The sequence below is a fragment of the Coenobita brevimanus genome, unplaced genomic scaffold, assembly GCF_032717465.1.
Source record: "Coenobita brevimanus isolate Jiangsu-jjx unplaced genomic scaffold, ASM3271746v2 jjx.HiC_scaffold_2860, whole genome shotgun sequence".
NCBI classification, from domain to species: Eukaryota; Metazoa; Arthropoda; class Malacostraca; order Decapoda; family Coenobitidae; genus Coenobita; species Coenobita brevimanus.
The window spans coordinates 28,491-100,000 of NW_027643830.1; the positions used below are offsets into that span (position 1 = coordinate 28,491).

Consider the following 71,510-nt stretch of genomic DNA (forward strand, 5'->3'; position numbering starts at 1 on the left):
TCCACCCTGAGCCCGGGGCCATTTTCATAATAAATTGGACGAATCTCAACAACAACAACGCACCCCCCCCCCCTACACACATCTACACGCAAGCTAATCAGTTTCCACATCTTAAAGTTGTACAAACCTACCTACGTGCAAGATATACAAGGAAAGTTATTACGAAAATGGTTATGGTCATCATCTTGCTCGTTCACTGGCGAGTTTACTTAATTGGCCTCTGTGTGTGGTTTATGGCTTCTCTCTAGACTTGAAGGACTTGTATCTCAGTACTTGAAGCTTATTGATTCCTTGTTTTTTATACTGTGATAATTATAGGTCTTTCACAATAACCTGGCCCATTATTTTCGTCCTTCATACATATATCTCCTGGTTCATTTTCTCGTCCTTCATACATACATCTGCCACCCATTTCTGTATTACCTTCACCTTCACTTGGTAGATTTTTGTCCTGTATACCTACTTCGACCATCCATTTCTACTGTACACTCACTTTAAGCTGGTCCAAATTTACGTCTTCCATACAAACTTCACTTATCAATCAATCAGTTAGTCAGTCAATCAATCTAACTGTCTACCTGTCTGTCACCAGATGCCTTAATCCCGTCAGGGGTGACCACAAATGAATCACCTCCATGTCACCCTTTCCTCCTCCATATGGCGACCTTCCCTGCAACTCACTGCCCCTTTTCTCACCTCAACCCTTCCTCTCTAACTTCACTCCCCTCCACAGTTTCTCGTAATGAAATAGATAATTTTCTGACCTGAAGTTTCCTTGTCTTGCTTCACTCCTATCCAAAGGCCTCTCGTATTGAAATAGTAATCCTCTCATCTCAAGCCCTCTCCTACTTCTCTCGTCTCCAAAGTCTCTCATATTAAAGGCGATACACTTTCTTAGTATTCTGGTCCACCTCGGTCTCTTAAATTGGTCTTGGGTCCTCAAGGCACAATCAAAAGCTGTAGGTGTTTCGTGTGGGCAATAAAACGATTTCTTTGAGACTTCCCTTCCAGTTTATTGGCTGTAAAATCTACCGTTCTTGAGTTTTCGGTAATACAATACATTTTTTGTTCTGGCATGACATATAAGTTAATTGTGCATCTTTTTTTTTCTTTTGAGAGAGAGAGAGTGGGTGAGTGAGTGTGTGCGTGCGTGCGTCCTTTACCGCAGCATTTTGTAAGTAGAAAATGGAAAACTTTGACCAGTTCCCTTTCGCTACCTCAGTCCATGTAATAAGGTGCTGGAATTTCCTATCAGCAAAAGGCATGGTATCACTTTTCTCTCATGTCATCTCAGTTTATATTTTTATTTTTATATTTTCCTTTTCCCTACTTTCATTTATTCTTTCCCCCATTTATATCCTCCACACTCCTACCTTCATTAATTCTTTTCCTCATTGTAATTTCCCTTATCAGGCAAATCACTTAGGATCCTCGCAAGCCTGTACTTAGAGCCGGTAGCATCAGTGGTTATAATCATTCCAAGCAGGAAAATTGTACACTTGAAATACACAGCCTCTTCGACTTATGGTCCTCCTCATTATAAAGGGTGAGGCATAAGTCTGTAGGCATATGGAAGGACACATCTGAGGTTATCCTGAGTGTGTGTGTGTGTGTGTGTGTGTGTGTGTGTGTGTGTGTGTGTGTGTGTGTGTGTGTCTGTGTGTGTGTGTGTGCGCGTGTGTTCGTGTTCGTGTTCTTGAGGCAGTTCTGCTTCATCACCAAACTAGCTCCCGTAACATCACTAACCAACACCGATGACTGGCACCTCAAATCACTAGCTCCCTCGACCAGTGCCCAGTTATCAAGCCTCTTCCCCTGTATGATGCTGAGAGGAGAATTGGGTGATATTTTTATAGCCTCGTGACTGACCTGAGATGGCACAGTACTCGTTACCAACAGTGTATCAGGCGCCTTGGTCATAATTCTTAGTCCTTTCGAAGAGATTATATTTAAACGATTCAGTTTAGGTTTAGGATGGACTAACTTTCCTACCTGCTTACCTGCCTGTGTGCCTGCCTGTCTGCCTACCTAATTACCTACCCACTTACCTGTGTGTCCCTGTGTGCCTGCCTGTCTTCCTACCTACCTACCTACCTACCTGTCTACACACACACACAGACACACACACAGACACACAAAGGCTAGGGAGACATGTTTAAGGCTATTTAGTGATGAGATGAACCCCGTGATAAAACTAGCAAGGTTTTGTTTGGTGTGTCCTGCCCTCTGTTTCTCCAACCCACAAACCTGTTTATTTATTTCCATATTAAGACAAACCCACCATTTACCATATAATTATCGAAGTTCCTATTTATTCTCTTAGTTATTATTTATCTTCTATCTTAATTATCCATAGACTAACCTGAAGCTGTCTCATTATTACCATACTAATCAGATCCATCTCTTTCTCAGACACTCTTTCTCAGTGTAATTATTTCTAGACTATCCCAAAACCAATTTATTCTCCAGTTCAGCTAAACCCACCTTTATGTGTTAGTTTTATGTTTTTCCATTTTAATATTAACTTGCCTTATTGTGAAACGTTTGGTGGTTATATAAGTGAAGACAAAGGATTAAGTAAGCAGTCCTAAACTCTGGTTGAGACAGAGAACGTTGATAAGGCAAAAGAATGATTATAAATGTATGTCGACCCAGCATCCTAGCCGTCAATTCTCCAAGTCTAGAGAGAGGGCCGAGGGAGCGCAGTGGTGATCCGTGAATGGAGTCAGTGTGGACCGCGAGTGAGCTAAGAGAGGACGGACGCCCCTGTCACTCCCTCCAGGGACAGAGTGTCGCGGCTGTGTTAGTGGTTCGGTTCCTTACTCTCCTGCAGAAGTCTCACCTCGAAGCCTCCTTCCCCTCGTTCACAAGTCTCAAAAGCCTCCTTGAGCACCTACAGCAGTATTTTTCCCCTCCTGCAAAAGTCTCAAAAGCTTCCTTGAGCACCTACAAGTCTCATTCAGTGGCCTACTCCTCCTCCAGAAGTCTCAAAAACCTCCTTCACCCCCCTGAAGAAGTCTCACCCAGTCCCCTTCCCTCCTGCAGAGGTCCAAGCTCAAAGCCTTATGGTTTACATGCAGTGTATTTTTCTGGAATAGAACAGTGAATTTACCTAACATTTTCTGAGTGTCGATGATCCTGTTAGCTCCGTGATAATGAGGGACGGCATCAGTGCTTAGGACGATTGTGTGATACCATTCCGGCAGAAGTAACTAAAACTCCATTAGTATATTGCTTGACAACGAAGCATCTTTAGGCTGGTTGAGAAGGTTGCAGAGAACCTTCAAGACACAAGAGGTTCACCTGAAAGGATAATACGATTCCGGCAGATATAAGGACAAGACACAATTTTTTTTCGCTACGACAAGAGTACAAGCCTTCAAGCTGGTTGAGAAGGTAGCAGAGAACCTTCCAAATAGAGGAGGTTCAAGTCCAAGGATGATGGTGGAAGAGATGAGACTTGGCGACGGAGGAAAGACTGAGGGAGATGGTGGCGGTGGCGGGGGTCTACAGGCAGGCCAGTGGAGCGCCGACCCCGAGACTGGGCTGGTGACACTGACGGAGGCGGCTCTGGCCAGGCTAATCAACGCTGACCCCATTGACAAGTGGTATCAACTCGACCCACAGCCAATTGCAAGGTAGTGTGCTTTGAAATTGTCGATGATAGTATGATGATGGTGATGATGATGATGATGATGATATAATGATGATGTGGACCTATAGCAATGTGGTATTAAGTCGACGCATAGCTAGTTGCAAGGTATTTGGCCATAGCACTTTAATCTGGTCGTGTGTATGATGATGATAATGACTGATGATTTGATTCTGCACAGCCATGACCAAGAGTTCATCGGAATTTCTCAGCCAGCATTGCGTCGTATCTTGCGTATTTCTCTTTCCTCCCCAGAGACAGGGAATATCCTTCCTTCCCATACTCTTTTCTTGTGTACTTCATATTGCTATCACATAGAAATAGTTCATGTAACAGCCCACATTGCAACAACCGGTAGGGAATGTGGGCAAACTTTGGCTGTCCCATACCACACCACTCTGAGATTTTAACCTTCCTGTATTGCAACGTAGTATATTGATGATGTGAGCTTAAAGCAAGGTACTGTGTTAGTACTGTCCTTGGGTGATGATGGGAACGGTGAGACTTGCACGGAACCACTTTGATTTTGCAAGTACTGGCCAGAAATACTGATGATAAGGGTTCGTTATTGCTTGTGTTAGTTCTTGGTGATGACGGCAACCTGTTCCAAGGCAAAAAAGTCAACTTTTCTCCTCGGTCTGTAACTTTAAAAGGTAGTAAAGGAGAGATGACTGAGATAGCGTGATCGAGTTATAGTGTCCAGTCACTAGGCGTACAACGTATCCGAGAGGGCAAGGGTAAATTTGTGGCCCTTATTTTCTGCAGCATTTGTCGTTGTTTTGGCAGATATCTGGTACCACTGGAAAACAGCTTTCACCACAGTTTAAATATGTGAAGCAGAGAGATTTAAGGTAACTATAAATTAAACTTCTAAAAATAACTCGTAAAAAGTACCCTAGTGGTGCAGGTGGCCGGCCTTCTCCCGGCTGTTTGTCTTTACTTGGCACGGACGAGTACATCATATTATCTGGCTGGTGGAGAGAGAGAGAGAGAGAGAGAGAGAGAGAAGGCTCCATTTCTCACATCGTAAAGTGGAAGGTAATCTCTATCTCTCCTTATACCCTAGATAGATTGAAAGATAGATAGATGAGCAAAGATTAGTTTGCCCCTTCTACCCTAGAGCAATATAGTCTCCGTCATAACCATTCCGAGAACATCACTTCAATTTTCCTTCTTGTTACCGCCAGACGATTTTATTCAGCTTAGGAAGGATGACCTCGAATAAAAGCTTTTCGCGGTCACCTACATTCCAGTTCACGGTACTCTGAATGACAGTGATAGCGTACGAGCCAAAATCCACCATCATTAGTCTACAGTATAGCCCTTGTTACGGTATATTTCCCTGGTGTGCTTGTAAGTGTGGTGTCGCCTTTTGGTCCATATTACAGGTTGCAGTGTAGACTTCGGAGCTCCCTTTTCTCAGCGATTTATTGCGTGTATTGCACCTCGGCCTCTTACTGGATGTTATTAGGAAAGTTGTTGTTTGTTTCTCGCTTTTTTCAGCTGGAATAATCCCTTCAGTAGGAGAGGCTTTATGTTAGAAAATAAAGCAGCGTAAAAAAGGTAAATTCTGGTTAAAGAGGATCATGACCATTGTATTGTAATTGGGAACGCGAAGGGGAAGTTAAGTACTGTCCTATGATTTGACGGTAATTAAAGGGACACCTGTAATTAAAGGTGATTAGCCCACATCCCTCACTGCAGGTACGGAAAGGTGAGACGTGTCCTATCCTCATCAGGTATTTCAAAAATTGTCGTAACCAATAGGGAGCTTGTCTTTACATTTGCGCTTTCAATTTTAATACTGAATCCTGGCTGCAGCATCCAGGTGACGTCCTGTTTATTCTTGTTGTTACCAGACGATTTTATTCAGCATAGGAAAGGTCTGTCGTACTGGAGGGGTCATCTCTTCCTGCTCTATAAGTCTGTCCTGTGTTGAATAAAACTGGAAGAAAATATTAAGGAATGAAGAAGGCATCCCCAGGGTCAGAGAGTTGATCAAGCAGACCTAAGTGTGTGTGTGTGTGTGTGTGTGTGTGTGTGTGTGTGTGTGTGTATCTTTTTCTCGCTGCCATGGACTCACCTAGGTATTCCACTGAGGCAAACATCGTACCCTTATACTTAGCGGAGGGAACATATCGCGGTCAGGGGGTTCATCTGTCCATCCTCGAGTTTGGCATCAGTTGGGATTCGGAATACTCTTTTTAGTCGCGTATTCTCGTCAGGTAAGTAAGCTCCCTAACACCTTTTCCTTACCGGTTTATTTTTGCTTGCATCTCATTAATAATTCCTTGCATGTTATTTTTGCCTTCCATGATGGTGTTTAAAAGATATACGCAATATACAGGAGAGTAGTAAGGCACACTATGGAAAATAATTCGCTATGGATAAGGTGTCAGGGAGCCACCTTAACCGACGAGAATACAGGCCTTAATCCCATCAGTCTGAGCATTATTTCCTTCACTACTGCAGACAGAGGGGCACAAAAAAGAAGATATGGAACGTTGTGGTGGCGCTGTGGATGTGCTGGTGTTTTTAGAGAGAATGGAGAATGCGAGACTGACTAGGAGAGTATGTGAGTGGGGTGAGGGTGGAGGGGGTGTGGGAGAAACCGAGGATGAGATGGAGGGGTCGGGTGGAGAGGTAGATGAGTGAGGAGGGTGTAGACTGGAGAGAAGGAAGCGGGATGGCAAAGGATAGAATGACCTGGAGACGATAGATTTGTAGCCACCCTTTCCTAGATTCAGGTATCTTACTATAATACTCGAAGACAAATTAGAAGAGGCCTGGTCTAAGCTGAATGAAAACGTGTGGGTGATAAGAAGATACCGATGCCGAGAAACGTTTGTATATAGAAAGGATTAATAGGGGCCTTGTAACAAATTTACAGATACCGAATAACGTTTGCATATAGATGGGATTAATAGAGACTTTCTGGTCGATATACCGACACTGAAAAACGCTTGCATATAGAAGGGGTTAATGGAGACTTTCTAACCACGTATTCAGCTTAGGTCAGACGGGTTCACCTGACAGCACCCCTCCACCTCGCTCTCTTCTGCCCAGCGAGAATAAAACGGAAAAAAGGTGATCCTATCGTATCTGGGAGTCCGGGGAGGTGCCAGATTCAGTCACGTTGTTACTACACGTGCGAATTTCCGGCTACTGAGTGAAATCTTCCCGGGTTAATGCCTTGAATCCCGGTGATGTCCATTCTTTTTTTTAAGTTTATTCTTGTTATTATAGTCTGTTTGTTTTCATCTGACGGAACCAGACCACTCCCACAAAGAGAATGCTAAGTCGTGGTTGCGTGAAATTCAGTGGGCCTCAGTTAAGAGATAGAAATGAGTCTCCTTGGTTACTAGTCAAATCTGCTCTCCAGCACGAATGCATAAAAAAATACCCCGCCGAACTGAAAGGATTAAATTTGTTATCACGGAAAAGGAAAAAAAAAAGTTTATAAGAGATAGTTTTCCACCGTTTAGCCGCAGTTCCTTCTTCCATGCTTAAAAAAATAAAAAAAAAGAATTGTCCCTCGGCTGAATAAAATCGTCTGGCGTTGGTCATAGAAACTGGTTAACTCCTTCAGTCCGATGACACAGTTTTATTTTAATTCTGTTTGTCTATTTCTGTCTCTGTCTGTCTCTGTCTCTGTCTGTCTGTCTCTCTCTCTCTCAAGACGATTTTAAACTTGGAAAAGACCCTTAGTGGCGAAGGGGTTAATGAAGGCTAGATATAACCCCTCCAGTTCGACAAATCCCCTTTAAGCTGGATAAAATCATCTGGAGATTGCACGAATAAGATTACAGTACTCGTAGTGAAAGGGTTGTATACCACGTTAGCCACACCGCACACTCTCACTCCTCGAATTCTAGGACAGTGAATGAAACGAGGTACACTTAAGAGACAAAAGTTCTGCCTGGTATTCTGCTGCTCCCACTTAACACTTAGAGAGAGAGAGAGAGAGAGAGAGAGGGTGTGTGTGGGGGGGAAATCCGTCACTTTCCTGTATTGTATCAGAGGGAATGATTGGGGGGAGAAACATACGAAGCCTCTCCCAGCTTAGGAATATTAGGCAACAGAGGGAAGTAAAAAGTAGAAGAGATGAGGTGAAATATTGAGTGAAGTTTTTGTGTCTGGCTGTATAGTACTGTTACACAACTACACTTTCACACACACACACACACACACACACACACACACACACACACACACACACACACACACACACACACACACACACACACACACACACACACACACACACACACATCAACCCCAGTGCCCTTTTATGCTCAGTGACCCGTACTTAGGCTATGGTGTCATGTGTTTACTTCTTTCCAGAGCTGAAAATATTGTCTGAGTATTAACCCTCTTATTCCCTGACATTTTATTATTCTAGCTATTTCCAGACGATTTTATTTAGTTAAGAGGGTCTGCTTGAAGTGGCAGGTCTTGATATAACCCTTAAGAAAGCCACGACATACCGTGATCGGCACAACAGCTGAGCAGAGAAAAAATAATGATGCTCTGTTCTTGTCTAGCGGAAAAGCTTTGGGTGTTTCTCGGCTATACTTGGCTCTATGGGAAAAGAGAAAGAGAGAGAGAGAGAGAGAGAGAGTTCAATAGCTGGAAAGGAGACAATGCTTTGGTGTTCCTCAAAGCAGGGCAATTTTACAAGCCATACTGGGCAAGAGTATTACTTATTGATACCAAATTTTAGATGAAGTATTGTGTTCTCACTCGATTCGCCCACTTAAGAAAAGTATCCTATCCTTGTGTGTGTGTGTGTGTGTGTGTGTGTGTGTGTGTGTGAGAGAGAGAGAGAGAGAGTACGAGGATGCAGACAGAAATAGGAACAAAACACATCCAGTCACTTAAACCTCAGACAGAGTACCAAGTGGAAGGGACTCAAGTTTTAGGCCACATTACAAAACACACACCAAAGCAATGTACAGGAAAAAGCACCACTGGGCCAGAAAAACAATATACGAAAAACAGTAGGGCCTTAAAAACAAAAGACAACAAGGAGGGCGGGAGATCAGGCTGTGTTGATTGTCTTGATTGTCTCCTCTATCTGACAGAGCGTTGGACACTACGGGAGTCATTTCAGCGAAAGGGAAGACACGAAGAGAGTGATGTGGAAAGAGAAAGAAAAAACGAGAGAGAGAGAAAGCACAAAAGCATATCCCTGTTTTTATCTGAACCTTCAATTTGTGCTATACGTAACAGATATCTAATGCATATAAATTTTTAGTAATGATACAGTACTTTATTGCTGATTCTGATTGCTATCGTCCTTACACCTGCTCTCTTTTACACACAAGACTCCTACAACCCACTCTCAGCTGAATAAAACCTTCTGACTTCAGCAATATAAGGATGGGAGAATATTCCAATAATAACATTGTAAATTATGCCAGTACGATCACTCTCTGTTTCCTATGCTTTACTCTCAGGTGGATCAAAGCGTCTAGGATTAGCTGGGATGGAATACTAGAGAAATCCCTGTCATGAGAGGGTCACCATACCATCTTTTGGCTATAAGAGTAGCTAAGCAAAGATTCTAAGCTTGATAGGACTCGCTGCTTGCCTCTGTGAGTCAGTGGCCGCCGGACGACGAGAGGGAGAGGGAACGTCGGCGCCATTCAGGGGGGTAAACTAGGACACAAAGATATATTAGTGGCAGCCAGGGAGTGTTATAAGCTAAAGACATGTAAAAAATATGGGTAACAAGTGTATTTGTCGGTGAGACGAAGAAGGTATCAGTGAGTAAAGGAGATGGGAAGGTAAGGGGGCGTTGACTCAGTCTCCTGAGGTAAGCGTTAGATTTTGCTGTTTTTAGTCATTAAGGTAATTACATTAGGACACAAGGATGTCTTACTGACAGCCAGGATGTATCATAGGCCAAAGACAAGTAAAAAATAAAGGTAATACACGTCAGTTTGATGAGACAAGGGGGCAGTGTGTGAGGGAAGGGAGCCGTGCAGCATCTCAGTCCTGGCGACTCAGCACCAGTGAAATAAGTGAGTATCATCCTGTGGATTCTCGTGCCGATCAAACTGGTGGACATGGCTTGTTTCCCCCTTGTCTCTGTCCACGCAGCAGTACAGATCAGAACCTGAATATAAAGTGACTACTGAGGCTTGTATTTTAGGGTAAGAACGTGTTGGCAAAAATAACCTTAGTTCTGTAGTCATAAATCTGCTGTAAGTGCATTCACGTACACATGCATCTGCTAAAAAAACGCACAAACACAACACACACATATACTCAGACGCACACCCAAGTGCACACATGTACGCACCTGCACACACACATATATACATGCATACATACATACATACAGGGACTGCACGAAGGCGCACTTAATTTACCTATATTTACAAAGTTTATGCTCATGGAAGCAAGCAAGCACATGGTAGTACATATATATTGATGCACCCACATATGTTTCAATACACACATACTGATTCATGCAGGCATTGTTGCACGTACACAGTGATGCACGCACACACGCTGGCACAAATACACCGATGCACACACATGGATGCACGCACGCATTGATGCATTAAGACACTGATACACGCACACGGCAATGTATGCACACACTGATACACACAGACGCTGATGCATACACACACTGATGCACACACTGATGAGTACACACACTGATGCACACACATTTATGAATACTCATATGGACACACACACACACACACACACACACACACACACACACACACACACGGATATATATGCACATTTACTGATATGCATACCCAAACCTTCATTCAAACAGGTTCACTATGAGCTCTACAATGCATCCACACGCAGTGTCCCTGCCGGACACACACACAGGGTCACCTGGTACACATAGACAACACCACACACACACACACACACACACACACACACACACACACACACACACACACACACACACACACACACACACACACACACACACACACACACACACACACACACACACACACACACACACACAGCAACCACATCAAACCATTCACCCCCACCCTCCACACACAACACATTCACCCACCCACTCACACACACACACACAGTACTCTCTAGTGGAACTTGCTGGTGAGGAAATGTGTGTATGTAACTGTGATGGTATCGGGAGGTTGCCATGGTAACACACAGGCACCTCACACCACACACACACACACACACACACACACACACACAATTTGTTTTTGGGTAGGGCTGGTAGACCTGTATGATCATGAGAGTTAATAGAGACAGCATTAACACTCTTATAGTAGTATGACTCACTCTCAGCTGAATGTCATCGCCCAACAGTACCTGGAATAAAATACTAGAGTTGCCCCTACCATGAGAGGGCCCGGGTACCATCTAGTGGTTGTAAAAGTAGCTGGACATGTTTCTCGTCTTGGTGGGCGTCGCTACTTGGCTACTTTTGCTAGTGGCCGTATGACAGTGGAAGGACGAGGGTGTGTGTGTGTTGCTGCTGCATCATTCCCCTGAGGCAAGTGTTGGCTATTTGCTGTTTTTAGCCATTAAGGTGACTACATTAGGACACAAGGATATCTCACTGACAGCCAGGAAGTATCATGGCCCAAAGAAATAATACCTATAAGGCTACTAGACGTAATTCTGATGAGACAATGGGGATGTTAGTGTGAGGGAGATGAGGAGGCCTTGTAGTCCAGTGCTGCCGTTTTGTGGAAAATCGTCTGCTAATGTGGAAAAACAAATGAACGACGAGCATGGATGTGGGCAGGCGGACGTCATTCCACACTAGTGTGGAATTTTTTTCCACACTAATTGTTCATGTTATTTTGTAGGAATACGAGGAATTTTGTCATGATTAAACCAACGAATATGTAGCGTTTGTCTATAATACTGTCATTTAAAACAAGGGAGAATACGTCGTTGAACAGTCTACCTCTACGCACCCGGCTATATAATTAAAAAAATATATATATTATTTACAAGACTCGTGCCAACCATTAGCAGTGCACACTTACTTTGTAATATTAAAGAAATACCGAAACAATGTTGTAAATCGTGTACTCTTGATATACTAGAAAACTTGGATGTGGATAAACTTACTTGTCTCCTGTCTTGTTATTAATCAACATTTGCTGACTTATTAACTCTCTTAATCATTTAACGTCCTTACACTTGAATCATAATAGGTCTGACATCATTAATAATATTATACCCTCTCTTCCAGTATTCACAGTATACCAAATTTTATGGTAGTTATACCAACAATACATCCTCTGTCATCCTGGTTACTAAACGAAACCGTGTGCAATAATGACGTCACAACCAGTGTGCAATTCACGGCAACTCTGCCTTGTACCGCCTCAATCTTGGTGTCTCAGCACCAGTGGAATAGCAGTGTGAGTGTCGTCCTGTTGATTCTCGTGCCGATCAGACTGGTGGACTAGGTTTGCCTGCTCCCTTGTCCCTGTCCACCCAACAGTACAGTTTGGGACCTGAATGTAAACTGATAAGTGCGATTCATATTTCAGAGGGACAATGTGATGGAAAAAAAATATTGTATGTAAGTTATTTTGTCCTGAAGTGCATACACACACACACATACACACACACACACACACACACACACACAGTACTCTCTAATGGAACTTGCTGGTGGAGATATGTGTGTATGTAACTGTGATGGTGTCGGGAGGTTACCATGGTAACACACAGGCACCTCGCACCACACACACACACACACACACACACACACACACACACACGTACGCGTATATTGTGGTGGTGTTCCTTCATTTTACCAAGGCCGAGATAGTCGTTTTTTTGCTGCTTATTTCCGGTAGTTCAGTGAAAGAATTAAACTTACAGCTCTACATCATTTCCATACCACTTCTTCGTGACTAGCACCATTCTAGTGTTAACCCCTTGTCACAACGCAAAATTTAAGAAAGAGATTGCAATTTTACGCCAAGTTAGAGTGAACAGGGTATAGTAGTGATGCTGCAACACACTTATATTTGTCCTCCTGTTTACAGGTCAGTCCACACGCAGTCCTTAGGTCACGTCTTCCATAGAGCAGGTAACACGTGGACAGCCAGCGTAACTAAATGGCAGACCAGAGACGGAGTGAGAGGATGAGGCACACAGAGAACAAGATAGAGATGATACTCGCAGATCCACCGAGCAGGGACGGAACGAGTTAACAACCAAAGGATCGGAGTGGAGACAGGTGAGAGGGGTCCTTATCCTGCAGTGGTGTGTCACAGGCTGATGATGATAATGATGATGATGAAGACGGATGTTGCTGCTGATGATGTTGATGCTGCTGATGATGATGATGTTGATGCAAACTCTAGAATATGGTTATATGATAGTGATGTATTTGATGATAATGGTGATGATATTAATATAACTTCTGTACTACATTTTTTACAGTGTTGGGATGGTGATGACATGCTGCTGCTGCTGCTGCTGCTGCTGCTGCTGCTGCTGCTGCTGCTGCTGCTGCTGCTGCTGATGATGATGATGATGATGATGATGATGATGATGATGATGATGATGATGATGATGATGATGACGACGACGACGAAGAAGATGATGATGGTGATGATTACGACAACGAAGACGACGACGACGATGATGATGACGACGATCTTCAAGTCATTGGCTGAGTCACCTCTCCCTTTCCTTTCTGTTTAACTTCGTGTTTTGGTGACTGGGCATGTGTGTGTGTGTGTGTGTGTGTGTGTGTGTGTGTGTGCTTGCTTCTGTTCGTGTATGTATATCTTAGTTGATGATACCATAGTTATTCAAATGGCAGAATTATTTCCACACATTCATAGTTTTATTTCAAGTGTAAATATTAGGCCAAGAATATAGGACCTTTTACCTATACAATTACGAGACACTTACGCAATATTCTGAAAAGCTTATTACATCCCATAAATCACAGCACAGGGTTCCATAATGCACTGATCAACGTCTCTTTATGTATCGTTAGGAAGTGGATGAATATGAGTGAAGTAATACATATAATTTGGTCTTTATTTAAAGGTAAGAATGAACCTCACATATTCTTTTTTATTTTAAGGATACAACACATGATTTTCTACATTTTATCACAGTAGCTCTAGGACCGGCCCTGACCGTCTGCTTCTCACTAATCATTTTCGGATGAGAGATGTTGTACTCATATAGGCTTTAGAGATTATAGTTAAGCCAAGTTACGTTCCACACATTGTCACACACCATCACCCTCTCACACCACACCATACCATACCACCCTCCCACACCGTATCACACCACACCATACCAGTCTCACACTACACGACACGAAATCACACTCCCACACAACACAAAATCACCCTCCCACACCACACAACAAAAAATCCTCCTCCCACACAACACCACACCACACCACACGACACAATATTACCCTCCCACACCACACCACACATAACCACCTCCCATACCACACCACACATAACCACCCTCCCACACCACACCACACATAACCACCTCCCATACCACACCACACTACAAAAAAATCCTCCTCCCACATCACACCACACATAACCACCCTCTCACACCACACCACACCACACAAAGCCACCCTCCCACACCACACCACACCACAAAAAAATCCTCCTTCTACACCACACCACAGAAAATCACCCTCCCACACCACAACACACATAACCACCCTCCCACACCACACCACACATAACCACCCTCCCACACCACACCACACCACACAAAGCCACCCTGCCACACCACAACACACATAACCACCCTCCCACACCACACCACACAAAGCCACCCTGCCACACCACACCACACATAACCACCCTCACACACCACACAACCCTCACCACATAACCCTCCCCACACCACACCACAACCCCCCCCCACCACACCACACCACACCACACCAAGGAGATTAACCTAAGGGTCCTGAAACTCCCGCATCTAGTAATTCTGAGCTTGTTTCCAGGTAACTCCACACACACACCTCAGGTCACGTCTTTCACGGAAGAGATAACAGAAGGACAGCGAGCGTAACTGAATGGCAAGCCAGAGATGGAGTGAGAAGAAGAGGTGCACAGAGAACAAGATGGAGAGATCATATGATGCAGATCTACCGAGCAAGGACGGAACTGGCTAATAATCAATGGATCAGAGTGGAGAAAGGTGAGAGGGTCCTTATCATGCAGTGGTGTGTCACAGGCTGATGGTGATGATATTGATGATGATAAAGTTGTTGATGCTGATGGTGGTAATGCTTTAACATCTCAACGTATGAGGTTACAGAATGCACAGTGAGGCTGCATAGTCAGTAAATGAAAGAATATGAGTGCATTTAAGTATTTATGTAATGTGATGAATAAGGATGGAAGATTAGAGGATGAAGTGACTGGAATGATGCGTCAGGGAAGGAGGGTTGCTTGTTCTCTAAAAAGCAGTGATTAGGAAGAGGGAACTGAGGATGAAAGTATGAAAAAAAAGGGGACTGCATGCTGTGATTCCCACTTTAAAGTATGGATGTGAAGTTTGGATCTTGCTGGAAGGACACAAGTCAAGAGTGAGAGCGGTGGAAATGAGCTACTTGAGAGGAGCATGTGGAGTTTCATAGAGAGACAGACAGACAAATGGGCAGATGAAGGAGCGTTGTGATGCTGATGTGGATGAAAGTGAAAGCGCTAAGAGAAATACTTCGAGATGGTTTGGCCATGTGGAGAGGATGGCGAATAAGAAAATGACTAGAAGAGTGCACATGAGTTAGCTGGAAGGATAGAGGGGGATGGGGAGACCGATGATGAGATGGAGGGAAAGAGTAGAAACATATGAGTGGGATACTTGAGCTAAATGGTAGAGGACAGTACATCATGAAGGCGATTTGCTTGTGGTCACCCCTTAGGGGATTAAGGCGTCTGGCTATAGATAAACAGATATAGATAGAAAGGTAGGTGATGATGATAATATGATGATGATGAGGAGGAGAAGGAGGAGAATGGTAATGATAATGAGAATGCCGGTGTAAATAATAATGATGATGATGATGATGGTGGTGGTAATGAGGACGACAACTACGATGATGATGATTATGATGATGATGATATTGATGATGATTTTTGTCGGCAGGTGGAGGGACGAAACAGCAGGAACTCTACCATCGGTCCAAGCATCCACGATTCCACATCCACCCATCCGTCCATCCATCCATCCATCCATACATCCATCTCGCTTGATGTTAAAAGCTAAGTCTATTTAACTTTAGTATCAATTGCTTCTTCATAAGCTTTCCAGCTGTCTGAACAGATCAGCAGTAGTTTTAAAAACTAAAATAACTCGGTTCTGGTGTTCAGTTTGGTACGTTTATTTTCCTTTTATCAGAACTGGCGGGGTAAATTTTGAGAAAAGTCCCTCAAGTAACTCCTATTATTTTTTTTACTAGGTTCCTAATGATGTCCATAGATCTGTTGTGGCTTTAATAGTTTTCTAGACAACGCAGTCTTGGCGCATTTTTCTGTCACCCTATTATACCATGTCATATAGTGTTCTCGCTTGCTTGCTCTCTACGCTCGCTCGGTTGAACAATAAATCACTGAAGAAAAGGTGGTATAAAGCCCCCTAAGCCGCCGTAGTATTACACCCTCGGTATGCAGTTCGTTCCCTGTGGCCTTGTAACTTTGTGTACCCGAAGCGCTTACAAAATAACTTGAAATAATTTTCCTTTCGTAACTAGACTCGTTTCACTTTAACTTGGCCTGAGTTGTTGTTGTTGTTCTTGTTACATCTTAGGCTCCTCTGGATGTGAACACTGTGTTATATTGAAGGATTGTCTGTGTTGTGGTGGTGTGGTGCAGGAAGTGAGTGGGTGTGCTGTGGTGTGGGGGTGCCACTTTGCAGTATGAGCACAGGGGATTGTATGTGTGTCATATTTTGTGTTAGTATTGTAGCAGGGAAGGTTGGTGTACTCGTGTCTCTGGGTTCGGTAGTGTCTGAAGGGTGTATGTCTGGTGGTGGCACATGAAGGATGCTGTTTGGTAGAAAGTTTTGGCTGGCTGGGGTGTCTGTGTGTTTATGTATGTGTTTGGTATAGAAAGTTTTGGCTGGTCGGGGTGTCTGTGTGTTTATGTATGTGTTTGGTATAGAAAGTTTTGGCTGGCTGGGGTGTCTGTGTGTTTATGTATGTGTTTGGCAGAAAGTTTTGGCTGGCTGGGGTGTTTGTGAGTTTGTGAATGTGTCTGCGAAGTGTGGAGTCGGGTGGAGGAGGGGACATGTTGCAAAGATAATCTGTGTAGTGTTGAGCGGTTGTTCGATTTTGTTTCTTTGTGGAGAGGATGATGCAACATAAGGTTACAAGGGTGGGAGGGATCTTGAGCTGAAGTGATGAACTGTGGGCCTCTCATATTCACTTGGTCTCTGACTGAAATTGGTTATGTTTCTTGGTGTAGGCTGTCAGTACTTGTGGTCTTAGTGTCTTCTGCTATCAAGGTATTGTTTTCTGTTCTTTAAAGCTCCTTCGTGTTTGTGTTGGATATGATTACGGCTCAGCTTGTGCGGCAGTAATTCACGGTTGTTTTAATGTATTACTTATAAGTGGAGGATGGAGTTGGGATGTATATGAGAGAGGGTGTGAATTAGGGGGAGTGATGCATAATGACGGGGGACAGGGTGGCATAGAGGCGACTTGTTTGTGGCCACCTCTTACGGGATTAAGTCGTCTGGCTATAGATAGATGGATAGACAGATAGCTTATAGTTTCCATACAGTTTGCCGAGTAGTAGCGATAGTTATCACTAGAATATGATGTTAGTCATGAATGAGTGCTGTGGAAAGGATGTAGAATTGTAGTATTGGCTGTTTCTGCTACTGATCTGCGTGACATTCTCATATGCTTTAAATGAAACTCTGTGCCAAGTTAAAAGTGAAAGGCGTGTATGTTTGTGTAGGAGGAACGAGAGACAAGGAGGTATTCTGTGGCCTGTTTTCTTTGTGCTTCCTACAAGACACAGTAATAGTTATGACAGGGCATTGATGGCAAGTTTGTGGGTCAGCACACACTTACGGCCTCTCATTATACAAGGTGGTCCATATATTACGCCACCCAGTTCTTGTGTGTTGCGGGCACGGCTCAGTGTCTACCAGTGTCTACCCTGCATCATTATCTACTTCCCACAACCCTCTTCAGGATTAGCTTTATAATATAGGCTTTAATTTAGGTCCATTGATTGCATGGTGGAGAATTCCCATAACCTTTTTTATGCTTAGCTGTATATCATTGTATTGTATAATCTTTTATGTCCACGATCACAAGGCTGAGTAGTAATTTGGTGAAGCAATCAGAATGTCTTAGCTCATCACAAAAGCCGTCCCCACAACACACAACACTGCAAAGCGCAATATACTTATCACCTATATTAAGTCAAAGGCAAAGTTAAAAAGGTAAGGAAACAAGACAGAAAATTTTTTATTATTAATATTTCAGTATAGAATACATTAACAGAGACAGCAATATAAAATATGCATTCAAAAGTAGCATTTGTCCACAGAACATCCTGGAGGGGAGCGACCTGACTTGCAAGGCAGATCACACCATCACCACCAGGCTTCTCTCGGCAGGTCAGGGCAGATCACCAGCAGCAGCAGCAAGTCATCTCACGGCTGGGGAAGACACGACACCCTGCCGCCGCCGCCGCCGCCGCCGCCGCCACCACCACCACCACCACCACCACCACCACCACCACCACCACCACCACCACCACCACCACCACCAGGCATCTCAGAGTAGGGGAAGACACCACACCACCGTCAAGCTTCTCACGGCAGGGCAGACCAAACTTCAGCAGGGTATGACCAGTGTGGCAAGGAAGCAGCGTCAAGGCAGCAGACTCCAGCACGACCTATGGACCAGATGTGTATTAGTTCAAATCAGTGTTAGCTTTAGTTATTTAATCTTCTATCTATCTGTATCTATTGCCAGACGCCTCAATCCCGTTTGGGGTGGCCACAAACAAACCGCCTCCAAGTCGCCCTGTCCCCCGCCATTTCACTGCCCTGCTCCCAACTCACACCCCCTCTCTCATATACCTCTCCACTCCATCCCTCCATCTCATCCTCGGCCTCCCCCTCCCTCTTCCCCCCTCCACCTCACTCACATACATTCTCTTCGTCAGTCGTTCACCCTCCATCCTCTCCACATGGCCAAACCACCTCAGTGTGTTCTCCTAACGCTTCCTATCACATCCACATCCACACCACAACGCTCCTTTATATCCTCATTCATCAGCCTGTCTCTCCATGTGACTCCACAGGCTCCTCTTAAATAACTCATTTCCACTGCTCTCACTCTTGACTTGTGTCCTTCCAACAACGTCCAAGCTTCACTTGCATACGTTAGAGTTGGTATCACAATACTGTCATGTAGTAACTTTTTCACTTCCATGCTCACTTCCCTGTTTCTTATCACTGCTTTCAAAGAACCAGCAACCTTTCTTCCCTGCTGTACCCTTTCAAGCACTTCACCCTCCAAACCTCCATCCTTACTCATCACACTACCCAAGTACTTAAACGTACTCATATTTTCCAATTCCTCACCATCCAACCTCGCTGTACATTCACTGACTTCACCTCTCTCAAAGATCATCACTTTACTCTTCCCTACATTCACCTTTAGATTCCGTTTCTTACACACTCTCCCAAACTCATCCACCAAGCCTTGCAGCTCTCTTTCGTCTTCACTCAACAACACAGTATCATTTGCAAACAACAGTACAGGGAGTTTCCAAACACTACCCTTTCTCACCAGGGCCACCCCAACATCCACTACCCTACCTTGTACCTCTTTTATTACCCCATCCATGTACAGATTGAACAACCATGGAGACATGACACATCCCTGTTTCAACCCAATCTTCAAAGCGTGGACTCATTAGACTGCTCAGATTCTGTTGGGAATGGCACACAGTTAGGGAATTATATCACCAATATTTTATCCAAATTTCCCATACAGGGTGTTGCATGAAATGTTTGACAAACTTCAGAAAGTTGTTCTTGGGGCAATTTTGAGTTAAGAATTGCTGCATCAACCTGGGCTAATTTCTCGTCTATTATGCTCAGGTTCTGTAGGGAATGGCAGCAGATTAGAGACTGGTATCGCAAAATTTTATCCCCTGCCACCACCACCAGGCCGTTTATTTTTAAATCCCCTTGTAAAACTGTAGAGATATATCGGCAGGACAGTAAATAGTGATCCTACTCTGGTACTCTGTATGGAATTTCAGAGAGAGAGATGATGATGCCACTGATTCATGGGGTTATCTTTAATTTAACAAGAAACACGTTACTTACCTCTCTATTCAGTTTGCACGAAAATTAATGTTTAAAAGACTGATAATATATTCACGAAATTTTCTTCTTAAAATTTATTAAGTAAATGTTTAATTTGAAGTGTAACGTCACTGGTGCATTATGGGAGCAACGTTGAGAGATGCTGGAGATGAGTGAAGATTTTATTCTTTACGGTGTTAGTCTACTTCTTATTATGGTAATTCTTATGCCCATGTGTTTATCAGTGTTTGCTGTCATTATCGAGAGGTGTAGTCGGCTGATGTAAGTTGTAATTATTAGCTATAAGGATGATATACGGCGGTGTGTATCTCCAGGTGACCAAGATGTCCCTTTAAACTCTAGTAAGCAGTGCTACTTAAATCCCCTGATATTCACACCATCTGTTTAGGTTTTAAGATCGAATGTGATCCTGTACATGGGCAGGCATAGTAGGTTAACAGGATTAAAATACAATACCAGATGCAAAGACCCATGGATTAAGTATTTTATTTCAGTTTTTTCCCCTTCATTCTTTCCTCGTCTTTCTGCCTACGGGTGACTTTACACTCCCAATTCTGTCTTGCATTCCTTCATTCTTTCCTCTTCCTTCTGCCTGTGGGTGACTTTACACTGAGTGACAAGCCAAATGGTCTGCCTCTCGCAACCCTACCCCCAACGTTTACACATCCCTTTCTGCGCCCAGTTGTCAGCTCCTATCCTTTCCACATGTCCAGACAATCTCAGTCAGCACCACCTCATCACAACAACACACTCCAGTCCCATCCTTGCTCTCAACTCTTCAGTCATAAACCTAGCCCCCCAAGGCCTCGCGTTCAAGGACGCACTGCACATCTACTCACTCATTGTCATTTCTGTATGTTTAAGCCTGCAAATATCCTCTTCCTTTGCTGCCCAAGTGTCACTACCATACAGTATTGCACTCCTGGCACATGACACATACAGAGGTCCTTAGCACAGACGGAAAGCTCTCTCAGTGTCAGGAGAGGCAACAGCTCACTGAATTTCTTCCAACAACTCCTCACTCTAGCCACAGAGCTAGCTTCAGCCCCACCTCCAGCATATAACATGTCTTCCAAGTAACAAAACTCTTCCACATACGCGAGAGACTCACCAACAAGGTCAGTCCTTCCATGCCTGACAATCTTCACCTGCTCTACCCGACACACGGCACACATGAAATCAGCATTATCTTGCAGTCTACCTCTAGTACCACTACATATCTTATGCACTCACTTATCACAGACTGCACAAGATGGAATTACTTTCCACGCCCTTGTGGCAGATCTCACATGGCCACTCTCCCTCTTCTTTGACAGTACTGCCACCAGCCCTATACACCATCACTTTAGTAATATCTGCATTTACTTTGAGCCCTTGTGTTTCATACCATCTCTGCACTTCCCAAATCTTTCCTCCGCCTTCCTTTCATTCTCTGTAATCAACATCAGATCATTAGCATACATCATCTCCCACGGGAGTCCATTTCTGAAGTCACATGAGAGGGTTTCAAGTACCATGATAAACAACAAGGGGCTCAAAATTGACCTCTGGTGCACGCCAGCATTCTTGGAAAACTTGTCACTCAAATTTCCATTCACACTTACCTGGGTGTGAGCACCCACACAAATGGCCATAACCACCCTAACCAGCCACTCCTTGATCCCAAGCTTTCTCATTGCCCACTTCACCACCTCTCTAGGAACTCTGTCAAAGGTCTTCTCCAAATCAACAAAAACAAAGTACAATTCCCTTTTCTTTCCTATATATATTTTCCTGAAACTGTCGAACAATGAATATGGCATCTGTGGTCCCTTTGCCTGACATAAACCCAAACTGTATCTCATCAATATTCACATTTTCTTATAACATACCTTCTAGAATTAGGAGAGAGGTTTCATAAGTTGATTGGAAGTCAGGAGACAGCAGGAATATACCATTACTGTTGAGGGGGATGAATTTGTGTGTAGGCTATGATATAGGAAGCATATCTCAGAATATGGATGTACAAGGTTAATCATATCTTGTATAGTACTTACACTTTCAGATTTGATAGCTTTTCCTTTTGTAATCTTTACTGAATGATGCAATCAGTTCATGATTACACATTATATAATCTCAGACTTCATCTGTGTCATTGTAGTTCGCTCACCTTGACAAATTTTAGTCCTTCTGCTGCTTAGTTCCTGTATCTAAGTGGCAGAATAAGACAGTATTATGGTTTTGCATCCTCCCCATAGATCTTCATTGTGATTTGCATAATAATCTAGTCTTTATCTCTAGAAACAGCTCAGCATTCAAGGTGGAGAGATGCCAGGTTTTTGTCAGTTTAGGGTGGACATGTAGTCTATATGGTTTGTCTTTATTGTTTTATGTATTCATTATTATTATTATTATTATTGTTATTTTTTACTGTGGATCAAATTTAGTGATTCATCTCTTCCGTCTATAAATCGGTACAACAGATAGGCTTTCATTCTCAGAGTATGACCACTGAGTACTGTACTGTCTTCCTGTGCAGTGTATATTTTGTCATTTGTACTCTCATTATAAGTTTCATTAAAGAATTTGTATCATATGTTTAGTTTCTGTGTCACTCAGTGTGTTAAGTTTATGTAATATATGGTTAATCGTTTAAGTCTTGCCGTTGGATAGCAGTCTAAGTTGCAGTTTTTACTTTCTCCCTTTATATAAGTAGCAACTGCTCTATATTCTTTCCATAGCACTTGTTCATGATTAGCATTAAACTGCAGGCTTAGGTATTCCAAGTAGCTCAGGAAATTTCGAGATATCTCCTCCTAAAGAGACATTAATAGGTACATGACAATTTAGTTTAGTCTGTGCATGTTGTTCAATTTCCAATTTTTTGTAAACATGTAAAGAAATAAAATACAGTAGAAGTTTTAGCCGCTATCCTTATGGGGCCGCGGTAGCATGGTCAGGATGGTGCTGGCTTCCTAATCAGGAAGACCCGGGTTCAAGTCCCGGTGTGATAGAGGTTTCTTTAAAATGTGGCTGAGGGAAGTTTGCGTAGCAGGCTTTCCTTAAAACCACAAGGCCCCCATACTTACACTTAGCTCACACACACCAAGACACTTACACACCAAGACACTTACATACACACTACATACATACACACACACACTACTACATACATACACACGTCAAGACACACACACACTACTACATACATACACACATCAAGACACACACACACTACTACATACATACACACATCAAGACACACACACACATCAAGACACACACACACAAGACAAGTACACAGCCACCTTCACACAGTAGACACACACACACACAGGGTGGGACAGACACACCACAGGCGGACAGAGAGGGACATATACAAAACACAGGGAGTGAGAGAGGAGGGGGTTTTATTAAAAAGTCCAATTTTGGTATACCTCCCGTGGCAAAATTGATATAGACCCCCCTTTAATATTTTTTGGATATTTTCATTTAGTGCCCCCCAGGCCCCAGACCCACTCGGCTGAACCAATTGTCTGGCGTCAGCTGGAACATGATGCTAAAGTTATGCCGGTCATGCGGGGGTTAATGGTGAGTGTAGTAACTGTCAGGCTCCTATGACTCACTCAGCCGAACAAAATCGTCTGTCAGCTGGAATGGAATACTAGAGTTGTCCCAAGACCAGATTCTTAACCCTCTGGTGCTTGGGACAACTCTAGTACCCCATTTCAGCTGACTCAGACGATTTTATTCGACTGAGTCATAGGAGCCTGACAGTGTCAATACTGTCACCATTAACCCCCTCACGACCGACATAACTCTAGCATCATGTTCCAGCTGACGCCAGACAATTTGGTTGAACCAAATTGTCTGGCGTCAGCTGGAACATGATATACCAGAGTTATGCCGGTCATGCGGGGGTCATTGGTGAGTGTAGTAACTGTCAGGCTCCTATGACTCACTCAGCCGAACAAAATCGTCTGTCAGCTGGAATGGAATACTAGAGTTGTCCCAAGCACCAGAGGGTTAAGATTCTTAATCCTCTGGTGCTTGGGACAACTCTAGTACCCCATTTCAGCTGACTCAGACGATTTTATTCGACTGAGTGAGTCATAGGAGTCTGACAGTGTCAATACCGTCACCATTAACCCCCTCACGACCGACATAACTCTAGCATCATGTTCCAGCTGACGCCAGACAATTTGGTTCAGCCGAGAGAGGATCCTAGGATCCTGAGAGACACTATAACATCACAAACAAAATACAAAATGCCTTCCCTCCATCTTGAACGTACTATAATTCATTTACATTAAGTAAGCTCGTATTTTTGCAGCTTATTTCATGTATCTTAGTTAAAAGAAAAAAAAAACTACGAGCCAGTGAATAAAACCAACACTTGTAGACGAAGAATATAATTACCAAACAGTTTCGGTGGACACTGCCACCATCTTCAGTGGTCAAGATAGTGAGAGGGAGTGACATACTGACCATTCAAGGGTTCCTTTTTATGCGTGTGTGTGTGGAAGGGTGGGGTAAAGGTGAGGTGGGGTGGGGTAGATTGTAAGCGGGGATTAACCCAAGAGGGATTTGGGGGGGACATTACCGGACAGGTCAGGTGTAATTCCTATCTGACATTACCTGTGTCGTAGCAGGAAGAGACATGTCCCTTCCTGCTATGACACAGGTAAGGTTAGATAGGAATTACACCTGACCTGTCCGGTAATGTCCCCCCCAAAATCCCCCTTGGGTTAATCCCCGCTTACAATCTACCCCACCCCACCTCACCTTTACCCCACCCTTCCACACACACACGCATAAAAAGGAACCCTTGTATAATCAGTATGTCACTCCCTCTCACTATCTTGACCACTGAAGATGGTGGCAGTGTCCACCGAAACTGTTTGGTAATTATATTCTTCGTCTACAAGTGTGGGCTTTATTCACCGTCTTTGATTATCACGAAAGAGTGATTCATCCAGCCAATACTACGAGCTCTGTATCTTTTCATAGCCCTTCTTCGTGACTAGCATCGTATTCTAGTTATCTATAGTTACAACTGAGCATTCAAGTTGGAGGGATCACAACTTTAAGCAATTACAGTAAACAAACAAACAAAAAGCAAGTGTCGTCCTCTTGACCTCTCGTCTTCGCAGGAATGCAGCGGTGGCGCCATCTTGTGCGTGGAATGCGTGAAGTGCAGGCTCTTGAGTGGAAGGAGCACGGAGCCACGGGAGACTTAATAATATTCGCTAGTCAGCCAGTCTAGAAGCCTGGGACATTTGCCTGAAATAATAATAATAATAATAATAATAATAATAATAATAAGAGAAATAACAACAAAACCAGTCTTATACATAATTCAATATCTTAGCCACTCGATCTGTTCATTCCTCCCCTTCAGTACGAGGACGCATTTCTGTAAGCTATTTTTTTCTAACATGGGAGGTTCGATACGTTTGATTGAACCTATCCATAAGACTCCTAAAGCTGAGTAAATGCCTCTGAAAGTTGCAAAATATAAAATATAAAACGTCTATATGATATAAAAACCTTTGTTCACCTCCGGGACTCGATCTGTGGCGCCTAGAACAAGTGCTGACGTCATGTTTACACTTTGCTACCTTTAGACGATTTCCTGGAGCTTAAAGAAACCCTCTCGGGATGATGGGACAGACACAATAACCCCTTCAGACAGAGAATGACTTAGTTACTTTGTTCTAGGTAACCGGACGATTTTATTCAGCTTAGGAGATCCCCTCGTAGTGAAGGGATTGATGGTGACTGTATCTAACCCCTCCAGTACGAAATTTCTCTCCAGAGTTGAAGAAAATCGTCTGGAGGAAGAAAGATGAATATGGAAAAAAGTGTTAATGTGGACAATGAGTTAGATAAGACTGGTCGTGTTTGGCAGGATGGGGAAGGGTTGGTCGTGTTTGGCAGGATGGGGAAGGGTTGGTCGTGTTTGGCAGGATGGGGAAGGGTTGGTCGTGTTTGGCAGGATGGGGAAGGGTTGGTCGTGTTTGGCAGGATGGGGAAGGGTTGGTCGTGTTTGGCAGGATGGGGAAGGGTTGGTCGTGTTTGGCAGGGTGGAGTAGGACAGGGTTGGTTTTGGCAGGGTGGGGTAGGATCGGGTCGGTTTTGACAGAGTGAGGTTAGATTGGGCTGATTATGCCGAGGTAGGGTAGGGATGGGTCGGTTATGGCAGGGTTGAATAGAGTTGGGTCGATTAGGGCAGGCGAGGGTAAGCATGGGTAGGTTATGGTTGCGTTGGGGAGGGTAGGATAGGGCTGGGTGGTGGTGGGTTGGGCTGGGTAGGGTAGTGTAGGGCTGGGTAGGGTAGGCTGAATCAGGGTAGTGTAGGGTACAGAAGAGAGGTGGGTATAACTGCCGTTTAGTTCCGTCATATCCAACGCCTATTTCACTCAGTTATACTACACTGTCTCATCAAATTTGGGGCGATCTTCTCTACGATTTTTGTTCTTCCCCGCTTAGTTCAGTCCTTTAGTTCATTCATGACCCTTGGCTTTCCTTTTTCTTTTCTTTTTTTTCTTTTTTTATGAGGTGGAGCGCAGGTGCACGAGGCTAGACCACCATTAGTCCAGAATATTAAAGGGTAGGCCACCAAGCTACGCCCTGGTAACGTCTACACGTCAAAACATCTGTCCACCTCTGGGACTTGAACTGCGGAGCGCTGGACGCAGAGCTCTCGGTTTGCGGATGTCACTGTTATTCTTTGCTAGCTTCTGACGATATCCTACAGCTTCAGAAAACCCTCTTAGGATGACGGGACAGAATCATTTAATCTTTCAAGCCGAGAACAACTTATTTACATTGTCCTAGCTGACCGCATGATTTTATTCAGCTTAGGAGATCCCCTGATAGAGATGGGGTTGATGATGGCAGTATTTAACCCTTCCAGTTCGAAATTTCTCTCTACTGTAGAGGTGAAGAAAATCATCCGAAGGTAGAGAGAAGAAAACAGGAAAAGTAATGTAGTGGTGAAAGGGCTGTACAGGGGAGGGTAGGTTAAAGTAGGGTAGAGTTAGGTCGGCAATGGCAGGGTAGGGTAGGGTAGGCTGGGGTCGGCAATGGCAGGGTAGGGTAGGGTAGGCTGAGGTAGGCTAGTGTAGGGTTGAGAAGAGTAGGGTAGGGTAAATTGAACCGAATAAGTATATACAATAAAATCTGGCGATACAACAACCAGGGTCATATGCCGCCGGACGACAACGAGAATAAAAGCACTCGAAAAGATGAAATACACATACACACACACACACACACACACATACACAAATACAATTCATAATTAAAACAAGAAAAACACTAAAACACTAAGAACACTAAAACCACTGTATACTAAATTTTACACGGTAGTGCAGCTGCCTACACCAAGCAAAGGTTTCCCCCTCCACCACAACAAGCATCCTCTCCAAGTACCAACAGAAGACTACAATCCCTCTCCTGCCCGGTGCTCAGAGAGGTAACGATGGCGCAATTCCCCAACAGTGGACACCATCAGCAAAAGCCGAAGAGTCAGGGGGACGAAGCATTCCACACAGAAAGTAGGGGGAGAGTCCTCCATTAAAAATCAATGAGAGAACCAGGAATGGCCCATTCGGAGCCAGCATAAAGCCGTCTCCCACCTGCATTCAGACCTCGGCAAATGAAGGGGGTCGTTTACCCACAAATATCACACATTTTGTTGGCCCCCACCGCATCCCACCTACTCTGCCAGTGGGAGCAAACAGTGAGTGGTTAGATGAATATCACTGAGCGAGGCAGGGGAGAGGTGAGGATGGGCGAGAGGCAGCAGCCTTTGCCAGAGCGTCAGCATGCTCATTGCCCACAATGGTACAAAACCACAAAGCAGTCCCTAGCAAGCACAGCCATTCTAAAACACTGTAGACAACAAAAGAGGATTGGACGGGAAAACACAAAATGGAGATCGGCAGAGTCGCTAAAAACTGTATAACAAACAGGAGGGAAGCTAAATATCAATTTGACTGCGAGTAAAATAGCAGTAAGTTCTGCGATAAAAGTAGATACGATGGGGGGAAGACTCCTACCACGAATGAAATCGGGAAATATAACACCCAAGCCTGTCCCCTCACGGGATTTCAATCCATCAGTACATACGAGAATCGAGACACTGTGAGAGGAAGCATGTTCTAAAAAAATAGCAAAGAGCCGCCTGTGAGGAAAGAAAGGCCCCTCTCTCAGGAAAGTAAACACACGGTTGCACCCCTGAGAGGAGCCAGGGAGCCATCCTTGGTACACGCACAGGACAAACAAGAAAGGTTGGAACATCCACATCCCCCATGGCAGCCTTCACCCTGTACCCAAACGGATGTGGATAGCGAGGATACGGCGAGGCAGACACTCCCTCCGGAACAGAGCCAACAAAATCTTCCTGAACTTTAGCAAAGACGGTGACACTAAGGACACTAGTTTGAGGCACTCCCTCCTCTTGAGGATATGAGGGAAACAAGGTGGCACCAATACGGAAAAATTCCATAATCAGTGAAGGCAACCTACCACGCAAACCAAGATGGTGACCTGCAATACCTGGCTTGTGAAACGGTAGGACAACAGCCCCCGCCAAGAAGCAGGAGTGGACGAATCTCTCCAAATTCTATTTATAAGACTCAGGAGGAAGGACACTGCTTCATCATCCAGGTACCTCAGCACTGCATGGGGAATATTATCGACTCCGGAGAAGTGTCACGACAGGGAAAGGGTAGACCAAAGTTTACACCAAGACAAAGGAATGTTGTAAGTCTCTCCGCCCCCAGAACGGATGTCCAACACCTTAATCTCCTCCACCTCCCTAAGCCTGGCAAAAACCGAAGAACGAGTATCCCTACAGGAGACCTCAGCGGTAGGATAGGGTAGGGAACGCTAGGGCAGGGTAGGCTGGGGTAGGGCAGGGTAGGGCAGAGAAAAGTAGGTTAGGATGGGTTGGTTTAGGCTAAAGTAGGACAGAATAGGAGAGGGGTAAAATGTGCCTAGTCCAGGAACGAAAAATATATCAGTTATCCATGTAACTAGCGTTTTCTATTTCGGTAGATTATTTTCTTGTCTGCCTAAAGAATCGTGATGTACGAACAATGAGATTAGATATCGAAACTGTAAGATGCGAATTAGTTACAAAGACGGTATTTTGTTTTGGCTAACGTTACATCGATACGTTCAGCTAAGAGCAACTCGGCAGAACTGAACAGTATATGACGTGCTAGATGAACGCTGTGACCGGAAAATAAATATATATGTATATATACTTCAGCATACAGTAAGCGATTTTATGTTAACTGAAGAGAAGCCACCACAGCTAATGGGTTAAGTTTACACACACACACACACACACACACACACACACACACACACACGTTGCGAAAAGTTTCACTGACGAAGTGGGTGGTTACTGTCCCCCTTGAGCAAGGGGACTGGTGTGTGCGTGTGTGGTCACAGCCTTGCCCTTAGATCGGACTATATGAGCTCTCAGCTCCCTTCCGGGAGGGTAAAAGCTGACGATCACGACCATCAAGTGATCCTGACCGACCCGGTGAATTACACACACACACACACACACACACACACACACACACACACACACACACACACACACACCATTACTTGCAACTGGCTGGCCTATCATACAGCCATATCCTATATTCATGAAGTACAACACATCTTACATTTATGTCAATCAATCAATCAGTCATTTCCTGTGGCACCCTCGGGGATGCATAGGGCCTCGATGAACTCACACCACCACATCCTATCTTGTGCTAACCCCTCAAGATCTCCCCAACACTCATCTCCAGCTTCCCGTCTCATTGTCCTCACCCACGTCTCTTTTGGCCTTCCTCTACCTCTCCTACCAAGTGCCACCCACCCTGGTGTACCTCGAACTATTCCCTGTCTCCTATACACATGTCCTAGCCACTTCCATCGTGAGAACCTAACATATTCATCGACCGGCTGCACTCCCGTTATTTCTCTAATTCTACTATTTGGTATCCTTTCCCACCACTTAACTTCTAATATTCTTCTAAGTGCTTTGTTTTCAAACACCAAGAATTTATTTTCCATAGTCACTGTGCTGTACCAAGACTCGTGTCCATAAATTAAGATACTCCTAACCATTACCTTATAAAGTTTGATTTTTGTATGCACAGAAAAATTGTTATTATTCCAAATATTTTTAAGCATTCCCTTTGCCTGATTAGCCTTCTTTAACCTTTCCTCGAATTCAAAGTTCAAAGAACCATCCTTGGCTAAATAAGTACCTAAATATTTAAACCTATCAACTTGCTTTACAAGCATACCTCCAATTACACATTCCTGCGCATTTTCCATATTCATATTGATTATTTCAGTTTTTCCACAATTAATAACCAAACCCACCTTGCGACCTTCACTCACCAAACAGCCCAACACTCTCTGCATCTCTTCTGGCCCATCACAAATCAAAACTATATCATCTGCATAATCTAAATCCAAAAGTTTCCTGTTCTCTCCCCAAAGTATCCCTGCACCGGTTTCTGTTCCAACGCGTTTCATAATGTAATCAATGACCAATATAAATAGTAAAGGCGATAGAACACCACCTTGAATTACTCCGGACTTGACTTCAAACGAATCACTCAGACAACCATCAACCATCACTTTACAAAATGTGTCCTCATGCATGTTCATAATGACCCTCACAAACTCCTCTGGTATTCCATAATGTCTCATGATCTTCCCCATAGTCTCTCTCGAAACACTATCAAAAGCCTTTTCAAAATCAACAAAACAAAGACTTAATGGTACTCTCATTTCATTAACTTGCTGCATCAAATGCCTAACTATAAAGATCTGATCATTGCAACCACGTCCCTTTCTAAAACCAGCCTGTTCATCCCTCAGAATACCCTCAACCACCGGCTCCAACCTATTTAACAACACTCTCCGAAAACTTTCAAAGCTATCGGTGACAAAGAGATTCCCCTCCAATTGCCACATTCACTCAGGTCTCCCTTCTTCGGAACTTTAACAATTACACCATTCTTCCAAACTGATGGTAGTAACCCCGTCACCCATATCTTACTGAATAGCTTGGTCAAGATCATTATTAATCTATCTCCCTCCACTTTAAACATTTCCGGAAATAAACCATCCTCCCCTGGTGCCTTATTATTCTTTAACTGTTTTACTGCTTTCTCCACTTCTGCAAGCCTCAACTCTCCTGTTTCTATATTTAAATCTTCCTAAGCAGACGGTATATCCTCTTCTGGTGGTATTGGTCTATTAAGAACTGTCTCAAAATGCTCTTTCCATCTATTTTTAATATCTCGATCTTTGGTCAATAAATTTCCTTCCCTGTCTCTAACTGGTATTTCCTTGCGTTTACCTGCATTACCACTCAGTTCTCTAATCGATTCATATGCTATTCTTTGACTCTGTCCATCATTTTTGTTTATTAAGATTTTAGTCTCTGCAACCTTTTCATCCACACATCTTCTTTTATCTCTCCTAGCTAACCTTCTTACTTCTGAATTCAAACTCCAGTACGCAGCTCTTGCTAATTCAATCTCTCGTTCATCAACGCATTGCATCTCACTCCTCAATTTAGCCTCACCTCTCTTTTTTATCATATCCCACGTTTCCTCTGATATCCATTTCTTTCTCCTGAATCTATGTCTCCTTCCAATCGTACATTCAGCAGTCTCATGCAAAACTTTGTTCACATCCTCCCACATCTCATCTACACTTCTCTCCCCCTCTTCCAACGTTTCCAACACCAAAAACCTATTTCTGCATTCTAATCTGAATTCCTCCTTTTCTTCTCCTTCCCTTCTAAGCTTAACAATATCGTATCTACCAACACCAGATTTTTCCTTCTTCTGATTTTTAAGTTTAAACCTTATTTTTGCAATGCTGAGTTGATGGTCACTACCAATATCCGCTCCCCGTTTAACATGAACATCTAGCAGAGAACTTCTATGCCTCCTACTGATAGCGATGTGATCAATCTGATTTTTATATTTTCCACACGGCGACACCCAAGTTGTCTTGTGTATATTGCAATGCTGAAAGAGTGTGCCCTCGATGACTAAGTCATTTGCTAGACAGAAGCTTCCAAACCTCACTCCGTTTTCACTCATCCTACTACCAACTCCCATCTTACCCATACATGCCTCAAATCCCTCATTTGAACAGCCCATTACTGCATTAAAGACTCCAACGCAGATCAAAACATCATGTCTAGGTACCCTTGCTACTCCTTCTTGCAACTTTTCATAAAATGTGTCTTTCCTTTCATCGAGTGCATCATTAGTAGGTGCATAACACACAAACAGACTGATGTTGCCATGATTTGATTTAAACCGTGCGTATAACAATCGCTCATCTATAGGATCCCACTCACATAAAGCCTTATTTGCCTTACAACCCAGCAACAATCCTACTCCATGATAATGCATTCCATCCTGTCGGCCAGATATCAATAAACGTATACCATCCTCCAAATCCAACTTATCGACTCCAGTTAATCTAGTTTCTGTCAGAGCACAAATATCAAGTCCGTAATTTTGAAAAACCTTCACTAACTCATCGATTTTACCGTCATGATTTAGCGTTCTCACATTCCAGTTACCAATTTTAATTGTATTTTTTGCATTAACAAAGGAATTAGATTGTAATTGAGGCACCGTGAGATTCTTAGCACCCCCTGCCCATTTAAGGGCTGCACGGGACTGGGGGCCATTATTGTTCTTTCAAGAGTCCATCAAGGTTTCTTTGGCTAACTTCCTGAACACCTCGCCATTGTGTTGCAGTCGCAGTAGGCAGCTAACTTGCCTGATTGCCCACACCCGAAAGACCCAGCTATGCTGTAGCCAGTCACGTGCCGGCATGCTTCCCAGCCATTTCACTCTCAAGGAGTTCCTCTGCCTGGATGTGAGAGGGATGTTTGTAGAGCAAGGAAGAGTGGCTGTGCGTGATAGAAATGAATGGAGAGAAATTGTGAATGAATAAATGATGACGCAGCCTTGGGGGGATATTCTCCTACATTTGTCTGATCAGCTGATCAGGCAGATGCGGGTAAAGGGATGGGTCTATTATGATGTGGCAGGTGTAAACCAGCTCTGCTGTAGGGCCTTGCTGTGGATGTCACTGATTGCACGGCGCAATTGTCCCTCGTGCGGTGAGGAATTGTCCCTTCTCCTCCTTGGGGCTAAGATGCGAATGACCGTGTTAGAGTGGATGAGTAAGTGTCGACCTGTCTCGGTTACCCCACTTTCCTTGGGGGAAGCATCCTGGGTATATATATATATATATATATATATATATATATATATATGTGTGTGTGTGTGTGTGTGTGTGTGTGTGTCTGCCCTAGTCAAAATGACCTGAGTAGGTAATTCCTTGGGGATTGGGAGCCATTCCTCACCTCACCTGTCCTCACTCCCTACATCCACCCCTCCCCTTCTTTCTCTCTCTCTCTCTCTCTCTCTCTCTCTCTCTCTCTCTATGTCTATTTGCCTCTCTCATATACAGTATATATATATATATATATATATAGATAGATAGATAGATAGATAGATAGATATATACAGATAGATAGATAGATAGATAGATATAGGTAGAAATAGACAAGTAGACGGATAGATAGTTTTGTGTGTGTGTGTGTGTGTGTGTGTGTTCTAATACAGTCTCCCCATTCCTCTTATTTTTTTTTTACGTCATTATTATCCACACAAAAGAAACCTACTGTAACTTATAAAAGATACTGTACCCACACAGTGAAATTGTGGGAAGTGCCATAATAGAACGAATTAAGCCCGACCAGAATCGTATTCTTCCATATGAATAGTTATCGACACAGTGAAATCAAGACCTACTGTAACGACATCTTACACTGAGATGGTTATATCGTGAACATGGGCCTCGTCTAGTTCCTATGTTGGTATGTAAACCCATATGCTTAACATCTATCTATCTATCTATAGCCCGACGCCCTAATCCCGCAAATGGTGGCCACAGAGAAAACGCCTCCAAGTCGCTCTGTCATCCACCATTTGACTATCCACCTCCCAACTCACCCCCCCCCTCCCTCATATACCTCTCAACTCCATCCCTCCACCTCATCCTCGGTCTACCCCTCCCTCTCCCTCCCTCCACCACACCTACATACACCCTCTTAGTCTTTCTTTCTCCATACTCTTCACATGTCCAAACCACCTCAGTGCATTTCTCCTAATCTTCTCAATCACATTCACATCCACCCCACAACGTTCCTTCACTTCTTCATTCGTCAACCTGTCCCTCCACGTCACTCCACATGCTCCTCTCAAGTAACTCATTTCCACTGCTCTCACTCTTGACTTGTTCCCCTCTTGCAAGGTCCACGCCTCGCTTTCATACGTCAGGGTAAGGATCACAATACTATCATGCAGTGACTTCTTAACTTCCATACTCACCTCCCTATTTCTCATCATTGCTTTCAGTGTAAAAACAACCTTCCTTCCCTGCTGTACCCTTTCACGCACTTCATCCCCCAAAGTTCCATCCTTACTCATCACACTACCCAAGTACTTGAATGCACTCACATTCTCCATACCCTCACCAACTAACCTCACTGCACACTCTGTGACTTCATTCCTCTCGAATACCATAACTTTACTTTTGTTTACATTAACTTTCAGATTCCTCCTCCTACACACTGTCCCAAATTCATTCACCAAACCTTGCAACTCTCATTCATCTTCACTCAACAATACTGTATCATCAGCAAACAGCAACACCGGAAGCTTCCAAATGCTTAACATAATGTCTGAATTAATGGCATATCTGTCACACTGATCAGAATTAAGACGTACTGTAACGATATCTTATACATGTACTTTATGGGTTTTAACCAGGACAACACGACTCTCATCTAGTTCCTATGTTGATATATAAACCCAAATATCTAAGTATGTATGGACGAACTAATGGCATACTCATCATATTTATCAGAATTAACTTATTATAAATCAATTACTTACTTACTAGGTACTGTGCTATATAATGAAGTAGTTTTCTCAATATTCATTGTACTCACCAAAGATCCTGAGATGGGTGAAAACAGAGGAGGACGGTACACACTGTCCCTGCAAGGAAAATGGAATGATTAGTATAACTGCACATTATATGGCTACATAAAACTAATATTATAAATGTGGATTTCTCTCAGAATAAGGCATAAAAAATTGTCATTCCAATTTGCGAATATCTCTGCACGTACATGTATCTCATGCATGGTGTACACTAACATTTTTTTATATATATGCTTGCCTGGTGCACGTGTGAGTGAATGTGTGAATATTTTATGTATACATGTGTGTGTGTGTGTGTGTGTGAGCGCATGTGTTTGCTTCGTGTTCCATGTGTTTTCTGTATCTGGTGCTCCGTTATTCGTCTGTTTTATATATTTTGTTTGTGCTTTGTGTTACTGCAGCTTTATATGCTTGTATGTCCCGTGTTTCGTGTGACTAAAGGTGAACTGCTTAAGAACAGTTCCTTTGATAGATACGATTGCTTCTTCCAGAATACAGCAAATGTTTTCAGTTTATTTCGCTCTGTGGACGATTGTATAAGAGCGTCGTGGAAAATACTGGAATCAGAAAAACTGCAGTAGATACAGCCTTGTTTACCAGATATCCTGCCCAAGTTTCATTAGCAGATACGTTGTCCAAGTTGAATAAAATCGTCTGAAGTAAGAATAAGCTTGAAGAGACGTTGCTGTACTGAAAGTCATTGGATATGCCTTGTTTTATGTCTTTTCGTATGTGGCTGCGAGATAACAGACTCAGGGTCAGTCTTTTAAGGCAAGCGTTAATAGATATCTCAGTGCTTTCTTTAATATGGAGGTTAATATATCACTGGAGTGTTTCTAAACCTTTCCGCCTCCTCTAAAGTAAAGATGTTTACTGTCTATTACACTCTTCCAATTGGTAAAATCACTGGTGTGTTTACAGATCCCCATCTCTCAGGCAAGGGTGTTTACTCGTCTCTGTTACATGGGTGTCTATTACACACCTCCTATTGGTAATCTGTTGATGGTATGTTTTTCAAAGCCTCCCACCTGTCTCTCGTGCAACGGTGTTTATTATCTATTACACTCCTCTTATTAGTGATGTGTCAAGAGCATGTTTTTAGATTCCGACCACCCTCGTGCAAGGCTTTTTACTGATGATTACACGGAAGTGAAGCTTGGACATTGTTGGAAGGACACAAGTCAAGAGTGAGAGCAGTGGAAATGAGTTATTTAAGAGGAGCCTCTGGAGTCACGTGGAGAGACAGGCTGACGAATGAAGATATACAGAAGCGTTGTGGTGTTGATGTGGATGTGATAGGAAGCGTTATGAGGAACACACTGAGGTGGTTTGGCCATGTGGAGAGGATGGAGGGTGAAAGACTGACGAAGAGAGTGTATGTGAGTGAGGTGGAGGGGGGAAGAGGGAGAGGGAGGCCGAGGATGAGATGGAGTGATGGGGTGGAGAGGTATATGAGAGAGGGGGGCGTGTGAGTTGGGAGCAGGGCAGTGAAATGGCGGGGGACAGGGCGACTTGGAGGCGATTTGTTTGTGGCCACCCCAAACGGGATTGAGGCGTATGGCAATAGATAGATAGATAGGCACACACCATATTGGGAGTCGTACACGTCCTCTCTGATTATACGATGACAACTCTCTCAAATCATGCATGGTCTTCTCATAGCCTTCATCAGCCTCTGAACCACGTAGTCTCGTCTGCTTATGCTTGCACTCCTCATAGTCCTAATCAGACCTCAGAGCTACCTATCCAAGCCGTATATTACTGTTATCCTGTGTTCTTTTTATCGTTCTTCTATTTTTCACTTTTTCTGGCCCCATTCATGCCTTTCTGCGTTTTGTTTCAGTCATTTGCTCTCTTTATCTCATACTCTGTTTTTTTTGGTTTTACTCTCTGCTCTTTTTCTCTTATCCCACCTCTTTATCTCTCGTATTCCTGCCAGGGTTCGCCAATTAAATATTTCACGGTTTATTATGCAGATACGAGGCTGTAAGTAATGACCAATGACCAGGCAAGATGATATATTTTAGCCGTTGCGAATCAAACAGACATATATGGTAAAACGTCAGACACAGACTTACACATGCACTTCTAAACTGAACTGGAGTAAAGATATATATATATATGCAAATATATATATATATATATATATATATATATATAGAGAGAGAGAGAGAGAGAGAGAGAGAGTATAAATTTTTCTTTACAGAACACAACTCACACACCGTAAACACACACAGACACAGACACACACACACACACACACACAGACACACACACACAGACAGACACACACACACCATCTTCTACTTGTACACAGAACCGGCGAAACTTGGACTGTTACACCCGTAGACTCTCAGAGAGCATAATTTCTTATATAGCGATTTTATGGGCGACCGAAAGTTAGGTTAGGTCACTTTGGGCAGGGTTTGGTCTGATTAGATAATTTTTGGTTGGGTTGGGTTCAGATCGACTAGATATAGACGGATTAGGTTAGATTGCTTTAGAATAGCTCGGTTTTGATATATTTTGGGTCGGGTTCTATTGGGTTGGGTTAGGCTGGGTTAGGTTCGGTTGGATTTGGTCATTTGAGGCTTGAGTGGGTTTCGTTAGGTCGGGTATGGTATGGTTAAGTGAGACTGGGTAGGATTAGGCAGGGTTAGATGCGGTTAGGCTGCATCAGAATTAGTTAGTTTAGGTATGGGGAGGTTACGTGAGATAGTGAGGTTAAATACAATTAGACTGGGTTAGGTGAGGTTAAGTTAATTAGTTTGGGTTATTTTAGGTTGAATTAGGTCACTCGAGGTTAGGCCAGGTTCAGTTCCAGCAAATATGGATAGGTTAGGCGCAACTGGCCTAAAATAAGATTCAGAAAACGTTATAAACACAACCCCCTCCTCCCATCTGATTCTGTGACCTACGTCTTGGCTTCAGTCTTTCTCTCCCTATTTCACTCTCTCGTAAAAGTCTTGGTCCCTGTCGAAACGCCTAAATTTACTGCATTGTCAAAGTGGTTTATGCACTGCGGTCTTTTGTTGGTCGGTCCTTCCAAAGTCAAGTATTGCACGAGGTGGACGTGGTTTTGTGTGTGTGTGTGTGTGTGTGTGTGTGTGTGTGTGTGTGTGTGTGTGTGTGTGTGTGTGTGTGTGTGTTCGTGTGCGCTTGAAGCTGTGTGTACTTGAGTAATGCCCACATGCACACACAAATGCCTCGACAGTAGTGTGTGTGTGTGTGTGTGTGTGTGTGTGTGTGTGTGTGTGTGTGCAAACGTGTGTACTTGACTGATATCCACATGCATACACACAAAGGCCAGGACACACAGAGTAGTTGTTTATGTGTGTGGGTTTATGAATAGACTACACTTACACTCAGGCCAGGACAGACATAGGGTAGTGTGTGTGTGCGTATGTGTTTGTATGTGTTAACAGAATACACATACAGAGTACCATGTGTGTGAACAGAATATGTAGAGTAGCATGTGTGTGTGTACGTGTGAATAGAATACACATGTAGACGTCACTGACACCCTCTAATTCTTTCAGCCAGGATTGGAGACGTAGCGTGTATATGTCAGGACTCCATATTATAATTACAAATCATAATAGATAGCATGATGGATAGATAGATAGACAGATAGACAGATGGATAGAAGCAGCAAGTACGTGTGGACATTCAAGTGCATATACATACATACCAGTTCTCACAAACCACTTACTAAAGTCAGTCAATAATATCTTTACAAACACTCCCGACGCAGTGCCGGGCGACATAGGTTTAATAGCGCCCCCCTTTTTTTTTTGGGGGGGGGGGGGATTTATGTGTATTAAACCTTAAGGATTCGTTAGTATGTTGCGTTTATTGTTTTAATATAGACAATTTCCATCAGTAACCTTCAGAATGACACCAAGGTGTAATGTACAAAATAATTCGCTATGGAAAACGTGTTAGGAAATCTCAAGAGTCACATATAATATGGGCCAAAACCTTATGACATCTAACCTTCAATCCGATGACCTAACAGTAATGAGGGGGATATGAAGACTAAAGCTCACCATTTCAAGTAGGAAAGTCTGCTTCCTAAATGAATAAAATTGCTTGTCGGTATCCACACTATAATGAACCCCTTCAATACGATGTCTACTAGATTTAATTATTGCAACTACCACGAGATTTTATTCAACTTATGACATCTCAACTCTTCACCTTAAGTGGAACTGCCAAGACAGACAAAGAAAGAGACAGACGGAAGCAGAGACTAACAGACAGACAGAGGCACAGGCAGAGGAAGATTTAGAGAGAGAGAGATTGGATCAGTTACAAGGACAGGGAAAACTGAGGAGAGGAAATCAGGTAAGGAGAAGGGTAGAAAGACCGAGAAAGAGACTGAGACAGAGAGAAGGAGGCAGAGACAGAGAACATGATGCAGAGGTGAGTGCATGCAACTGAATGAGGTAAACGTGAGAGGATGCGGGGTTTGGAAGTGGAGGAAATGGAACGATTCTTTCAGTCCAAAATGGAAGAGGCTGAAAGAGTGCGCACATATTCATTCACGCAAACACTGATACAAGCACTGATCAGCACATGCACGCACACTAATACACGCAGGCACTAATAAGCACTGATACACACAAGCACTGATACACTATCTATCCATCTATATACCTAGGCTGCTTCCCCCAAGGAAAGGGAGGTAGCCGAGACAGGACGACACACTCCCCATTTACTCATCCATTCAAACACGTTCATTCGCATCTTAGCCCCAAAGGGGAGAATGGACAGATCCTCACCGCACCACACTGCACAAGGGTCAACTGCGCAATGCAATCAGTGACATCCGCAGCAGGGCCCGACAGCAGAGCTGCTTTACCCCTGCCACATCATAACAGACTCATCCCCTTAACCGCACCTGACCTGAAATAGCTGATCAGACCAAATGGGGGAGAATATCCCCTCAGGGCTGCATCATCACTTATTCATTCACAATTTCTCTCCACCCATTTCTGTCACGCACAGCCACTCTTCCTTGCTCAACAGACGTCCCTCTTGCATCTAGCGCTCTCTTCACACTGTCCATCCATCCTATTTGTGGTCTTCCTCTCAGCCTTACACCTCTCACATCAGATCTAGTTATCTTTTTCACCAATCGCTCATTATCCATTCTCTCCATATGCCCAAACCATCGCAACACCCTCTGCTCAACTCTACCAGCCATCTCCCGAACAACTCCAGTTCTCCTTCGCACTTCATCATTCCGCACTCGATCCATACGCGTCACTCCACACATACTCCTCAGACACCTCATCTCCATTACATTCAAACTTTTCCTCTCTGCTACACCCATATTCCATGTTTCAGCCCCATACAATGCAGTCGGTACCACAACACCCTCATACAGCCTTCTCTTTACATCCATTCTAAGCAAACGACATCTAAACACTTTTTTCATTCCTCCCAGCACCTTTCCTACTTCATTTATTCTAAACTTCACTTCTGCATCTATTCTTCCATCCACAGAAACATGTGACCCTAGATATTTAAAACACTCTACCTCCTCAAGCAACTCCCCATTCAAAACTATATTCATCCCCCTACCATCTACCAACCTCGTACACTTCATCACTTTACTCTTTTTCCCATTTACTTTCAATTTCCTCCTTTCACACACCCTTCCAAACTCCTCTACCAACTGTCTCAATCTCTCCTCTGAATCAGCCACCAGTGCAGTATCATCTGCAAACAGCAGCTGCTTCAGATTCCACTCTCCACCATCAACATTCACCAGACTCAGACCTCCACCTAAAACTCTTGCATTCACCTCCCTTACAACACCATCCATGTAAATATTAAACAACCAAGGCAACATCACACATCACTGTTGCAGCCCCACTCTCACAGGAAACCAATCACTCACAGCATTTCCCACTCTTACACACGCTCTACTATTTACATAAAAACTTTTCACCCCTTTTAGTAACCTACCATCAAGTCCATACAATCTTAAAACAGTCCACAAAGCCTCCCTATCAATTCTATCATACGCTTTCTCTAAATCCATAAATGCCCAAAACACATCCTTACCTTTCACTAAATACTTTTCACACACTTGTCTCACAGCAAACACCTCATCAACGCATCCCCTCCCTCTCCTAAAGCCACACTGCTCATCACCAATCACTCCCTCTGTACCCTCTCTAACTCTCATAATTAACACTATACCATACACCTTACCTACAACACTCAACAGACTTATACCCCTAAAGCTAGTACATTCATACTTATCACCCTTGCCTTTATACAACGGGACCACACAAGCACTTGCCCAGTCAATTGGCACCATACCTTTCTCAAAGCACACATTCAACAATCTTACTAACCAGTCAACAATAGTCACTCCACCACCCTTCAGGCTTGAGATTTTATTAGGTCTTGTGGTATTATTCTTACAAAGCTCATGGCCTCATAGTGCCAGGGATTGATTCCTGGCACTGCAGCATCCTATCCTATCATCATCAGCATCATCATCATCATCATTGTCGCTGTTGTCAATGAGCAAGTAATATGAGTACCTAGATTAAGTTAACTGGCACTGTATACTCTAGTGGTGGAAAGATCTACTTAGCCTACTGAGCCTGGCACTGCCACTAATCCTAATTATCATCATTAGGCATTATCATTAGCTCTCATCATTAGGCATTATCATTATCAACAGCTCTGCCTCCTTTTCCCACCCAAGGATGGGGTGAGGAATTCTCAATTAAAATTTCATAAGTAAGGGAGCAACTGTAATACTCTGTACATCTCAACTTGGCTAAGAGTGATTAAAAAACGATGCAAAGTCACAGTTTTGCCATCCTTGTCTTACTCTGCTTCAGGGCTTTGGGGATTGGGCTGCAAATGACACAAATCTTTGCCAAGTCAAGGTGGACAAACCAAAAATTTTCTAACTCACTTTTCAGAAGGGCGGTAATAGCCGTAGTTGTAGTGGTAGGTGTAGTAGTAGCAGTAGATAAGATTTGAAGACAGATGGCCTAGGGTAACCTCTTCTGACCAGTTAATTTCCTAACAGGTTAAAGGCCACTGTGTTACAAGGAGCCTGCAGCACCAACCCCAATGTAGCATTGTTGCCCATCGCAGCATCGACATCAATAGCAGCAACACTAACCCCATCGCAGCACCACTAACCCCGTCAGAAGTGGTAACACCAACACAGCAACAACGGAAACATCAACACGAGTTTCACAGGCAGCCCCTGAAAATGTGGCAGGTTTTTAGGAGATAATCTCAGCTCTGTTGATAATTTAACTCTTTGTCTGTGGAGGTGTTCAATACAGATCTTAGTTAACTCTTAATGTATTGGTGCTGGAGTGGCACTACTAGGATGAAAGGGGGGGAGATTGCCTTCCCTATCCCCCAACAGGAGAAAGGTGCACTACAGAAGGGTAACTCAGCCTGCCATCCACTGAATTCATATTCTGATGGGCCTGGGGTTGCAACTACTACAGCTACTAGTACACGAGAACAAATATGAACAAATCCATTTTACATCATTTGTCTGGCTCAATTCCCTGGTAATAGTCCCTCATGTACTTCCTTATTCCCAGAAAGGAAGATTGTGGACTGCAGCAGAACATGACAATCCTATGGTTCTGCATTATTTACATAATTCTTAATGACTAGTATTATTCTTGTGTTACTCTTTTGTTACTACTCAAGACTGAATATGAAGAGATAGCAGTTTAGATAAATAGGTAGTAGGAAACGGGGTTGTAGATAGACTTAATTTCTTCACAGAGAGGGCTGTCTCCTAATATGAATAAAACAGTCTGGTGGTAGCAAGTATAAACTATATGACATCAGCAGAAGGCCCCATACTACAGGTCCCTTTGGCAAAATAAAAGATGTCACAGCCAAAAGAAAAAAAAAAAATCCTGCACTTTTCCCCCCATGTAAGATGAGGTACTTTAACTGGTTATAATAATAATAATAATAATAATAATAATAATAATAATGATGATGATAATAAATCATCCATCATCCAATCCTACATCGGCCAATGAGGCAAGTTGATCCTAACATTTAAGATGAGAGTGACCAGCCTCACTCATCCCTGAATGGCATTATGTGAGCAATAAAATCCAACCACCCCTTGGATATAAACCTTCACCAGCTCAATCCAACTGGAACATCACAATTACCCACTAAGTCACCAGGCACAAAAATTTGGTTATATGATTACCATCCAGCACAGTAAATGTTTCCCTGGTGTACAGGAAACCATTTGGCTTGTCACTCAGTGTAGAGTCACCCACAGGCAGAAGGAAGGGGAAAGAATGAAGGAAAGAAAGACAGAAGAGGGGGTGTAAAGTCACCTGTAAGCAGAAGGATGAGGAAAGAAAGAGAGAAGAGGATGGAAGGAAAGAAGGATGGAGGAGAGGAAAGGACAGACCCCCGAGAACAGTGCTACATCGAGTGAGTGGATGGTGAGCGCCCCCACCTACCACAAATAATAATAATAGTAATAATAATAACTACTTTAAGAATAACGAGAACTACTCTAAGTCTCAATGGCATGCCTAATGGGCCACATCCCCACACATCATTCAAGCCCCTGAAATCCTGATACCACAACACAGGCATAACTATCACCACACAGGAGGAGGCCGTAGCACGGGCCGAACAGGGTAGTACTCCCGAGGGGAATGGGAATGCTGGTGATAGGGAGAGCTGGAGCTCCTGTTTCACTAGCTATCTAACCATCCCCCTTTGCTGACCTTTTCAGTGTGACAGTAACATGGAGAGTAGACCAGCATACTCTCCCAAACATTTCCTCTAACTATCTATGCACTACACCACATGCACTTTACATTTCACACAATGTATCCCACTATGTTACAGGGGTTGGCGCCAGCAAAGGCATGCGGCCAGAAAACTTCGCCCCCGTTACCTAGTGGCGGACTTCTGGGGGGAGGCGTGGCGGGGGTTCCGCCGGCATAGATCATGGGTCCAGGGCGAGATGGGGCTCGGGCCTGTGCTAGAGGGTACAGGGCATTGCGGTTCCCAGGCTGCCGCTTACGCCCAATAGAGAGGGGCCCGAACCTGGGAGTAGCGCCCCAGGAGGCTGCCCTATCAGTGGGTGTATAATGGCGGGATAGTTGCAGTGCCAAGACGCGCTTGGAGGGTGTCCCTGCAGCTGTCCTGGCAGGGTGCCCTGAGGCCACTACCACAGCCACTGGTAAGCTGGTGGGCTAGGGGTCCCATATCCATTGCCTGGACCTGGGACTGTGCAGTGAGTGGGACCTGTGCTGTGTCTGTCCCCCTTTATTAATACTGAAGATGACAAAACAAAATAAGTTTCAAAGCAAGCCTGAGGACAGTAAATCATCCATGGGGTTGAGGGTGGGCTCATGGAATGTGGGAAGTTTGAGGGGAAGAGCAGGGGAAGTCGTTGAGGCATTCAGTAGGAGGTGGGTGGATGTGGCGTGTTGGCAGGAAGTCCGGTACAGGGGTGGATCAGCCAGAAAGATTGTTGGGAAGGACTGTTGCTATAAGTTGTTTTGGCAGTGGGGGACAGACGGATATGGAGGTGTTGGTGTGATGGTTGCGGAGAAATGGGTGGAATATGTTATAAATGTTTTGAGAGTAAGCGATAGGATATTGGTAGTGAAAATTCTGTTGGAAAGAAAGATAGCTGTGATTATATCGGCATATGCTCCACAGGCAGGATTGGATGAATCAGAGAAAGATAGATTTTGGGATGATTTAATATGTGTAGTGGGTGGTATGCAGGATGATGAGATAGTGATTTTGGGAGGGGACTTAAATGGTCATGTAGGTGAAGCAGCACAAGGTTATGAAGGAGTGCATGGGGGATGTGCATATGGTCTAAGGAATGCAGAAGGGGAAAGGATACTCGAGTTTGGGGAGGCAACGGACATGATTGTGTGCAACACATATTTTAGGAAAAGAGACAGTAGGTTAATTACGTATGAGTCTGTGGGAAATAGCAGTCAGATAGATTATTTTCTGGTTAGGAGGGCCGATAGGAGGTTACTGAGGGATGTTAAAGTTATAGGAAGTGAGGAGTGTGTGCAGCAGCACAAACTATTGATTTGTGATGATGCTTAAAGAACAAGTGATGAAAAAGAGGACTTATGTACCTAAGAGGAAAATATGGAAGCTGAAAAACCAAGTAGTAAGGGATGCCTTCTATAGCGAGTTGAGGAGAGTGGTGGCTGAACAGGGAGCTGTAGACAGAGGCGTTAATGAACAGTACAGAGCCCTCAAGAAATATTTCTTGAGAGTTACTGATGTAACATGCGGCTGGACAAGAGGACCACCAAGACATAAAGTAACTTGGTGGTGGGATGAAGGTGTAGAAGTTGCAATTAAGGAGAAAAGAAGGCTTTTCCGGGAATGGAAGAAGGGTGGTAGCAAAGAGGAATATTTGGCTGCCAAGTGTAGGGCTAGGAGAGAGGTATACAGGGCAAAGTCTGAGTCACAGAGACAATTACTTGATAACCTAAATCATGGGGAAAGGAAAAATATATTTAGGGTGGCAGGTCAGGTGAAGAGGGATAATCGGGATATCATAGGTGAGCAGTGTGTGAAGAATCATGAAGGAAAGGTAGTGGTGAACAGTGAGGATATTAAAGATGCATGGAGAGAGCATTATAACCGGTTGTTGAATGAGGAGTTTGACTGGGACAGGGAAGGTTTGGAGCCAGCAGATCCAGTGTCTGGCCCTTGGCCTTTGATTGATACTGCTACTGTGAGTGAGGCAATAGGCAGGATGAGGGTGGGGAAGGCAGCAGGCGTGTCTGGGTTGACTGCCGAAATGTTGAAGGCCTCAGGCAATATAGGGGTGAGTTTAGTCACTGACCTGATAAATAGGATTATTTAGGAGTGTGTTGTCCCAGATGATTGGCTGAAGTGTGTAATTGTAAATGTGTATAAAGTGATGCCCTGGAAAGAGGAAATTACAGAGGTATAAAGCATTTAGATCAGATAATGAAGGTAATGAAGAGAGTTTTAGAAGGTATGATTAGAGAAAGAGTGAATATTGATGAGATGCAGTTTGGGTTTATGCCAGGTAGGGGGACCACTGATGCTATATTCATTGTTCGACAGCTTCAGGAAAAATATATATTGGTAGGAGAAGGGATCTTTATTTTGTTTTTGTTGATTTGGAAAAGGCCTTTGACAGAGTCCCTAGAGAGGTGGTGAAGTGGGCAATGAGAAAGCTTGGCTTGGAGGAGTGGCTGGTTAGGGTGGTTATGGCTATGTATGTGGGTGCTCACACCCAGGTGAGAGTGAATGGAGATTTGAGTGATGAGTTTTCCGTGAATGTTGGTGTGCATCAGGGGTCAGTCTTGAGTCCCATGTTGTTTATCATGGTACTTGAAGCCCTTTCACGTGACTTTAGAAACGGACTCCCGTGGGAGTTGTTGAATGCTGATGATTTGGTGTTGATTGCAGAGAATGAAAGGGAGGCAGAGGAAAGGTTTAGGAAGTGGAGAGATGGTATGGGGCAAAAGGGTTTAAGGGTAAATGCAGATAAAACAAAAGTGATGATATCTAGGGTTGGTGGCGGTACTGTCAATGACGAGGGAGAGTGGCCATGCGCAGTTTGCCATAAGGGCGTGGGAAGTAATTCCATCTTGTGCGGTGTGTGTGATAAATGGGTGCATAAGAGATGTAGTGGTATCAGAGGTAGACTGCGAGATAATGCTAATTTTATGTGTACGGCGTGTCGTGGTAAGCAGATGGAGATTGTCAGACGTGAAATGATTGAACTTGCTGGTGAATCTCTTGAGTGTGTGGAAGAGTTTTGTTATTTGGGAGACATGTTGTGTGCTGGAGGTGGGGCTGGAGCTAGCTCTGTGGCTAGGGTGAGAAGTGGTTGGAAGAAGTTCAGGGAGCTCTTGCCTCTCCTGACATTGAGAAGGCTCTCCCTACGTGCTAAGGGGTCTTTGTATGCAGCATGTGTTAGGAGTGTAATGCTGCATGGCAGTGAGACCTGGGCAGTGAAGGAGGAAGATATTCGCTGGCTCAGACATACAGAAATGACAATAATTAGGTGGATGTGAAGTGCGTCCCTGCGTCCAAGGCCTGGAGAGGCTGGGTTTACAATGGAAGAGTTGAGAGGTAGGATGGGACTGGAGTGTATTGGTGTTGTGATGACGAGAGGTAGCTTGAGGTGGTTTGGACATGTGGACAGGATGGGGGATGATAATTGGGTGAGGAAGGTGAGAAGTGTTAATATTGGGGGTGGGGTTATGAGGGGTAGACCAAGAAAGACATGGGACGAGGTCATGAAGTGTGACCTTAGGGTTAAGGGACTGAACAGGGAGGCTGCAATGGATCGTGCAGCGTGGAGAGTCGCCATCAGGTGACCAAGGCCGACACATGCAAGCATGTTGGAGCCTTTAAAAACGAAAACGAAAACGAAACACATGCATTTCATAAAAACCATCCAATAATCCATCCAACTTTTCAAGTTAAATAAGTGCTGTCAACCCTCATCATGTACTCCCCCATACAAATGTCATCCAATCATCATCTATCTGCTCAGCAAAAAATCTAACACACACCAAAATGAGATACTGGTCTCTGGTTTGAATAAATCTACACTATCAGTCTACATATAGCCGGACCCTTTAATCCTGTAAGGGGTGGCCACAAACAAATTGCCTCCAAGTCGCCCTGTCTCCTGCCATTTCACTGATCCCCCCCTCTCATATACTTCTCCATTCCTACCTTATCCTCAGTCTCCCCTTCCTTCTCCCTCAACTCCCTATTCCAAATGAGGAGGATGGTGGACCGTAGGAGAAAGGGAACTTCTGGTTTCCTGTCCAGGCAGCTGGCTGGTATTAACGTGGCAGCTGGTTGGTATTAATTTGGCTTTCTTCTCCCCCCCTGCTCCCTCTCTGTAGGCAGTTTCCATGGCTCAGTCAACTCACACACCTGAAAATATACTATACATTAGTTCTTTCCTTTCAAACCTTGATTAACAAAAGTAGCTTGTTGGCAGCAAGAACATTATCATCTGGAGACAACATGAGTTAAATAACTTGGCAATACCAAATGCAAGATGTTTTTAATAATAATTCATCCATCCATCCATCATCCAATCCTACATTGCCCCATGTGGAGCATAGGAGCCCAGGGCTAGGCAATTGGTCCCGACAATTAAGATGAGAGTGACCAGCCTCACTCATCCCTGAGTGGCATTACATAAGCAATCAACCCCAACCACCCCTTGGATATAAACCTTCACCGGCTCAATCCAATTGGAACATCACAATTACCCACTAAGTCACCAGGCGCCAAAATTTGGTTATATGGTTACAACCCAGCATAGTAAATGGTTTCCTGGTGCACAGGAAACCATTTGACTTGTCACTCAGTGTAGTCACCCACAGGCTGAAGGAAGGGGAAAGAATGAAGGAAAGAAAGACACAAGAGGGAATGTAAAGTCACCCGTAGGCAGAAGGACAAGGAAAGAATGAAGGAAAGAAAGACAGAAGAGAATAGAAGGAAAGAAGGATGGAGGAGAGGAAAGGGCAGACACCCGAGAACAGCACTACATCGAGTGAGTGGATGGTGAGCGCCCCCACCTACCACAAATAATAATAATAGTAATAATAATAACTACTTTAAGAATAACAAGAACTACTCTAAGTCTCAATGGCATGCCTAATGGGCCACATCCCCACACATCATTCAAGCCCCTGAAATCCTGATACCACAACACAGGCATAACTATCCACACACATGCATTTCATAAAAACCATCCAATAATCCATCCAACTTTTCAAGTTAAATAAGTGCTGTCAACCCTCATCATGTACTCCCCCATACAAATGTCATCCAATCATCATCTATCTGCTCAGCAAAAAATCAAACACACACCAAAATGAGATACTGGTCTCTGGTTTGAATAAATCTACACTACCTGTCTACCTATAGCAGGACGCCTTAATCCTGTAAGGGGTGGCCACAAACAAATTGCCTCCAAGTCACCCTGTCTCCTGCCATTTCACTGCTCCCCCCCTCTCATATACCTCTCCATTCCTACCTTATCCTCAGTCTCCCCTTCCTTCTCCCTCAACTCCCTATGCCAAATGAGGAGGATGGTGGACCGTAGGAGAAAGGGAACTTCTGGTTTCCTGTCCAGGCAGCTGGCTGGTATTAACGTGGCAGCTGGTTGGTATTAATTTGGCTTTCTTCTCCCCCCCTGCTCCCTCTCTGTAGGCGGTTTCCATGGCTCAGTCAACTCACACACCTGAAAATATACTATACATTAGTTCTTTCCTTTCAAACCTTGATTAACAAAAGTAGCTTGTTGGCAGCAAGAACATTATCATCTGGAGACAACATGAGTTAAATAACTTGGCAATACCAAATGCAAGATGTTTTTAATAATAATTCATCCATCTATCCATCATCCAATCCTACATTGCCCCATGTGGAGCATAGGAGCCCAGGGCTAGGCAACTGGTCCCGACATTTAAGATGAGAGTGACCAGCCTCACTCATTCCTGAGTGGCATTACATAAGCAATCAACCCCAACCACCCCTTGGATATAAACCTTCACCGGCTCAATCCAATTGGAACATCACAATTACCCACTAACCCACCAGGCGCCAAAATCTGGTTATATGGTTACAACCCAGTATAGTAAATGGTTTCCTGATATAGACATAATTTCCATCAGTAACCTTCAGAATGACACCAAGGTGTAATGTACAAAATAATTCGCTATGGAAAAGGTGTTAGGAAATCTCAAGTCACATATAATATGGCCCAAAACCTTGTGACATCTAACCTTCAATCCGATGACCTAACAGTAATGAGGGGGATATGAAGACTAAAGCTCACCCTTTCAATTAGGAAAGGTTGCTTCCTAAATGAATAAAATTGCTTGTCGGTATCCACACTATAATGAACCCCTTCAATACGATGTCTACTAGATTTAATTATTGCAACTACCAGGAGATTTTATTCAACTTATGACATCTCAAAACTCTTCACCTTAAGTGGAACTGCCGAGACAGACAAAGAAAGAGAAAGACGGAAGCAGAATACTAACAGAGAGACAGAGGCACAGGCAGAGGAAGATTTAGAGGAAGAGAGATTGGATCAGTTGCAAGGACAGGGAAAACTGAGGAGAGGAAATCAGGTAAGGAGAAGGGTAGAAAGACCGAGAGAGAGAGACTGAGACAGAGAGCAGGAGGCAGAGACAGAGAACATGATGCAGAGGTGAGTGCATGCAACTGAATGAGGTAAACGTGAGAGGATGCGGGGTTTGGAAGTGGACGAAATGGAACGATTCTTTCAGTCCAAAATGGAAGAGGCTGAAAGAGTGCGCATGATGGGAGCAAGAAAGAGGAAGGAGAAAATAAGTTACTTAATGACCAAGTGTAAGATGGTGAATTGAAGTAGGAAATGCAAATGTGGAAGACAGGAAGACAAAAGATTATTAATGAGAAGCAGTGGAAAATAGTGATTTGAAAGCAGGAATTGCATACATGGAAGGCAAGACAATGCTTGATAGTGTCCTGGTACCAACACAGACGTCAGGCAGTGAAATCTGAACAGTGATAGCGAGGTAAACAAAGAATATTTACACTCCCACTATACAGTATATTGCATTCTGAAGTAAGGCGAAGAGCTGTGAAATACAACACTTTCTGTTTAAATTTTAACAACTGAACAGAAGACAGAGCTGTGAAATAACTATGCACCTCACATTTCAAGAAATATATTCTATTTAAACTTTTTTTTAGCATAAACATATATTTTGGCTACTCAGAACTATCATACACGCTGAAATGTATGGGGAAATATTGTTTGGTTTCAGTTTCATGGATGGGAGAGAGTTCGTTACCTTTCTGTTTGATTTAGTTCAGGAAGACAGCTGTTCAGGAGAGGAGCATAAACACCCCAAAGAGGAGAGAGAGAGAGAGAGAGAGAGAGAACAAAAACCAAACACAAAGCCAACGAGAACTACAACACTGTGGAAAAAAAGAGAAAGAAAAAGGAACTCGAGAGCATAAAAACATGTAAGCCTTCAACAGAATACCTTGGGCAATATATATATATATATATATATATATATATATATGTGTGTGTGTGTGTGTGTGTGTGTGTGTTGAATTGTCTGTGTGTATGCAGGAGAGCCTGTGTATGCGTCGTGGAGGGACACTGCGTTTGGAGGGATGGCCGAGTTCATAGTGATCCTTTTTGGATGGAGGTTTGGGTATGCATGTTAATAAATGTGTGTGTGTGTGGGGGGGGGGAGATATAGCAGTTTCTAAGGTGAATCTGCAGCATGTGTGTAAGTGCAGTAGTGTGTGGGACGGTGTGGCCTTATGTGTTCAGGGACAGCTGCATGTATATGAAGGTATAGCTATGTATATAGAAACAGAACTTTGTGTGTCGATTTATGGATGTCTATGTGTATATGAATCAACATTTGTGGAGATGTCATAGTGTAGAAATGATTGGAGATGCGGGTTACGTCTGTTGAGGTGGACCTACGTGTGTGGAAGTGAGGTTGGGGTTACGTAGGTGGAGATAGGGCTACGTGTGGAGGTTTGGATATGTAAAGGAGTGGGTGTTTGTGTGGAGGGATGGCGTGTGTCCTTGGAGGCGAGACTTTGCAGAGGTGTGGCTGTGTGCCTGGACGTGTGGTGGGATGCTGGTGTGGTTCTGTGTTAGGTTGTCTTTGTGTCTGTGTTTGTGAACGTGTGCCTGTTTCTATGTGTGTGTGTGTGTGTGTGTGTGTGTGTGTATATATATATATATATATATATATATATATATATATATATGTGTGTGTGTGTGTGTGTGTGTGTGTGTGTGTGCTTCGTGTTCCATGTATTTTCTGTTTTTTGTGTTCCGATTTAAGTCTGTTTTATATATTTTGTTTGTGCTTTGTGTTACTGCAGATTTATGTGCTTGAATTGAGAGGTATATGAGGGAGGGAGGCGTGAGTTGGGGGGAGGGTAGTCAAATGGTGGGTGACAGAGCGACTTGGAGGCGTTTTGTCTGCGGCCACTATTTGCGGGATTAGGGCGTCGGGCTATAGACAGATGGATAGATAGATGTTTCGTGTGACTGAAGGTGAACTGCTTAAGAGTAGTACCTTTTATAGTAACGATTATTTCTTCCTGAATACAGCAAATGTTTTTAGTGTATTTCGCTCTCTGGACGACTGTATAAGACCTTCTTGGAAAGTACTAGAATTACAAAGATTGCAGTCGATACAGTCTTATGCGTGATGAGTTGTATGTGTGGTGTGGTGTAGTATGGTGTGTGGTATGGTGTGGTGCTGCGCAGTGTAGTGTGGTGTGACCAAGGTGAGAGGTATGGTGTGATGTGGGCGGGGTGAGCGGTGATGTGTGATGCTGTTTAGTGCAATGTGTTGTGTTGTGTTGTGGTGTGTTGTTCTGTGTTGTGGTGTGGTACAATGACATGCGGTATGGTGCAGTGTGGTGCGTTGCGGTGTGGTGTTTTGAGGTGTGACGTGGTTTGATTTGGTGTGGTTTGGTGTTTGGTGTGATGTGGTGTTGTACAGTGTGGTATGGTTCAGCGTGGTGTGGCGCAGTGTGGAGTGGTGTGGTGTGGTGTGACGCGGTGCAGTTCAGTGTGGTGCGGTTCGGTGTGGTTTGTAGAGTATGATGTGATATGGCTTGGTGTGGTGTGGCTTGGTGCGTTATTGTATGGTGCTGAGCAGTGTTTTATGATGTAGTCAGCCTGGTGTGATGTAGTGCACAGTGGCGTGTTGTAGTGTAGTGTGGTGTGGTGTGCTGTAACGGAGCGTGGTGTAGGTCAGTGTGTTGTATTGTGGTGTCGTGAGGTGGTGTGAGGTGTGAGGTATTGTCAGGCGTGTTGAAGTGTGGTGTGGTGAGGAGTGGTGTGGGTTAGTTTGATGTGATGTCGCGTGATGTGGTGTGGTGCACTGTGGTACAATGGCGTGTGGTGTCGTGTGGTGTGATGAGTGTGGTGTGATGCGGGTGGTATGAGTGGTGTATTGTGGTAGGATGCTGTGTGGTGTGGTGAGGCGCTGGGGTGAGTTTAGTGATGTGGTACTGCGCTGAGGCGAGCTTATCCTAGTGGCGTGGTGCCGTGTGGTGTGAGGCAGTGTAGTGTGATGTTGTGTGACAGTCTGATGTAGTGGTGTGATGTGTGATGCAGTACGATGTGGTGTGGTGTGGTTTGCTGTGGTGTGGTGGGATGCTGTGGTGTGGAGGTGTGAGCGTGTGTGGGAGCCAGCAGGTGTCCACTGTGGCGCGGGACACAAACGGGTTCACCCCCACACTTTACGTTTAAAATAGTCCCCCACCCAGCCTTGGTTACGTTCAGGGTTCACACACCCCTGAATACAAATACCTTCCTCAAACTTCACAAATCAATATACATACCACACACACAAATACAATATCTACATTTAAACCAGCTCTGCTGTAGGGCCTTGCTGTGGATGTCACTGACTGCACGGCGCAATTGTCTCTCGTGCGGTGTGGTGCGGTGAGGAATTGTCCCTTCTCCCCCTTGGGGCGAAGATGCGAATGACCGTGTTAGAGTGGATGGATAAGTGTCGACCTGTCTCGGCTACCCCACTTTCCTTGGGGGAAGCAGCCTGGGTATATATATATATATATATATATATATATATATATATATATATATATATATATGTGTGTGTGTGTGTGTGTGTTTGTGTGTGTGTATGTATGTGTGTGTGTATGTGTGTGTGTGTGTATGTGTGTGTGTGTGTGTGTGTGTGTGTGTGTGTGTGTGTGTGTGTGTGTGTGTGAAACCCTTCCATGTCTAAAAGTCTCTTCAAAGCTGACAGTCTCTTCAAAGCCGTCATATGGAGACAGTAAGAGTGAAATAAAAGAGAAAATGTCATCTCACAGGAGAGGTAAAATCCTTTCAGGCCGGAGTGCTTAAAAAGGACGCGATAGCATCTCAAGGAAAGGTTGTGTCTGTCTGTCTCATTAACGTTTTGGGATGCGAGGTACTTCATTCCCGGCGACATGAGCGAGGCCACACCACACCATTCAAAGCCACTCTCTCTTACCACATGACGCCAAAGGCATAATCAATGGGTCTTGAAGCTCCAGCATCTATTATATTTGTATCCAGTTAATTTATTTTTACTAACTTCAAACGATATGGTTCAGTTTGGGAGAGTTTTCAAGAGGGGTTTGATACTCGTATAACCTTCATTAACACCTCCCTCAGAAAAAAAAAAAAAAGTCCAACGGTATTCTCAGTTGGATAAAATCGTCTGCAAATAGAAAAAAATACCTAAAAAAACTGTGAGTAGTCTGATGGAATTTATAATTACGAAATCTGTGTAAGTTGCGGCGATCTATCCTTGGAATGTTATGACTTGTCTCAGGTAAAAATAATCACCTGATGTTAATTTGAATACAATAGTTGTGTCCATACCAGCTTAAGGATAATCGAAAGTTAACAACGATTATACTGACAGACTTCTCAGAGCTGAATAACCTTGTATTAGCCTGACTAAAATACCCAGATGCATCCACGGCAGCGATGTGGTTAATATTCTTAGAGGCTGATCAGAATATAACAGATTTGATACTGTGCTGGAAATAACAGTCTACCTTTCAGCTTGACGAATTATTTAGCGTTTCCTTCTGTTGTTCAAGGAACTGTGAATATATAGAGATTTTTGTCTGACACCTCATCCAGTGAAATGTGATCCGAACCAAAAAGCTCCTTCATCTCTGTCCCTCTTCATCAACCATTCGTCCACCTCTCCGTCCTATACTACCCATCTGTTTTCATCATCCTTGATCTAGATTAACCTTTCTTCTCCTCGCAACTACTCCACTCTACATCTTCCCTTGTGTATTCCCTACATGTTCTATCCACGATCGTCTTGGCCTTCCTCTCTTCTTCCAACCACTACACTCTCATACATACTTCTCTTTGTGCTGTACTATCTTACATTGTTTGTTCACCCAGTTCTTTGCCAACTTTTCATTGATCTTTCTTCACTCACATGCTCTCTCCTTCATGTACTCCTTGGCTTTTCTTTCCATCCACGTTGTTATTGGCCTACCTATTTTTTGTCCTTTATACTTCATCACTCATATGCACCTTCCCTCACGGGCTGTTTCTCTGTCCACCACCTCATTATTTATAATCTGTCTCTCCTCCCAACTATCTATCCCACAGCAGAACATCTATTCCACCAAAGTCAGTGGAGGGTAATGTTATTACTGGTGTCCGTCCGTAGAGTTGGGACGCTTGGGCGGGCGCAGAGATTTTATTTTTGGAGCAAATCTCAGAAAGTATTAAATGCAGTCATGAACTTTCATTATCGAACACTGTCACTTCAGTTTGTTCTTTGCCTCCGTCCCCTTTCTCTCTGTTATCCCACTTTCATATATATTTCTTATGTACTCCCTCACTTCTATCCTTCCACCTTGCTCTTGGTCCACCTCTCTTTCCACGCCAATCTCTTACTCCCCATTACCTTCCTATGACCAAACCATATCAGTGTTGCTGAAAGTAAAGGAAGAAAAACTGAACTGCTGCAGCCAGATTGTGTGTGCGCGGGGAAGGATGTGTGTGTGTGTGTGTGTGTGTGTGTGTGTGTGTGTGTGTGTGTGTGTGTGTGTGTGTGTGTGTTTGCTTCGTGTTCCATGTGTTTTCTGTAACTGTTGCTCCGTTATTCGTCTGTTTTATATATTTTGTTTGTGCTTTGTGTTACTGCAGCTTTATATGCTTGTATGTCTCGTGTTTCGTGTGACTAAAGGTGAACTGCTTAAGAACAGTTCCTTTTATAGATACGATTGCTTCTTCATGAATACAGCAAATGTTTTCAGTTTATTTCGCTCTGTGGACGATTATATAAGAGCGTCGTGGAAAATACTGGAATTAGAAAAACTGCAGTAGATACAGCCTTGTTTACCAGATATCCTGCCCAAGTTTCATTAGCAGATACGTTGTCCAAGTTGAATAAAATCGTCTGAAGTAAGAATAAGCTTGAAGAGACGTTGCTGTACTGAAAGTCATTGGATATGCCTTGTTTTATGTCTGTTCGTATGTGGCTGCGAGATAACAGACTCAGGTTCAGTCTTTTATGGCAAGCGTTAATAGATATCTCAGTGCTTTCTTTAATATGGATGTTAATATATCACTGGAATGTTTCTAAAGCTTTCCGCCTCCTCTCAAGTAAAGATGTTTACTGTCTATTACACTCTTCCAATTGGTAACATCACTGGTGTGTTTACAGATCCCCATCTCTCAGGCAAGGGTGTTTACTCGTCTCTGTTACATGGGTGTCTATTACACACCTCCTATTGGTAATCTGTTGATGGTATGTTTTTCAAAGCCTCCCACCTGTCTCTCGTGCAACGGTGTTTATTATCTATTACACTCCTCTTATTAGTGATGTGTCAAGAGCATGTTTTTAGATTCCGACCACCCTCGTGCAAGGCTTTTTACTGATGATTACACGGAAGTGAAGCTTGGACATTGTTGGAAGGACACAAGTCAAGAGTGAGAGCAGTGGAAATGAGTTATTTAAGAGGAGCCTCTGGAGTCACGTGGAGAGACAGGCTGACGAATGAAGATATACAGAAGCGTTGTGGTGTTGATGTGGATGTGATAGGAAGCGTTATGAGGAACACACTGAGGTGGTTTGGCCATGTGGAGAGGATGGAGGGTGAAAGACTGACGAAGAGAGTGTATGTGAGTGAGGTGGAGGGGGAAGAGGGAGAGGGAGGCCGAGGATGAGATGGAGTGATGGGGTGGAGAGGTATATGAGAGAGGGGGGCGTGTGAGTTGGGAGCAGGGCAGTGAAATGGCGGGGGACAGGGCGACTTGGAGGCGATTTGTTTGTGGCCACCCCAAACGGGATTGAGGCGTATGGCAATAGATAGATAGATAGGCACACACCATATTGGGAGTCGTACACGTCCTCTCTGATTATACGATGACAACTCTCTCAAATCATGCATGGTCTTCTCATAGCCTTCATCAGCCTCTGAACCACGTAGTCTCGTCTGCTTATGCTTGCACTCCTCATAGTCCTAATCAGACCTCAGAGCTACCTATCCAAGCCGTATATTACTGTTATCCTGTGTTCTTTTTATCGTTCTTCTTTTTTTCACTTTTTCTGGCCCCATTCATGCCTTTCTGCGTTTTGTTTCAGTCTTTTGCTCTCTTTATCTCATACTCTGTTTTTTTTGGTTTTACTCTCTGCTCTTTATCTCTTATCCCACCTCTTTTTCTCTCGTACTCCTGCCAAGGTTCGCCAATTAAATATTTCACGGTTTATTATGCAGATACGAGGCTGTAAGTAATGACCAGGCAAGATGATATATTGAAGCCGTTGCGAATCAAACAGACATATATGGTAAAAGGTCAGACACAGACTTACACATGCACTTCTAAACTGAACTGGAGTAAAGATATATATATATAGAGAGAGAGAGAGAGAGAGAGAGAGAGAGAGAGACAGAGAGAGTATAAATTTTTCTTTACAGAACACAACTCACACACCGTAAACACACACAGACACAGACACAGACACACACACACACACAGACACACACACATAGACAGACACACACACACCATCTACTTGTACACAGAACCGGCGAAACTTGGACTGTTACACCCGTAGACTCTCAGAGAGCATAATTTCTTATATAGCGATTTTATGGGCGACCGAAAGTTAGGTTAGGTCACTTTGGGCAGGGTTTGGTCTGATTAGATAATTTTTGGTTGGGTTGGCTTCAGATCGACTAGATATAGACGGATTAGGTTAGATTGCTTTAGAATAGCTCGGTTTTGATATATTTTGGGTTGGGTTCTATTGGGTTGGGTTAGGCTGGGTTAGGTTTCGGTTGGATTTGGTCATTTGAGGCTTGAGTGGGTTTCGTTAGGTCGGGTATGGTATGGTTAAGTGAGACTGGGTAGGATTAGGCAGGGTTAGATGCGGTCAGGCTGCGTCAGAATTAGTTAGTTTAGGTATGGGGAGGTTACGTGAGATAGTGAGGTTAAATACAATTAGACTGGGTTAGGTGAGGTTAAGTTAGATTAGTTTGGGTTATTTTAGGTTGAATTAGGTCACTCGAGGTTAGGCCAGGTTCAGTTCCAGCAAATATGGATAGGTTAGGCGCAACTGGCCTAAAATAAGATTCAGAAAACGTTATAAACACAACCCATTCCTCCCATCTGATTCTGTGACCTACGTCTTGGCTTCAGTCTTTCTCTCCCTATTTCACTCTCTCGTAAAAGTCTTGGTCCCTGTCGAAACGCCTAAATTTACTGCATTGTCAAAGTGGTTTATGCATTGCGGTCTTTTGTTGGTCGGTCCTTCCAAAGTCAAGTATCGCACGAGGTGGACGTGGTTTTGTGTGTGTGTGTGTGTGTGTGTGTGTGTGTGTGTGTGTGTGTGTGTGTGTGTGTGTGTGTTCATGTGCGTGTGCGCTTGAAGCTGTGTGTACTTGAGTAATGCCCACATGCACACACAAAGGCCAGGACAGTAGTGTGTGTGTGTGTGTGTGTGTGTGTGTGCGCGCAAACGTGTACTTCACTGATATCCACATGCACACACAAAGGCCAGGACAGTAGTGTGTGTGTGTGCAAACGTGTGTACTTGACTGATATCCACATGCATACACACAAAGGCCAGGACACACAGAGTAGTTGTTTATGTGTGTGGGTTTATGAATAGACTACACTTACACTCAGGCCAGGACAGACATAGGGTAGTGTGTGTGTGTGCGTATGTGTTTGTATGTGTTAACAGAATACACATACAGAGTACCATGTGTGTGAACAGAATATGTAGAGTAGCATGTGTGTGTGTACGTGTGAATAGAATACACATGTAGACGTGTGTGCTACCCACACTGACACCCTCTAATTCTTTCAGCCAGGATTGGAGACGTAGCGTGTATATGTCAGGACTCCATATTATAATTACAAATCATAATAGATAGCATGATGGATAGATAGATAGACAGATGGATAGAAGCAGCAAGTACGTGTGGACATTCAAGTGCATATACATACATACCAGTTCTCACAAACCACTTACTAAAGTCAGTCAATAATATCTTTACAAACATTCCCGACGCAGTGCCAAGCGACATAGGTTTCATAGCACTCTTTTTTTTTTTTTTTTTTAGGGATTTATGTGTATTAAACCTTAAGGATTCTTTAGTATGTTGCGTTTATTGTTTTGATATAAACACAATTTCCATCAGTAACCTTCAGAATGACACCAAGGTGTAATGTACAAAATAATTCGCTATGGAAAACGTGTTAGGAAATCTCAAGAGTCACATATAATATGGGCCAAAACCTTATGACATCTAACCTTCAATCCGATGACCTAACAGTAATGAGGGGGAAGTGAAGACTAAAGCTCACCCTTTCAAGTAGGAAAGTCTGCTTCCTAAATGAATAAAATTGCTTGTCGGTATCCACACTATAATGAACCCCTTCAATACGATGTCTACCAGATTTAATTATTGCAACTACCAGGAGATTTTATTCAACTTATGACATCTCAAAACTCTTCACCTTAAGTGGAACTGCTGAGACAGACAAAGAAAGAGACAGACGGAAGCAGAGACTAACAGAGAGACAGAGGCACAGGCAGAGGAAGATTTAGAGAGAGAGAGATTGGATCAGTTACAAGGACAGGGAAAACTGAGGAGAGGAAATCAGGTAAGGAGAAGGGCAGAAAGACCGAGAGAGAGACTGAGACAGAGAGAAGGAGGCAGAGACAGAGAACATGATGCAGAGGTGAGTGCATGCAACTGAATGAGGTAAACGTGAGAGGATGTGGGGTTTGGAAGTGGAGGAAATGGAACGATTCTTTCAGTCCAAAATGGAAGAGGCTGAAAGAGTGCGCACATATTCATTCACGCAAACACTGATACAAGCACTGATCAGTGCATGCACGCACACTAATACACGCAGGCACTAATAGGCACTGATACACACAGGCACTGAATCACATAGACACTGAATCACACAGGCACTGATACACTATCTATCTATCCATCTATATACCTAGGCTGCTTCCCCCAAGGAAAGGGAGGTAGCCGAGACAGGACGACACACTCCCCATTTACTCATCCATTCAAAGACGTTCATTCGCATCTTAGCCCCAAAGGGGAGAAAGGACAGATCCTCACCGCACCACACTGCACAAGGGTCAACTGCGCAATGCAATCAGTGACATCCGCAGCAGGGCCCGACAGCAGAGCTGCTTTACCCCTGCCACATCATAACAGACTCATCCCCTTACCTGCACCTGACCTGAAATAGCTGATCAGACCAAATGGGGGAGGATATCCCCTCAGGGCTGCGTCATCACTTATTCATTCACAATTTCTCTCCACCCATTTCTGTCACGCACAGCCACTCTTCCTTGCTCAACAGACGTCCCTCTTGCATCTAGCGCTCTCTTCACACTGTCCATCCATCCTATTTGTGGTCTTCCTCTCAGCCTTACACCTCTCACATCAGATCTAGTTATCTTTTTCACCAATCGCTCATTATCCATTCTCTCCATATGCCCAAACCATCGCAACACCCTCTGCTCAACTCTACCAGCCATCTCCCGAACAACTCCAGTTCTCCTTCGCACTTCATCATTCCGCACTCGATCCATACGCGTCACTCCACACATACTCCTCAGACACCTCATCTCCATTACATTCAAACTTTTCCTCTCTGCTACACCCATATTCCATGTTTCAGCCCCATACAATGCAGTCGGTACCACAACACCCTCATACAGCCTTCTCTTTACATCCATTCTAAGCAAACGACATCTAAACACTTTTTTCATTCCTCCCAGCACCTTTCCTACTTCATTTATTCTAAACTTCACTTCTGCATCTATTCTTCCATCCACAGAAACATGTGACCCTAGATATTTAAAACACTCTACCTCCTCAAGCAACTCGCCATTCAAAACTATATTCATCCCCCTACCATCTACCAACCTCGTACACTTCATCACTTTACTCTTATTCCCATTTACTTTCAATTTCCTCCTTTCACACACCCTTCCAAACTCCTCTACCAACTGTCTCAATCTCTCCTCTGAATCAGCCACCAGTGCAGTATCATCTGCAAACAGCAGCTGCTTCAGATTCCACTCTCCACCATCAACATTCACCAGACTCAGACCTCCACCTAAAACTCTTGCATTCACCTCCTTTACAACACCATCCATGTAAATATTAAACAACCAATGCGACATCACACATCCCTGTCGCAGCCCCACTCTCACAGGAAACCAATCACTCACAGCATTTCCCACTCTTACACACGCTCTACTATTTACATAAAAACTTTTCACCCCTTTTAGTAACCTACCATCAAGTCCATACAATCTTAAAACAGTCCACAAAGCCTCCCTATCAATTCTATCATACGCTTTCTCTAAATCCATAAATGCCCAAAACACATCCTTACCTTTCGCTAAATACTTTTCACACACTTGTCTCACAGCAAACACCTCATCAACGCATCCCCTCCCTCTCCTAAAGCCACACTGCTCATCACCAATCACTCCCTCTGTACCCTCTCTAACTCTCATAATTAACACTATACCATACACCTTACCTACAACACTCAACAGACTTATACCCCTAAAGCTAGTACATTCATACTTATCACCCTTGCCTTTATACAACGGGACCACACAAGCACTTGCCCAGTCAATTGGCACCATACCTTTCTCAAAGCACACATTCAACAATCTTACTAACCAGTCAACAGTAGTCACTCCACCACCCTTCAGGCTTGAGATTTTATTAGGTCTTGTGGTATTATTCTTACAAAGCTCATGGCCTCATAGTGCCAGGGATTGATTCCTGGCACTGCAGCATCCTATCCTATCATCATCAGCATCATCATCATTGTCGCTGTTGTCAATGAGCAAGTAATATGAGTACCTAGATTAAGTTAACTGGCACTGTATACTCTAGTGGTGGAAAGATCTACTTAGCCTACTGAGCCTGGCACTGCCACTAATCCTAATTATCATCATTAGGCATTATCATTAGCTCTCATCATTAGGCATTATCATTATCAACAGCTCTGCCTCCTTTTCCCACCCAAGGATGGGGTGAGGAATTCTCAATTAAAATTTCATAAGTAGGGGAGCAACTGTAATACTCTGTACATCTCAACTTGGCTAAGAGTGATTTATAAAGGATGCAAACTCACAGTACTGCCATCCTTGTCTTACTCTGCTTCAGGGCTTTGGGGATTGGGCTGTAAATGACACAAATCTTTGCCAAGTCAAGGTGGACAAACCAAAAATTTTCTAACTCACTTTTCAGAAGGGCGGTAATAGCCGTAGTTGTAGTGGTAGGTGTAGTAGTAGCAGTAGATAAGATTTGAAGACAGATGGCCTAGGGTAACCTCTTCTGACCAGTTAATTTCCCCACAGGTTAAAGGCCACTGTGTTACAAGGAGCCTGCAGCACCAACCCCAATGTAGCATTGTTGCCCATCGCAGCATTGACATCGATTGCTGCATCGCTAACCCCATCACAGCAACGACATCGATTGCAGCATCACTAATCCCACTGCAGCATCGACATCAATCACAGGATCACTAACCCCATCGCAGCATCGACATCAATCGCAGCATCACTAACCCCATCGCAGCATCACTAACCCCGTCGGCAGTGGTAACACCAACACAGCAACAACGGAAACATCAACACGAGTTTCACAGGCAGCCCCTGAAAATGTGGCAGGTTTTTAGGAGATAATCTCAGCTCTGTTGATAATTTAACTCTTTGTCTGTGGAGGTGTTCAATACAGATCTTAGTTAACTCTTAATGTATTGGTGCTGGAGTGGCACTACTAGGATGAAAGGTGGCAGATTGCCTTCCCTATCCCCCAACAGGAGAAAGGTGGACTACAGAAGGGTAACTCAGCCTGCCATCCACTGAATTCATATTCTGATGGGCCTGGGGTTGCAACTACTACAGCTACTAGTACACGAGAACAAATATGAACAAATCCATTTTACATCATTTGTCTGGCTCAATTCCCTGGTAATAGTCCCTCATGTACTTCCTTATTCCCAGAAAGGAAGATTGTGGACTGCAGCAGAACATGACAATCCTATGGTTCTGCATTATTTACATAATTCTTAATGACTAGTATTATTCTTGTGTTACTCTTTTGTTACTACTCAAGACTGAATATGAAAAGATAGCAGTTTAGATAAATAGGTAGTAGGAAACGGGGTTGTAGATAGACTTAATTTCTTCACAGAGAGGGCTGTCTCCTAATATGAATAAAACAGTCTGGTGGTAGCAAGTATAAACTATATGACATCAGCAGAAGGCCCCATACTACAGGTCCCTTTGGCAAAATAAAAGATGTCACAGCCAAAAGAAAAAAAAAAATCCTGCACTTTTCCCCCCATGTAAGATGAGGTACTTTAACTGGTTATAATAATAATAATAATAATAATAATAATAATAATAATGATGATGATAATAATAAATCATCCATCATCCAATCCTACATCGGCCAATGAGGCAAGTTGATCCTAACATTTAAGATGAGAGTGACCAGCCTCACTCATCCCTGAATGGCATTATGTGAGCAATAAACTCCAACCACCCCTTGGATATAAACCTTCACCAGCTCAATCCAACTGGAACATCACAATTACCCACTAAGTCACCAGGCACAAAAATTTGGTTATATGATTACCATCCAGCACGGTAAATGTTTCCCTGGTGTACAGGAAACCATTTGGCTTGTCACTCAGTGTAGAGTCACACACAGGCAGAAGGAAGGGGAAAGAATGAAGGAAAGAAAGACAGAAGAGGGGGTGTAAAGTCACCTGTAAGCAGAAGGATGAGGAAAGAATTAAGGAAAGAAAGAGAGAAGAGGATGGAAGGAAAGAAGGATGGAGGAGAGGAAAGGACAGACCCCCGAGAACAGTGCTACATCGAGTGAGTGGATGGTGAGCGCCCCCACCTACCACAAATAATAATAATAGTAATAATAATAACTACTTTAAGAATAACGAGAACTACTCTAAGTCTCAATGGCATGCCTAATGGGCCACATCCCCACACATCATTCAAGCCCCTGAAATCCTGATACCACAACACAGGCATAACTATCACCACACAGGAGGCAGTAGCACGGGCCGAACAGGGTAGTACTCCCAAGGGGAATGGGAATGCTGGTGATAGGGAGAGCTGGAGCTCCTGTTTCACTAGCTATCTAACCATCCCCCTTTGTTGACCTTTTCAGTGTGACAGTAACGTGGAGAGTAGACCAGCATACTCTCCCAAACATTTCCTCTAACTATCTATGCACTACACCACATGCACTTTACATTTCACACAATGTATCCCACTATGTTACAGGGGTTGGCGCCAGCAAAGGCATGCGGCCAGAAAACTTCGCCCCCGTTACCTAGTGGCGGACTTCTGGGGGGAGGCGTGGTGGGGGTTCCGCCGGCATAGATCATGGGTCCAGGGCGAGATGGGGCTCGGGCCTGTGCTAGAGGGTACAGGGCATTGCGGTTCCCAGGCTGCCGCTTACGCCCAATAGAGAGGGGCCCGAACCTGGGAGTAGCGCCCCAGGAGGCTGCCCTATCAGTGGGTGTATAATGGCGGGATAGTTGCAGTGCCAAGACGCGCTTGGAGGGTGTCCCTGCAGCTGTCCTGGCAGGGTGCCCCGAGGCCACTACCACAGCCACTGGTAAGCTGGTGGGCTAGGGGTCCCATATCCATTGCCTGGACCTGGGACTGTGCAGTGAGTGGGACCTGTGCTGTGTCTGTCCCCCTTTATTAATACTGAAGATGACAAAACAAAATAAGTTTCAAAGCAAGCCTGAGGACAGTAAATCATCCATGGGGATGAGGGTGGGTTCATGGAACGTGGGAAGTTTGAGGGGAAGAGCATGGGAAGTCGTTGAGGCATTCAGTAGGAGGTGGGTGGATGTGGCGTGTTGGCAGGAAGTCCGGTACAGGGGTGGATCAGCCAGAAAGATTGTTGGGAAGGACTGTTGCTATAAGTTGTTTTGGCAGTGGGGGACAGACGGATATGGAGGTGTTGGTGTGATGGTTGCGGAGAAATGGGTGGAATATGTTATAAATGTTTTGAGAGTAAGCGATAGGATATTGGTAGTGAAAATTCTGTTGGAAAGAAAGATAGCTGTGATTATATCGGCATATGCTCCACAGGCAGGTTTGGATGAATCAGAGAAAGATAGATTTTGGGACGATTTAATACGTGTAGTGGGTGGTATGCAGGATGATGAGATAGTGATTTTGGGAGGGGACTTAAATGGTCATGTAGGTGAAGCAGCACAAGGTTATGAAGGAGTGCATGGGGGATGTGCATATGGTCTAAGGAACGCAGAAGGGGAAAGGATACTCGAGTTTGGGGAGGCAACGGACATGATTGTGTGCAACACATATTTTAGGAAAAGAGACAGTAGGTTAATTACGTATGAGTCTGGGGGAAATAGCAGTCAGATAGATTATTTTCTGGTTAGGAGGGCCGATAGGAGGTTAGTGAGGTATGTTAAAGTTATAGGAAGTGAGGAGTGTGTGCAGCAGCACAAACTATTGATTTGTGATATGGTGCTTAAAGAACAAGTGATGAAAAAGAGGACTTATGTACCTAGGAGGAAAATATGAAAGCTGAAAAACCAAGTAGTAAGGGATGCCTTCTATAGCGAGTTGAGGAGAGTGGTGGCTGAACAGGGAGCTGTAGACAGAGGCGTTAATGAACAGTACAGAGCCCTCAAGAAATATTTCTTGAGAGTTACTGATGTAACATGCGGCTGGACAAGAGGACCACCAAGACATAAAGTAACTTGGTGGTGGGATGAGGGTGTAGAAGTTGCAATTAAGGAGAAAAGAAGGCTTTTCCGGGAATGGAAGAAGGGTGGTAGCAAAGAGGAATATTTGGCTGCCAAGCGTAGGGCTAGGAGAGAGGTATACAGGGCAAAGTCTGAGTCACAGAGACAATTACTTGATAACCTAAATCATGGGGAAAGGAAAAATATATTTAGGGTGGCAGGTCAGGTGAAGAGGGATAATCGGGATATCATAGGTGAGCAGTGTGTGAAGAATGATGAAGGAAAGTTAGTGGTGAACAGTGAGGATATTAAAGATGCATGGAGAGAGCATTATAACCGGTTGTTGAATGAGGAGTTTGACTGGGACAGGGAAGGTTTGGAGCCAGCAGATCCAGTGTCTGGCCCTTGGCCTTTGATTGATACTGCTACTGTGAGTGAGGCAATAGGCAGGATGAGGGTGGGGAAGGCAGCAGGTGTGTCTGGGTTGACTGCCGAAATGTTGAAGGCCTCAGGCGATATAGGGGTGAGTTTAGTCACTGACCTGATAAATAGGATTATTTATGAGTGTGTTGTCCCAGATGATTGGCTGAAGTGTGTAATTGTAAATGTGTATAAAGTGATGCCCTGGAAAGAGGAAATTACAGAGGTATAAAGCTTTTAGATCAGATAATGAAGGTAATGGGGAGAGTTTTAGAAGGTATGATTAGAGAAAGAGTGAATATTGATGAGATGCTGTTTGGGTTTATGCCAGGTAGGGGGACCACTGATGCCATATTCATTGTTCGACAGCTTCAGGAAAAATATATATTGGTAGGAGAAGGGATCTTTATTTCGTTTTTGTTGATTTGGAAAAGGCCTTTGACAGAGTCCCTAGAGAGGTGGCGAAGTGGGCAATGAGAAAGCTTGGCTTGGAGGAGTGGCTGGTTAGGGTGGTTATGGCCATGTATGTGGGTGCTCACACCCAGGTGAGAGTGAATGGAGATTTGAGTGATGAGTTTTCCGTGAATGCTGGTGTGCATCAGGGGTCAGTCTTGAGTCCCATGTTGTTTATCATGGTACTTGAAGCCCTTTCACGTGACTTTAGAAACGGACTACCATGGGAGTTGTTGTATGCTGATGATTTGGTGTTGATTGCAGAGAATGAAAGGGACGTGGAGGAAAGGTTTAGGAAGTGGAGAGATGGTATGGGGCAAAGGGGTTTAAGGGTAAATGCAGATAAAACAAGTGATGAAATCTAGGGTTGGTGGCGGTACTGTCAAAGACGAGGGAGAGTGGCCACGTGCAGTTTGCCATAAGGGCGTGGGAAGTAATTCCATCTTGTACGGTGTGTGGTGTGTGTGATAAATGGGTGCATAAGAGATGTAGTGGCATCAGAGGTAGACTGCGAGATAATGCTGATTTTATGTGTACGGCGTGCCGGGGTGAGCAGGTGGAGATTGTCAGACGTGAAATGATTGAACTTGATGGTGAATCTCTTGAGTGTGTGGAAGAGTTTTGTTATTTGGGAGACATGTTGTGTGCTGGAGGTGGGGCTGGAGCTAGCTCTGTGGCTAGGGTGAGAAGTGGTTGAAAGAAGTTCAGGGAGCTCTTGCCTCTCCTGACATTGAGAGGGCTCTCCCTACGTGCTAAGGGGTCTTTGTATGCAGCATGTGTTAGGAGTGTAATGCTGTATTGCAGTGAGACCTGGGCAGTGAAGGAGGAAGACATTCGCTGGCTCTGACATACGGAAATGACAATGATTAGGTGGATGTGTAGTGCGTCCCTGCGTCCAAGGCCTGGAGGGGCTGGGTTTACAATGGAAGAGTTGAGAGGTAGGATGGGACTGGAGTGTATTGGTGTTGTGATGAGGAGAGGTAGCTTGAGGTGGTTTGGACATGTGGAGAGGATGGGGGATGATAGATGGGGGATGATAATTGGGTGAGGAAGGTGAGAAGTGTTAATATTGGGGGTGGGGTTATGAGGGGTAGACCAAGAAAGACATGGGACGAGGTCATGAAGTGTGACCTTAGGGTTAAGGGACTGAACAGGGAGGCTGCAATGGATCGTGCAGCGTGGAGAGACGCCATTAGGTGACCAAGGCCGACACATGCAAGCATGTTGGAGCCTTTAAAAACGAAAACGAAACACATGCATTTCATAAAACCCATCCAATAATCCATCCAACTTTTCAAGTTAAATAAGTGCTGTCAACCCTCATCATGTACTCCCCCATACAAATGTCATCCAATCATCATCTATCTGCTCAGCAAAAAATCTAACACACACCAAAATGAGATACTGGTCTCTGGTTTAAATAAATCTACACTATCAGTCTACATATAGCCGGACCCCTTAATCCTGTAAGGGGTGGCCACAAACAAATTGCCTCCAAGTCGACCTGTCTCCTGCCATTTCACTGATCCCCCCCTCTCATATACTTCTCCATTCCTACCTTATCCTCAGTCTCACCTTCCTTCTCCCTCAACTCCCTATTCCAAATGAGGAGGATGGTGGACCGTAGGAGAAAGGGAACTTCTGGTTTCCTGTCCAGGCAGCTGGCTGGTATTAACGTGGCAGCTGGTTGGTATTAATTTGGCTTTCTTCTCCCCCCCTGCTCCCTCTCTGTAGGCGGTTTCCATGGCTCAGTCAACTCACACACCTGAAAATATACTATACATTAGTTCTTTCCTTTCAAACCTTGATTAACAAAAGTAGCTTGTTGGCAGCAAGAACATTATCATCTGGAGACAACATGAGTTAAATAACTTGGCAATACCAAATGCAAGATGATTTTAATAATAATTCATCCATCCATCCATCATCCAATCCTACATTGCCCCATGTGGAGCATAGGAGCCCAGGGCTAGTCAATTGGTCCCGACAATTAAGATGAGAGTGACCAGCCTCACTCATCCCTGAGTGGCATTACATAAGCAATCAACCCCAACCACCCCTTGGATATAAACCTTCACTGGCTCAATCCAATTGGAACATCACAATTACCCACTAAATCACCAGGCACCAAAATTTGGTTATATGGTTACAACCCAGCATAGTAAATGGTTTCCTGGTGCACAGGAAACCATTTGACTTGTCACTCAGTGTAGTCACCCACAGGCTGAAGGAAGGGGAAAGAATGAAGGAAAGAAAGACAGAAGAGGGAATGTAAAGTCACCCGTAGGCAGAAGGACAAGGAAAGAATGAAGGAAAGAAAGACAGAAGAGAATAGAAGGAAAGAAGGATGGAGGAGAGGAAAGGGCAGACACCCGAGAACAGCTCTACATCGAGTGAGTGGATGGTGAACGCCCCCACCTACCACAAATAATAATAATAGTAATAATAATAACTACTTTAAGAATAACGAGAACTACTCTAAGTCTCAATGGCATGCCTAATGGGCCACATCCCCACACATCATTCAAGCCCCTGAAATCCTGATACCACAACACAGGCATAACTATCCACACACATGCATTTCATAAAAACCATCCAATAATCCATCCAACTTTTCAAGTTAAATAAGTGCTGTCAACCCTCATCATGTACTCCCCCATACAAATGTCATCCAATCATCATCTATCTGCTCAGCAAAAAATCAAACACACACCAAAATGAGATACTGGTCTCTGGTTTGAATAAATCTACACTACCTGTCTACCTATAGCAGGACGCCTTAATCCTGTAAGGGGTGGCCACAAACAAATTGCCTCCAAGTCACCCTGTCTCCTGCCATTTCACTGCTCCCCCCCCTCTCATATACCTCTCCATTCCTACCTTATCCTCAGTCGTCCCTTCCTTCTCCCTCAACTCCCTATGCCAAATGAGGAGGATGGTGGACCGTAGGAGAAAGGGAACTTCTGGTTTCCTGTCCAGGCAGCTGGCTGGTATTAACGTGGCAGCTGGTTGGTATTAATTTGGCTTTCTTCTCCCCCTGCTCCCTCTCTGTAGGCGGTTTCCATGGCTCAGTCAACTCACACACCTGAAAATATACTATACATTAGTTCTTTCCTTTCAAACCTTGATTAACAAAAGTAGCTTGTTGGCAGCAAGAACATTATCATCTGGAGACAACATGAGTTAAATAACTTGGCAATACCAAATGCAAGATGTTTTTAATAATAATTCATCCATCTATCCATCATCCAATCCTACATTGCCCCATGTGGAGCATAGGAGCCCAGGGCTAGGCAACTGGTCCCGACATTTAAGATGAGAGTGACCAGCCTCACTCATTCCTGAGTGGCATTACATAAGCAATCAACCCCAACCACCCCTTAGATATAAACCTTCACCGGCTCAATCCAATTGGAACATCACAATTACCCACTAAGTCACCAGGCGCCAAAATCTGGTTATATGGTTACAACCCAGCATAGTAAATGGTTTCCTGATATAGACATAATTTCCATCAGTAACCTTCAGAATGACACCAAGGTGTAATATACAAAATAATTCGCTATGGAAAAGGTGTTAGGAAATCTCAAGTCACATATAATATGGCCCAAAAGCTTATGACATCTAACCTTCAATCCGATGACCTAACAGTAATGAGGGGGATATGAAGACTAAAGCTCACCCTTTCAATTAGGAAAGGTTGCTTCCTAAATTAATAAAATTGCTTGTCGGTATCCACACTATAATGAACCCCTTCAATACGATGTCTACTAGATTTAATTATTGCAACTACCAGGAGATTTTATTCAACTTATGACATCTCAAAACTCTTCACCTTAAGTGGAACTGCCGAGACAGACAAAGAAAGAGACAGACGGAAGAAGAGACTAACAGAGAGACAGAGGCACAGGCAGAGGAAGATTTAGAGAGAGAGAGAGAGAGATTGGATCAGTTACAAGGACAGGGAAAACTGAGGAGAGGAAATCAGGTAAGGAGAAGGGTAGAAGGACAGAGAGAGAGACTGAGACAGAGAGCAGGAGGCAGAGACAGAGAACATGATGCAGAGGTGAGTGCATGCAACTGAATGAGGTAAACGTGAGAGGATGCGGGGTTTGGAAGTGGACGAAATGGAACGATTCTTTCAGTCCAAAATGGAAGAGGCTGAAAGAGTGCGTAGGATGGGAGCAAGAAAGAGGAAGGAGAAAATAAGTTACTTAATGACCAAGTGTAAGATGGTGAATTGAAGTAGGAAATGCAAATGTGGAAGACAGGAAGACAAAAGATTATTAATGAGAAGCAGTGGAAAATAGTGATTTGAAAGCAGGAAATGCATACATGGAAGGCAAGACAATGCTTGATAGTGTCCTGGTACCAACACAGACGTCAGGCAGTGAAATCTGAACAGTGATAGCGAGGTAAACAAAGAATATTTACACTCCCACTATATTTTGCATTCTGAAGTAAGGCGAAGAGCTGTGAAATACAACACTTTCTGTTTAAATTTTAACAATTGAACAGAAGACAGAGCTGTGAAATAACTATGCACCTCACATTTCAAGAAATATATTATATTTTAACTTTTTTTTTGCATAAACATATATTTTGGCTACTCAGAACTATCATACACGCTGAAATGTATGAGGAAATATTGTTTGGTTTCAGTTTCATGGATGGGAGAGAGTTCGTTACCTTTCTG

At 43.8% G+C, this 71,510-nt stretch overlaps 1 long non-coding RNA gene across 1 annotated transcript; it reads right to left on the reverse strand.

Moving 5' to 3' along the window:
* Positions 1–24,812: 24,812 nt before the first annotated feature.
* LOC145390117 (uncharacterized) lies at positions 24,813–42,111 on the reverse strand. The gene is made up of 3 exons (XR_013895571.1): positions 42,011–42,111; positions 35,070–35,118; positions 24,813–25,264 (listed from the first exon to the last, which is right to left on the reverse strand). It is a non-coding gene; the product is annotated as an uncharacterized LOC145390117 (long non-coding RNA).
* Between the last annotated feature and the right edge of the window lie 29,399 nt (positions 42,112–71,510).